Below are 72,089 nucleotides of genomic sequence, written 5' to 3'. Positions count from 1 at the left end.
AACGGTGCTTTAAAGAAACGCGGAGGAAGGCCACCAAATTCTTGTTTCTTACCCCTCAGAGACCTCGACTATAAACATACAAGTTCTCAGGGCAGCTAGGACTCGCGAGCCTGCTTTACCACGTGTCTGGCATGGCGCTGAGCATCCTGCAAACATCGCCCCCTCGAATACTCCCAGCAGCCCTGGAAGATCTCTTTCTTTGTCTCTATAGTGGAGATGGGGCAAACTCCCCATTTCCCCTATACATGAGGCTCAGGAGGGTGGAACAACTTTTCCAAAGTCACACAGCAAGTACTCTGACCGTGACTACCTTTGGGCAAGGATCTCGCTGTAGGTTGACCATCTCGGGTTCCTATTTAACTGTCTGTGCAGCTTACAGAGAGTTCTGGTACCCTGATGCCATTTGATTTCTACAGCAGCCATGTGGGGTCACTGGAGACGGGGCTGAGTCCTCCGTTACGAAGAGGAAGCTGAGGCCCGGGGGTTGGAAAGTGTTTCCCCCAGGGTTACAAAGCGAGTCAGCGGCAGCTCCATCTGTGGATACAAAGAAAAAACAAGAAACCTCAGCCCCCCGCCATCACCCATCAGTTCTCTTACTGAATAGGGAACCGGTATGGTGGATGCCAAAATGCACCTGTTTATGTTTTGAGATCTCTGAAATCGCGATTCACCTCGCAATGAACAGCGTGTTGGTAACTTACTTTTTTTCTAAGCAAGACATAAAATAATGGTGCGTATGATGGTCAATGGCCTATCTGAGGTGTGGAATACAGTATCTGCTAGAACCCATCGTGCAGAAGACGTGCGCTGGCATTCTTCCCACGGCTCTCCTCACTGGGGTGGGAGGGAGGGCCACGGGGAGACGGATTTGAGGGGCCCGTGTTGGCCAGTGTTCACCGCGCTCCATCTCTCCAGCTCTGTTCACATCACGGGAGCTGCAGACACTTTGGGGATTGTTAGGGGGGCAGTAATGACCTCTGCAGCCTCTCAGGACCCCTCCCTGGGGGATCTTTGAGCCTCTGCCCAGGTGCCCGGCCCTCGGTTTCCACTCAGACACCTTGTCTATGTCTCCCGGGCCCCGGGAGACTCAGCTGAGCCCCTACAGTCTTCGCGGGAAGCTCAGGAATGGTGATCCCAGCGCCGCTGCTGGGAGATTTGGCAACAATTGGGCTGGAACAATTTTGCCAGCTCAGCCACCATCGCTGACTCCCAGAGGAGGGACGAGAGCAGGAGGGGCAAGTGGCTGCAGTCACAACACAGCGACGGGTTAGTCTGCTCTGAGCGGGCAGCAGGCTGGGAGCAGAGCGGTGGCGCAGGGATCTGATTGCCCCCGGCAGCGCCGGGCCACGTTAGGAGCACAGATGTTCCCCTGCCAGGACTTGGAAGGCCAGCCTGGAGCATTGTCGCAGCACCGAGGTCTCTACACATTGGGAGTCAATGCGGGTAATTTGCCCTTTCGAGGCATGTCTGTCCTTTAGACAATGGAGTGGGGAGGCATGTCGGGAGAGAGGGAGACAGGTGAAGGCGGGGAGTAGGTGATCCCCACACGGCTGCATCCCTCAGGAAGCAGGCAGAGTCATGGAGCACGGCCAGGCGGGAGCTAGAGGGGAGCTTCGAGGCCAAGTCCATCCGGTTCCTCTTCTTGAAGACAATAGACGGAGGCCAGAAGTGGGGAGAATCATCATGGCCGCACAGCAGCTTCCGTCACTCGCGAGGTGGGCAGGCAACTCCTTCCTTCTCCTGGTAGAGTGTTTTCAAACCCACACCGTCGGAAAACGCACACACACACGACTCCCCCTCACAGAAGCGTTTCATATAAGGCGTTGCCAAGAGGAAAATTTCTGCAGGTGTTTTATAATGATATTCACAACGCTGTGCTGAGTGTGAGGAGTGGATCCAGGTTACAGTAAACGGTGCTCAGAGAAAATAAAACCTGCCGCTGACTGTAACTAGCAAACTGTGGGTTAAATGAAGTCAAACATGTCTTTATTGCAGGACTTATCAGAACACTTAAAATGATATTGTGCGTTCCCAAGCAATGAGTGGGGAGGAGGGGTGTGGATGAAAGGAGGCTCCAAATTAATGGATCTGAGAGCCTAGGATATTATTTCCACTCCATTATCCATTTTCTTAGCATTATTGAAAAAATTTATTGATTTATAATATTAAAATGACAGAGTAAAAATAAATAAATAAACAAAAACATAGCACCCATCCATCGATCCATCAAACCAACCACTTATCCATCCATCAATCCAATCATCCATTAATTAATTAATCCATACATCTGTCCATCCATCCATCTATCCATCCATCCATCTATCCAACAGTCCATCCATTCTTCCATCCACCCGTCTATCCATTCATCTATCCACCCACCCACCCATCCATCCATCATCCATCCAACAGTCCATCCATCCATCCACCCACCCATCTACCCATCCATCCATCCAACAATCCATCCATCCATCCATCCAACAGTCCATCCATCCATCCATCCAACAATCTATCCATCCATCCAACAATCCATCCATCCATCCATCCAACAATCCATCCATCCATCCATCCAACAATCCATCCATCCATCCAACAATCCATCCATCTAAAAATCCATCCATCCATTCATCCAACAATCCATCCATCCATCCATCCAACAATCCATCCATCCATCCATCCAACAATCCATCCATCCATCCAACAATCCATCCATCTAAAAATCCATCCATCCATTCATCCAACAATCCATCCATCCATCCATCCAACAATCCATCCATCCATCCATCCAACAATCCATCCTTCCAAAAATCCATCCATCCATCCACTCATCCAACAATCCATCCATCCATTCATCCAACAATCCATCCATCCATCCATCCAACAATCCATCCATCCATCCATCCAACAATCCATCCATCCAACAATCCATCCATCCATCCAACAATCCATCCATCTAAAAATCCATCCATCCATTTATCCAACAATCCATCCATCCACCCAACAATCCATCCATCCACTCATCCAACAATCCATCCATCCATCTATCCAACAATCCATCCATCCATCCATCCAACAATCCATCCATCCATCCATCCAACAATCCATCCATCCAACAATCCATCCATCTAAAAATCCATCCATCCATCCATCCAACAATCCATCCATCCATCCAACAATCCATCCATCTAAAAATCCATCCATCCATCCATTCATCCAACAATCCATCCATCCACCCAACAATCCATCCATCCATCCATCCAACAATCCATCCATCCATCCAACAATCCATCCATCCTCCAAATATCCACTGATCACCTACTGTGTGCCAGCCACTATACAAGTGCTGGCAACTTGCCATGGGCAAGGGGCATGTAAGAAGGTCCTTACAGTTTGTGAAGGAGGGGAGAGGAGCAACTGCACTGGTCATGTGCGGAAACCGCTGTGTGAATTGGCTCAGTTAGTCCTGACCCAGCCCGAGGGGGCAAGGGTCCTTACTGTCCCCATTTTACAGGTCAGGGGCCCAGGACTCAGAAGGGAAACAAGTGGCCAAAGGGCTCCAGCTGCTGCGTGGTGGACTCAGCATGCAGACCTTGCTCTTTATGGCTCCCCCACTCTGCCTCCGTCTAAAGAGCCTGGACGATAGCTTAGTGCACGTCCCACCAGTGTCACCATTTTGTCTGCAGGTTCGATGAGCAGTTACTGTGCACCTCCCATGTGTGGGGCAGTGTGAGAGTGCCACGGCTCCAGTGCCCTGGCATAGTTTCTGCTCTCAAGAGCTTGGAGGGCACTCTCAATAAAGAGGGATCCGGGTTATGCTGGGAGTTGGGGGCAGGGGGATGAATCCCCCAGCCCAATCTAGGGATCCAAGGATCTTCCTGGAGACAGGGTCTAAAATAAGGATGAATTATCTGAGCAAACGAGGAGCTGGAGGTGTGACAAAGGAGGAGGAACATTCCAGGGAGATGCAACAGTCTGTGCAAAGGCCCAGAGGCAGCAGAGAGAACAACCCATGGGGAGCAGCTCCCGGTAGCTGAGGACTGGAGTGTGGGGTGGGGACTGGAAGACCCCGAGGAGAGCCCGCGCCTTGAGACATCTTCTGAGCTGCCCCCAGGAGTGTGGAGTTTATCCCTCAGGCCCCTTGCTCATGTTTCAGAGCCTCAGTCTTCTTGTCTGTAAAATGGGGCTTGTAATGGTAATTGTGGACTGTGAACCCCTTCAGGGCAGGAACTTGAATGTTTTTGCCCCTCTGCACATTTTTTAAAGCTCAGCACAGAGCAGGGCTTCTCAAGCATCTGTCTGCTAAATGTCTGATGACAGACCTGCCGAATGGAGGAATGAATGGACCACTGTCTCGTGGGGCTTTGTGAGAAGAAGCAGCGTGTCAGTGGGTCTTATGGCATGAAGCCTGGCATGCGGGAGGGGCTTGAGGCACGTGAGTTTTCATCCTCCTCTCTGCCCTCGTCCTGGCACCAGCCTGGGCCCTGAGTTCTCCTTGTCAGCTGCCGCGGCTGCTCAACAGGCCTCCTCTCTCCGCCCTGGAGCCTCGGAGCCCATCCCGAGCTCCAGCTGCTGGGAGTCAGCCCCAGGGGCATGACCCTGCCAAGGTCTCTTCGAGGGTTGGAGGAACCTTCCAGCATAAGCTCACCCGGCCGTGGCCACACAGACCCTCACAGCTGGGCCGCCCCTCCTAACACAGGGTCAGTTACCTTCTCTTCAGCTTGGAGAGGCTGGGCCCACACTGGAGCCATGACATCACCCAGCGCAAACAGCCTCATGACATTCTCCATTCTCCGTGTATGGGCTGGGCCGCGCCACCCGCGGCACGGTCGGTGGACCCAGGTCGGGTCCCATCCCTGGGCTCCGGGGTGGGACCCGAGCACCTCCTTGGGCTGACTTCCCTGCTTGAAGCTTGAAGCTGTGCTGAGGACAGGAGGGTGCCCCGGAGAGCCTGCTTTGGGGACACTCATCTGCACCCGTCTGAGCTGCCACCAGGTGGTTAAGTGGGCACATCAGAAGCAAGCCCCTCTGGATTCACAGCCCAGTTTTGCGACTTCCTGGCTGTGTGACCTGAGCCAGCCGCTTTCCCCTCTGAGCCACCTTATTCTCATCGATAAAATGGGAATAATAACATTCACAATAACAGTACCCGCGTCACAGAAAAGTGCATGAGTTAATAAACCCCCACTCGTAAGAAGTGCTTAGAGCTCTGCCTGGAAGTCCGAGCATTAAATGTTAGCTGGCTAATTTATGATTATTCTTGCTGCCTGTTTTAGGTGGCGGCGACAAGTGTTTCTGCAGCGGGGAGGGAGCAGAATGCAATGGGCTGGGCGTCCTGGGAGGCCGCGTGTCCTCTCTGAGCCTCAGCTGTTGCTCTGCCGAGTGACCACAACAACAGCTCCTACTCTGCAGGCTAAGAAGAGGCGAGGATTAAATGAGAACACTTATAAAGCCTAACATAGCCCGGCACATAGTAGGTGCTCAACAAAGGGGGCTCTTAAGGGCATCACATCCTCCGTGCTTTCCTAAACTCTCGCCCTTCGAGGGTGTCCATCTTCCCCCAGGGTCAGGCCTCTGCGCGGCTCCTCCCTCTGACGGCTCCGCTCTCCCCTCTTCTCTCCCCAGGTCCTTCACATCTCAGCACAGACACCCCTCTTCCAGAGAACCCGCTTGCCCGGCCGTCTGCCCACCTCTGCCGTTGGACTGTGTCCTCAAGAGCAGCATCTTCGCCCTCATCACCTCCCATCCCACTGCCATCCAGTAAAAATCGGTTGCCCTGGTAAATGACAGAATCCCGCTCTGCAACCGGCTGGCTGTGTGATCTTGAGAATGTTGCTTGACCTCTCGGATCCTCAGCTTCTTGCCTACAGTATGGAAACCACAGCAGCGAGCTCTCAGTCTCCCTGTGGGGCTTGACACAGGGATATTCCGTTCAACGGCTTTCCCATAAGGAGATCTTAATAAATACCAGTGCTTCTTCCTCTGACAACCCATGTGACCTTTGAGCAAGTCCGTCCAGCTCTCTGTGCCTCAGTTTACAGATCTGTAAAAGGCAGATAGCAACAGTCTTAAGTCATACTGTGCTCTCGGGACTAAAGGTGTTGTATCTGTAACATTCCTGGGAGCGTGCACAGAATATTCTGAGTTTCACCACACGTCACCCGTGATGATAATAGTATGATCATTACTTTTTTTTCCTGCTCCTCCCTGGCTGCGTCTGGCCTGGGTCAGGCACTGGGCCTGTCATCCGGCAGGCGCTTAATCAGTATTTGTGAGCTGAGTCTATGAGAAACCCTTAAAATCTTGACTAGCAAGGCCCTCCTGTGGGGCTGCGCCTCTGCCGGGGTGGCCACCGGAACACGCTGTCGTTACAGGTGTGAGTGTCTGTGGCGTCTGAGAGGAAATCACATCCACATGGGCTGCTGGGCATCCGTGTGCAGATCCTATTTCTAAGTCTGGTGAGATGGACAGGGTTTGGTACAAAAGAAGGACAGAGAATGTGTGTGGAGGGGACCCAAGGGGACTTAGGACCCCAGGGGAGAACCAGCAAGTCTTCCTTCCTTCAGTATTATTGAGCGCTGCTCCAACAACCCAGAGCTTGGTGACAGCAGGAGACAAGGACCTTGGATGTCCAGCCAAAGTGAGGAGGGGCCACGGAGGCCTGAGAGCAGCGAGGACTGAGCGGTGACCAGGTGCCTGTCACCTTCACAGCCCTGTTCTGAGGTCCCGCTTGCTCCCCCAGGGCGTCTCCCCCACATACCAGTGTGACGGACAGTCAGAGACTTTCGTTTGCCAGCAGATTGGCCCTGGTCGCGTCCCCACTCTGGGCCTCGGCAGGAGGGATGGCCCGATAGATCTCACTGCAAAATGAGGTGCCATGGAAAAGTGACCCCTCAGATGGCTGCCCTGGTCGGGTGAGGGTCAGTTCAGCCACACACGGATGCCACGCTCTCTGTGGCACAGGTGGTGACAGGCAGAGCTGGGTGACACGGAAGGACACCCACGGCATCTCATGGCAAGAAAGAAGCAAGTCTCAGAGAGGAGGGCAGGACGATTCTGTTGTTGAAAGTTCCAGAAAGAGGGAAAAGTGAAGAATACAATGTTCAGGCTTGGGAACACATGTAACGATATTATAAGGCAAACCGAAGACTGGTAAGAATGAAATTCAGAAAGGGGGCGACCCTGGAGGAAGGGGAGGGAATGAGCCCGGGGGAGCACGTGATGGTGTCAGAGCCCATCGTGCTGGTCTTTTCCTTAAACTGAGGAAGGACTTTATGCTCTGCACATACTTTATAAATATTCACCTATGTTGACGCAATACTCAATTTCATTTCTTGAAAGAAAAGAGGAAAAGGGTTTAAGATCTCCTATGTGCAAACAAGTTGCAAAAAGAGGAATCCAGTGTGATGCCATTTTTCTTTCATCCTTTTTCTCGTCAAACATGTAAATAATGCTACTCTTGTCCGACACGACCTGGGACAAATCGCTGCCCGTCTCTGGACTCGGTTTTCTTGTCTATAAAGTCAGGACGATGAAATGAGGGACAGCGTGTGAGGGCTTGGCAAATAATAAATGCTTAAGGAACAAGTTGTCCCAAAGGGTTAGCACTTATGGGGCTTCCAGGCAATTCTGCCCTGTCCCCCATCCTTTGCCATTGACCGAGCAACTCTTTTAAGTGACCTCCACTTGCTAAACCCGCTGGACTAACCAATGCGCTCCATCCTCCAGCAAGCACACTGCAAACGCCCGTGGCCCAGAGATGACCCTTGGCCAACGGCTGCTCCTCTCCCCTCCCCCCCGGCCCAGGAACATCTCCTCCCATTCGTGAAGGTGCCAACTGACCAGCAGCCGGTTGAGTTTGTTCCCAAAATTCCAATTCTACTTGTACTTATTAGCATCGTCCACAACACCAGATCATTTAATTAAACTTCAAGGAAACCCATGACTTAAGCTGCACAAGGAAATGCTGTTGTTGCCATGAAAATTAAGTTGCATTCTTGGAAAGACACTATAACAGCAAATTGCTTTAAAAAAAAAGAGTAATATACATATACACACATTAAATAAGATGCAATCCAGAAACCTATAAGAGACGGGAGAGGAGAATCATAAAAGATTGAGAGCAATCCTGCACGCAGGTAGCTTTTCTTTTTTTTGAGGAAGATTAGCCCTGAGCTAACATCTGCCTCCAGTCCTCCTCTTTTTGTTGAGGAAGACTGGCCCTGAGCTAACATCCGTGCCCATCTTCCTCCACTTTATATGTGGGATGCCTACCACAGCATGGCTTGCCAAGCGGTGCCATGTCCGTACCCGGGATCCAAACCAATGAAACCCGGGCCGCCAAAGCGGCCCATGCGCACTTAACTGCTGTGCCACCGGGCCGGCCCTAGGTAGCTTTTTAAATGTTTTAAATTCTTGCTGCACTGAGAAGGAATCGTGCCGGGACGTTGATAACGAGATGATGCCTTATGACTATGACTTTGGCTGAGTCAGGAGAGACAGGCTGGCGGGGACCTCCTGGGGGAGAAGCTAAATTCAAAGCTTGGCCTGGCACCAAAAGTTTGGTGAATAAATGTATATGTTTTTGTATATTTTAAGTAAAAAATATAATATTATTTTGCTTTACTCAGAACCAGTCTCAAAATAAACAAGAAACTAGGGAAAAGTACCAGCGGTTCGTATCACGGACAAAGGGCTAATTTCTTAGTTCTTAGAGTTCTGCTCACTCATCAATGAGAAAGAAAAACTAAGAATGTAATAGAAACGTAGGAAAAGGGATGAACCGAGAGTTGACAGAAAGAAAATACGAGTAGCTTTGAACCACATGCAAAAAAAACTGGTCATCCTCACTTTTAAGAAAAGAAAGCAAATTGAACCTTTCAGAGACGCCTGTTTTCGTCTCTGGATCTGCAGAGACGCGGATGTCAGCACCCGGCTCTGTTGGCGAGGCCATGGGCAGCGGGCCCTCCAGGCACCCCTGGGAGCAGAGGCTGGTGCGACCGCCTTGCAAAGCCATCGACGGCAATCATCCTCATTGCTCACGTCTCCACCATTTCACCCAGTCATTCCACCTCCAGGAATCTCCCCTGCAGATCACCTCCCGCGTGTCCAAAACGTGATCTGCACCCGGGTTTTTATTGCGGTATCGGCTGCAACAGCCAAACGAATAGGAAGCAACCTAAACGCCCACCAACAGGGCGCTGGGGAAGGACACGATGGCCCTTCCACGTGTGGCACAACGTGGGAACGTAAACAGGATGAGGAGCGTCTTCCTAGACCATCTCTGAGATGTCCTGTTACGTGAACAAAGCGACATGCCAAATAGTATACTGGAGATGTCCGCTTGCGAAGGAGAGAGAATGCACACACATAAGCGCTGTGTGTGCACAGGGCGTGAGGGGAGAGTCCCTAAGAGTCTCTCCAGGGAAGAGAACTGGGACCAGAGACCCTGCGGAGGGATGCACACAAACAGGGTGACTCCACTCGTTTTTTTGTTACCCTTCAGAATTTTGACACATGTCTGTACCCCATTGAAGAATCAGCTCATCTAAAATGAATATAATACCTAGCGGATGAACACATCACTGATAAAAAATGATTCCTTGTTTTAACTGACTTTTTCCTTTGACTTAACTTTGGGTTCTGATTTGGCTTTAAGGCTAAATAACTAAGCTTGGACTCTATTTCCTGATTTTTCTAAAATGAACAGGTATCGCTTCTGTGGTAAATACGCATATAATAGGGAATATATATAAATGTTGAAAGGAAGATATATAAATGCGTTGGAATAAAACACTAGCATGCACACAAATAAAAATTGTCGAAAGACCTGCTCCCAGGTGAACAGCAGCAAGCGCCCCTGGGGGCCTCTGTTGCCCCGCTCGGCCCCACCCCTCTAACAGGTGTTTGCAGGCTGATAAAGGTGTCTCATGTGCTTGCTGCTGCTTTTAATTAATTTCTGCCGTGGAAGCTCCGGGTCCCTTCTCCTGTCTCGAGACCCGCACACAGGCAAGGCTCGCCTCCCTCTTTCACAGGAAGCAGCTGCCCATGTGTAGCTGCTTCCAAAAAAAGGGGGGGGGGTGATCACACTTTTTTTCATTTGCACTGATTTGCATATTAATAGTTTGCATATTAACCAGCGACTTCAGAGGGTGGGTGGGCTAATGAATGCAGCAATCTCCTCAATTTTAACTCAATTTGCCTCATCCATATTCCAATGACTTTGGGGACTGGTGTTCCACGTTCATTGAAATTATCCGAGCCAGACCCAGTGTGGGCCGCTGTACCATTAATCCAATTAATTAGCCCCGTGGATACGGCCGCCTGGGCGAGGGGCCTTTGTGCGGCGCTGGGGGGCTAATGACAGCCCCCATCTGATGGGATAATGAGGGGAGCTAAGGAGGGTTTGACCCCCAGCCTGGGTCCTGGGTGGTGCTTGGAGCAGGGAGGGCGCTGGCCCTTGGGGAGGGGGCTCCGGATCGCAAGGAGGCAGCTGCCTTCCACCGCCACCCATTCTGTCACTCAGTCACTCACTTCTTTCACGAGTTCACCCCACAGTATGAAATGTCTCTACCCCTCCCCTCCCCGTTCCGTGCCCAGGGACTCAGGTCTAACAAGGGGCGGCCCCATCCTGTGCCCTCCGGCTCCCAGGTAGGTCCAGCCAACGGGAGGTGTCTGCAGAGACGGGCGGGAGGAGAAATGAGCTGGAGGATGGAGTCCAGCTTCCTCTACGCCGGGCTGCAGGCGGGCAGTGTCCCTCCGCCAAAGGCCCAGCCCCTGCCCACAGCCTCTGACAGCTGCTGGCCAGGATTCCCTCCAGTTGCCCCCTGGCCTGGCCCCCTGGGCTTAGGCACGAGGGTAACAGCCCCTATTCTTGCAGCCCTAAGGCGACGCCTCATCCTCTGTTATTATTTTTAGCTCTTCCCACCATCACAGTCCCTTTGAAGGAGCCATCTGTCCCCTGCTGGGACCCTGAGTGTACCCACCCCTCGCTCCTTCACTCCTCCATTTTCTCAACTGCGCGCTCACGCTGTCCTTCAGAGATGCTCACAAGGATTAACGAGATGCTACAGGGCCTGGCTGCGCTGAGTTCCAGGAATGTCGGGGCAGTTTCGTGCGGGCATAGGTCCCCAGTTAAAGTGCCCCGGAAATAACAGCGCCATGAGATGCTTTTTGATAACAGGAACCCCTGCTAATAAGGTCTGGGAGCCCAGCAAATCGCCTTCCTAGAGAGGCATAATCTGCACAATTGTAATAAAGGCCCTGAGAAGTCCTGCAGCAAAGACTCGCTGGGATTTCATATAATTTCAAATATCCCCGGACTGTAGCATCTCTCGCACCTATTTTCCGTTTTATACTTGAGGAAATGGAGGCACCAAGAGATTGTGTGTGACAGCTCAAAGCCAGCCTAGATACTGGCCCCTGAATCGAGCCCGTGTGGAGCGTGTGCACATTGGGACAGGGCGGCACTCTGAGACGCGGTGGAAAGAACCTATGTGGTAAACGGGTTGAGTCCACGCTCAAGACCCCTGTTAGCTGTGTGGCCCGGGAGGAGCTGCTCCCCCTCTGGGAACCTCAGTTTTCTCCTCAGCAGAATGGGAGGAGAAATTCCCTCCATACTCAACTACGGGAGGAATCAGTACAACAAGCTAGTTAAGTGCAAGCACCTGACCAGGCGGCTCGGGGACACCTGCCCGGGGGGGCTGGGAGGGGAGTCCCCAGGCTGCGCTTCCTTCCTAATCAGGTCTCTCCGATTCACTTTAAGGAAATATTTAGACAAGTCTGCAAGAACAGATGCGCGAATATATCCATTGTTAGAGTTGTTTCTATTAGTGAAAGATTAGAAGCAACCAAAGTGTCCAACAAAAGGGGATCGACTAAGTAAAGAACGGGGCTTCCGTGGAATCCTGTGCAGTCGTTTGGGATCAGGAAAACCTTTTCAAGAACCCTGGAATCCTCGCTTTTCTTAAAACCAAATTTTACATATAAAATTCAAGTCTATCAAGTAGATTTAAAAACAATAAGTCGCCTTGGTCATTAGGAGCTGGAGTCCTGTCTTTTCAACCCTCCCCACGCCCAGCGCCCAGCGCATCTCAGGCACCTCCCCAGATCTCCAGGGTGCGAAGGGAAGGTACAAAGCTGAATTCCATAGGGACAGACAGAGTCTTCTAAGGATTGCGTGGGGGCGCGCCTTGTGCATTAAATCAGTGAATTTCCCCAACAAGCCTGCCACGAGGTGAGTGCTCTGCTCATCACTCCATTTTCCAGATTGGAAACCGGAGTCTTCCCCCCAGGGAGAAAGAGGCAGAACGGGGACCTAACTGCTAACGTCTGAAACCAAAGCCTGCACTCCTCTCGGGAGAGGCCTAAGTGGCAAAGGCAGATAATAAAATGGTAAGTGCAATACCATTTCATGGCTGTGATAATGCACTGTGGCATGTAAACATTCTTGAAGGGTACACAGGAGCTCTGTGTAAGGTTCTTGCAACGTCTTGTGAGTCTAAAGTTATTGCAAAATTAAATTAAATTAAAAATAGCGTCTCGAGTGGGATCCCATTTGGCACCGCACGTGTGCGTGCAGTGTTTATAAACCACTTTAAAGGGATTTATAACAAAATTTTAGCAACACTCATCTTCGGCTCTAAGAGTGAGTTTGCAGGAGATTTCCTTTTTTTTCTTCTTATCATCTTCATTTTAAATTTTGTTCTTCAATGACTCGGAATGAGGATTTGTGTCATCTTTTTAAACAGAATCATCGTCGACCCGCAACGCCTCCCCAGGTCCTGTTTCCATCCCGGTGGCGAGGGTGGCCCCGGGTCAACCCGTCCTCCCAAACTTGCTCTTCCTGCGACTTCGGAAAGACAGATGCCACGTGGGGTGCTGTCAGTGCGCCGTCCCCACCCGACACGGCGGAGATGCCCATTTTGTGGCCCCGCTTCCCCGAAGACGCCGCGGAAGCCCCCAGACCACGCGGGGGCCGTGCGCACTTACAAATTACCGCGGCGAAGTGGATTGCCTTGACAAAATGTAATGTTTTGTGACAGAGCCCAAATATGCATTTCATTCTCGAGGAGCAGTTCAAGGAACTCGTTGGAAATATTAAATTAAGCCGTGTAACAGCTGAGAATAATTGGGTTTTCTGCCCTGTTGCCTGCGATTTCGTGTGGAGCTTGAGGCGGCCGGGCAGTTTGGCTCGCCTGGGGGATGGCGGGCGGCGGGGATGTCTGTGGTGGGTGCCAGTGGCCCTTGGAGGTTCCTCGAGGTTGGAGGGTGGGTGTGGATCAACCCCACGTTGAGATGGGAGGAGGCCCTGGCACAGCCCCTTGGAGTCTTAGAATCTGAACGTCCCAGCCAAAAGTGATGCGTCCATTTCATGGATGGGGAAACTGAGTCCCAGAGACACACCTGAGCCAGCTAGCAGTAGAGCCGAGGCTTAAGCTGCTGACACTGACAAAGCTGTTTCCACCGAGCTACCCTGCTTTATTATGGTCCTGAACCCACAGACCTCTGAGCCATTTTGCTGGTAAGGGCCCCAAAGATCCCCGGTTCTGGGTCACAGGGAACCAAATGCTGATGGCAGAGCAGCGTCTTCCTCCCAGGAGACCTTGGCAAGGCTTGGCCCCGCTCTGTGCCTCAGTTTCCCTCTGTAAAATGGGGTCGGGCGTGCTTGCATCAGAGGAGAGGCAATGAGGATTTCGAACAGGCCTGATTGCACGTGAATCCCAGAGCGTGTTACTAACACGAAGATTCTGACTCAGCAGGTCTATGGCGGGACCTGAAACCCTGCATTTCCGACAAGTTCCTCGGGGACCCCCGAGAGGCTGGCATCTGCCTTCCAGGAGCAAGAGCTTACAACACGTGTGAACGACTCCGCCAGAGCTGGGCACACAGCAGGCGCTCTATCAACGCTCTCTCTTTGTCTCCCATCCTTCCTCTCGGGGTCCTGCCTCATCCACGTTCCTGAAAACTCGATTGGAGCAAAGCTGGAGCCGAGGAGGGGGCATCTTGGTGGCAGATCCCATGGGTCCTTCGAGAGGCAGAAACATCGACTTCAATCTCATTTGCTCCTGATCCCCGCCTGCAACCATCAGGCCAGCTGGGCGAGGGTGTGGGTACCGGCGCCAAGCGCCACAGGACGCCGCAGCTGCACAGCTCCCGGCCTCGCCCCACCCAGCTCTGCGGGCGAAATGCTTCTGCGTTTGCACATTTTCCAGCTCCTGGTCCAGCAGCGCCTGCCCAGTTAGCCCCAGCACACGCTGGCCTGGCCTGGCCCCGCCTCTCTGATGTCAGGGGGTTTGTTTTTTTATATCCAACCTCAAGGATGCATCCTTGGACACCTAGAAACGAGAAACGGAACAGAGACCCTTTCTCTGTCTCCGGGTTCCCCCCAACCCCGAGACGTCCTCTCATCTCACAGAGTTGAAAATATCAAATGGAAGCAGATTCTGCCGTTTACCAGCTGTGTGACCTCCGGCAAGGCACCTGCCCTCTCTGAGCCACAGTTTCCTCATCTATAGCATGTGAGGAAGTCTTTAGCTGCCGAGCATGGAGCAGAGGGATGTGGAGCCTGGTGTTTCCGTCAGATTCTATCCCAGCTCCATCGCTTCCCAGCTGGATGGATTGACTTGCTGAGCCTCAGCCTCCTCATCTGTAAATGGGGTTAACAGCAGTGCCTGCTTGGTAGATCGGTTCTGAGGATTCAGCAAGATGAAGCTTGTTTAGTCTTTAGCTCAGGGCTGAGCTCAAGGAAAAAGCTCAGTGAATACGATTATTATTCGCCAAAATAAAGAAAATTCATCTCCTTCAACTGGTATATTATCAGACTTTGAACACGACGGAAATCTACCCAAATTCCTCTTCCAGTGGAAGCACCAATGTTCACGACATCACGGAGGAGGAGGAGGAGGGTGATGGCAATGATATTAACTCGCCCGAAGTTGTCGGACACTTACTTCCCTGCCAGGCACGCTCCTAAATTCATTACTTGTGCTACTACACACAATTCTCACAAGAATTCTGCCAGATTGATTATGGTAGACAGTATAGTATTCCCTATTTTACAGATGAAGAAGCTGAAGCATAAGAAGCGTAAAGAACGTGCCAAAGGTCAGCTGGTTGGTGTATCAGTCAGTTACAGCCCCAGTGATGCTACATGACAAACAAGCACAGACGTCTCCGGGGCAAAGACAAGTGTTGACTTCTCACTCACGCATCTAAGGGTCGCCTGGGGTAACCTCAGCTAGGCTGGAAGGGGCTCAGCCCCACGGCTGCTCCATGTCGCCCATCCTCCTTGGACCAGCAGCTACTAGCGGTGGAATGTTAGTGTCACGGGTGCTAACGTCCCATGCACCAAAGCAAGTCACAGGGTCAAGTCCAGAGTCAAGGGTTGGAGGGGTGCCCTCCCCAACTATGAAGCCATGAAAAGGCGTGAACATATCACACTGCTACAGAGGAGGCAAGAACGGAAACCAGTGACTGAATATTCTGCAGGTGATGGGGGAGGAGTGAGGTGAGGAGCCAGGGAGACTGATGGAAGAACTTTCCACCTTAACCGCTGCACCAGAAGAGGATCTAACTCCTTAGGGTGTTGAGTGGAAGACGTAAAATGCTGGGCTCTGCAAGGAGCTCTAGTGGGGCCACAGTAAAACCCATGTAAGGCCATTCGATACAACTTAACAGAGGAGAAAATATCGGAATAGTGTCCAATGTGCCTTGCTTTGAGGAATTCAGGGAAGCAGCCTCATTTATCCACCCATCCATCCATGTACCCATTCAACCACTTGCCCCTCCATCCATCCGTCCATCTATCTGCCTGTCCTATAATCCATCCATCCATCCATCCATCCACCCACCCATCCATCTGTCTCTCCCATAATCCATCCATCCATCTATCTATCTATCCATCCATGCACCCATTCAACCATCTGCCCCTCCATCCATCCATCTGCTTGTCCTATAATCCATCCATCCAACCACCCATCCATCCAGCCATCCAGCCATCCAGCATCTGCCTCTTTCCTATAATCCATCCATCCATCCATCCATCTTCCATCCATCCACCCATCCATCCATCCATCTTCCATCCATCCACCCATCCATCTATCCATCCATCCACCCACCCGTCCATCTGTCTCTCTCATAATCCATCCATCCATCCATCTATCCATCCATCCATCCACCCACCTGTCCATCCATCCATCCATCTTCCATCCATCCACCCATTCATCCATTTATCCATCCATCCATCTGCTTCTCCTTTAATCCATCCATCCATCCACCCATCCATGCATCCCTCCATCCTTTGTAAAATCCATCCATCAACGCTTACATCCACTTCTCCTAAAATCCACCCATCCATCCATCCATCTTTCTACCCAACCAACCAACCAATATCTGTCGAGCTCCTATTATGGGTCGGTCACTGTAACGCAAACACAGCCCTGGTCTCTGGCCTCAAGGTGCCTCCAGTGCAGTGGAGGAGACGGATTCACCAGATAGTTACACAAAGAAGTACAACATTAAAGTGGAGACAAAGGATATTAAGGAGAGGAGGTGGTGAGAGGGTAGCAAAAGGGACCTGGCTTACGTGGAGTCAGGGAAGTGGCATTTGTGGGGAGGTCGGAGGGATGAGTAGGAGCTGAGGAGAGGGAAAAGGAGGAAAGAGCACCCCCCTACACATGGTGGGAGCATGTTAGGGAAGGCTGAGGAGGGAAGGAACACCACTGTCTCCTGGAACTACTGAGAGGCTGTGAGTGGCACTCGGTGGACAAGGACGGTGCTGGGCAGGGCTTGAGGGCCACGCCTTGTAGGACCTTGTGGGCTGGGAGAGGACATGAGTCTGTGTCTAACAGGGAGAGAAAAGGTCCCTGGAGAGGGGCAGCTGGGGGGGGCCAGGATTCCAGAGGCCAGGGTGTTGGGAGCATCCGGACAGCTGCTCAGCTTTGGAAGCGTTGCTGTGGGAATTCGGACACCGGCAGGAAGAGCAGGTGAAAGGGCCCCATGTGACCGCCGCATCTGTGGTTCTGCCCAGGGCCACATCCTCCTCCATGGCCCCAGCCACCATCCGCCTACTCCTGGGCCCCATGGTGCGGCTTAGCTAAAAGGGTCCAGGTCTGGAAGCAGGTAGCTATGGGGTCGGCTCCCAGCTCCTTCACTCTCTCGATATAGGACACCGGGCAAGTGATGAAACTGCTCTGAGCCTCAGTTTCCCTATCTGCAAAATGGTAGTAATCACTGGGGGGACGGACCCTCTCTCTGCCTGCCTGTCCTAATGCTCCCACCCCGTCTCGGACCCTCCCGGGAGAGGGATCACGAGGCTCTGCTCTCGGGCTGAGGTCCTCTTGTTTCCTGAGCCACATTCGAAGGCCTGTGTTTTAATAGAGGCCAGGACCCTGCATGAGAAAGTGCTGGGCAATGATGGGAGCTCTGCAGCCCACTCTGGCCATGAGGACTGAGGCCTGTATTGCTGACCTGACAGTTGGGGCCAACGCAGGGAGGGTTCTAGAAAGCCTCCTGAGGTCTCGAGTTAGGGGATGGTCTCCAGCCTGTGATCAGGTTTATAACAGGTGGCACCGTGCATGCTATTTATGCGATAAACTTGTACTGAGCGGCCCCTGGGAGCCCGACGTAGTGTCCTGTGTTGGGAACACAGGGCACAAGGCAGTTCCAGGCCCCAGAGAGGCCCCCAGATTGGAGATGGAACCGACTCGGAAGGTGAGGTTACAGGATGGTGTGGGAAACACCCTCATCGATGTACAAACCAGGCTCTCTAGGAGAGTAGGAGAGGGGAGACGCCTGCTCTCCAAGGGAGAGAGCACAGGTGGGAGGCAAAGACACAAGGGCAGGACGCAGCCTGGTCCTCTCCATCGCTGTGGCCCCAGGGCCTGAGCACCCAGCAATGCTTGCTGAATAAATACAGCCTCTGAGAACCGTCATGAAGATGTGAGACATCCTCTCTGTGTCTTCCAGGTGCCAACACACCACATAAGATCAGTCTACACGTGTGTCCTTTTACTTGAGACCCAACGCTGGCTCGGGTGGCTGAGCTCATACTGGCTCCCCCAGTGCTCCAGCTGGTCCTAAACACTGGATCTGGAACATTCTGCATCTTGGACCCTCACGGCATGAAGCAGAAGAAGAAGTGCTGGATTAAGAGTTGGGGCCCCTGGTTTCCATCGCTGGTCCTTCTGGTGGCTATAGCGCGCCCCCCACTGAACATGTCCCCCCTCCAGGTCTCGCTTTAGCCGTCTGCACAACGAACGGGGACCCCTCCAGAGGCCCCTTCTGCTCTGCCAACAAGAATGCTCTTCTTCGAGTCTCTTTCCTTCTTTTCTCTCACTTCTCTGTCCTCCATCAGCAAACAGCTGCTCGGGAGCATACAACAGGCTGTCAGAACTTGAAATTCCTTTTAACAAAGAGAATATCCCACGACTGGAACCAGCACTAGAAACGGGGCATCGAGTCCTTTCTAAGCTCCTGTTCCGGGCACAGCTGCCTTCAGGTCATCTTTGAAATGTGTTCCCCACCCTCCCTCCCCCCCTTCGTTCATTCGTCGCTCCCTGGACGTTCTGACGAGCTTGGTCTCAGGCACACGCACGACGTGAATACACCGTTTTCCTTTCCCTTAAGATTCCTCATCGCGCAACTAAAAATGTGATCTCCGCCATCTTCATTTTATTATACATTCATTTATTTGTTGTTTGCTTGTTTCCAAACCCCGAAGCCTCTCGATTTAGCAGACGTGCCTGCAAACGTCCCCAAACACGGTTGCGTGTGACATTGACAGAAATAGTTTGTGATCAATTCCAAGGGCCCCGCTGATGTTTTTTTAATAAGACGCGGCTGTGGTTCGACAGCACAGTACCCCGTGGTGACTTCACAGAGTCCTCTCTGGGAGACCCGGGGCCCCGCCCACCTCACTTCTTACCCCCTTGAACCGCCTGCCTCCCTGGGGGGAACGTCTGCCAGCGGCTTCGTGTCCCCTGTGTGGCTGCCGCAGCGAAAAGAATTCTGTCTCGATGGGACCTCGCTCAGGGTCCACGGGGAGCGGCGTTTCTCCACGGGTGGTCCGAGGGCCACCAGGACGACAATCTCTGGGGCCCAGGAATCTGCATTTACACATGGGGGATTTTTGTCGTCTGCTGGAATAGAGAGACTCTCTCCTGTTGTTTGCAGGAAAGTAGGTTTCAAAAGGGAGGGCAATAATCGCTATGGTCTTACATGCTTGTGCACCTCAGTTAGTTAACTTCAGCTTCAGAAAATGCAGTTTTGGGTGCATGGTTTCTGGCCCCTGTCTTTATGCCACCCGTGGGTGGACTGGCTTGGTACCCGACCTAACAGTGTTTTATAATACATCTCTCACCCTTCTTCCACCTCCTCTTGAAAAACCAGGGAATACCTCCTTCCTAAATTGTATTATTCCCCAAACATGCTATTTTTTCGTGCCTTTCTGCCCATTCACCTCTTTTCCTGGAATGTCTTTAACCTTAGGAAGTTTGCCTGTCACTGAACTCTTATGCATGCCTCAAAACCCAGCTCGCACCTCCTCACTTCCTCCCAGCTCGGTTAATTACTCTCTCCTTCTTTATGCTTCTGTGGTTGAACATTCCACACAGAAGCAACCATTTGAGCCCCCAATTATTGAACCCCACAGTGAGTCTCATACTGTATTCAGCACTTGAGATACTGGAGCGCATTTACAAAGAAATGAAAGCATATTATACTTGTCTGTTTCCCTGTGTTCTCCCCTGTGCCCTCCAGGGCGGGGACTGAGCCTAATTCCCCAGGGCCGAGTGGGTGCTCAGTCACATTGGAGGACGGAAATTCACATGCCCATCTCCCCAGCTTGGACCAGTCAGAAAAAAGAGGCTACGTGACTGAGAAAGGAGCTGCTCAGGCACAACAGAGAAAGGCCTGGCCAGGGCCCAACGGAACCCTCTGATTGACAGCCACCTCCAGCTTCCTCCAAGCCCCGCCCCTGAGCAGAACTGGGGGCCCAGCTGAGGCCATAAGCAGAGAAAGGCTTTGCTGCCCTTGAACCCTGCCCTTAGGACAACGTCAGACTCTATACCAGCCACAGGCAGAGCTTCAGGCTTCCCAGGGGATGGTTACCCTTCTGGGAACCAACACAGCCCAGGTGTCACTTATTTATAGACCCAGAGGACCACGAGGCTGGAAGGCACATCCAGACCAGCCATCGCTCCTCGGCAAGAATATGGTATCTGTGCAGTCTGACGCTTCCTGTAAGCTTCCGGGCCATTCAGAAAACCAAGTGTATTGTTTACATCTAACCAGGAAACTGTCCCCAGTTCACCCTCACACCTTGGTGGCCCTGGTTCCAGTATGAGCAGATTCAACTTCAAATCCTGGTTCTGCTGCTCAATGGCTGTGTGACTTCAGGAAATTCACCTAACCTCTCTGAGCCTCAATTTTCTTCCCATAAAATAGGAATAGCAAAACCTGTCTCATGCAGTGCTGTGCGTATCCATGGAGGAAACACTTCTGGCAGTTTTTTCGTCCCTTTTCTTCTAATTATTAATGTTTTGAATCTATTTTTATGATTAGCTCTTGTTATTGCTGTGATTTTCCTGGTCACTGGATTCCTGCGTGATTGGGCTTTCAAAATCCCGTCTCTGATTATGTAAACTCCCTCTGAGCTTTTCCTCTTTCTTGGCTTTGTGTATTTTCTCAAGTGAGATCGCTCTGCTAAAATTCATTTCCTGCCAATCTCCAATTTGATGCGTCATCCCGATCACGCTATATTATGTTTGGCAACATAATGTGATGTGACTCTGGCTACCGATGACGGATGGGGTACCCGTCAGCAAATGGAACAGCACCCAATTTTCTAAAGAGCATTGTTACAGAAACAAACAGGATGGCCTTTTAACTTGTATTGATTTATTTCTGAAGAATGAGCCCCTCTCTTACTTTTACAAGCGCTGTAATTAGACGGGAGGATCACCCTTCTGGGTAAGGGCTCGGTGAGCTCAACAGAGAGTGGGGTTGGGGAGGAACCGTGCAGAGAAGGAGGGGGTGGGGTGCAGACAGCAGCTCCGGCCCCCCCGTGGGCCAGATTTAGCACAGGAAGCATGGAGGTTAAAGCATAAAAAATTCCTTCCTTCCTTCCTCTCTTTCTTCTTTCCTTCCTGCCATTTATCCATCCATCCTTCCATTTACCCATTCATCCATCCATATATCCATCAATCCATCATCTTCCCTTTTATTCTCCTTTATTTCTTTACATCCAACCATCCATCCATCCATTTATCCATCCATCCATCCATCCATCCATTTATTCATCCATTTATCCACCCATCCATCCATCCATCCATCCATTTATCCATCCATCCATCCGTCCATCCTCCATTTATCCATTCATTCATTCATCCATCCATCCATCCATCTTATCTTCCTTCCTACTATCCATCCACCGTATTTTTTTCTTCTTTATTTCTTGTCATCCTTCCACCTATTTCTCCATCCATTCATCCATCCTTATATCCATCTATCTTGCCTGCCTGCCCATCTTCCTCTCTCACTCTCGCCCTCCCTCCTTCCCTCCCTCCCTCCTTCTCTTTTCCATCCAGCGTTTCTGAGGACAGTGCTTGGTGTGATGCAGAAGAGTGACTCAGAAAGATCGGGCTGCAAAGCCTAGCCCTGCTGCGTGACCTTGGGGAAATCAACTCACCTCTCTGACACTATATGTCCTCACCTGTCCCCTCAACCTGCTCCTTGCTCATTCCCCTCCTGCCTGGGCGCGCTGCTTTTTTTCTCATAGTCAGGAGGGCCCTCCTGCTTAGGGCCATCTGCATGCGTCCCCTCTGCCTGGAACCTCTTCCTCCACACAGCCCTGGGGCTCCCTCCCTCCCTCACTTCTCATCAGAGAGGCCCTCCCCAGCCCCCCTCTCCAAAATAGCAGTTCCTGTCACTCTCCACCCCCCAAACTCTGCTCTGTTTTGCCCCTAGCTGGCAGCACCATCTGGCACACCATTCACATTACTTATTTAAAGAGTATCTGCTTATTCAATGTCCGTTCCACAGGAAGGGGACGAGGGAAGGGCACTGTACGGGTGTTTGTCACGGCCACTGCCTTGACAGGGGTTCAATTCCCTGGGATCTCTCGGAAATGTTCATCCAGGGAGCAGAGTTCCCCTCCAGTCCCCCTACTGAGGGCTGGCCCTGGGGTGATGACTGCCCCGCAGGTCGGGACTGCTGCCCTGGGCAGAGAGCAAAAAGCCTGCCCACTCGGGCTCAGCCTGGCCACCGTGGCCTGAGCCTAAGTGCCTGGAACTGCCTGCTGCCGCCAGGCTGCCGTCCGAGGTGCGCTCAGGGCCGTGACACAGTCCCAAGGCCACTGCCCAGGCATTGCTGGCCCCACGACATTTCTGTGGGGGTTTCCTCCCCGAGGACCTGTGTCTGTGGGGAAGGACGGCTGCCCAGAAGCCCGGTCTCAGCCCTGTCCCTCACACCCCGTGACCTGGGGCCGGTCATGCACCCGCTCTGGGACTCAGTTTCCCCATCTGTAAAGGGAACAGGTTGGACCAGACCGTGGTGTCCCACCTTTTCAAGTCCAAAAAGCCCGCATTTAGAAACGTCATTAAACAGGTGGGATAGGCTGGTTGTTGAAAAGGAAAAAACAATTAGACAATTTAACAGCAAAGGAGAACAGCCGCCCCAGAGCATGGGAGCCTCTCCCGACATTCTGATGTTCTGAGACGTTTCTCGGCATCATCCTCCTGCCCCTGCTGCTCTCTCTCCTCACCCCTCCTTCTTCCTCTCCCCTCTCCTCTCTCCCTCCTCCCCTTATGTTCTGATTTCTCCTCCCCTCCCCCTTTCCCATCTCTCTTTCTCATCACCATCCTTATCCTTCTCTAGAATGTAAGTTCCACGAATGTAGATGTGTCTTTCTCCTTTGGCCACTGTCATATCCATTGTGTCTAACCCAGTGTCTGGCACATAGTAGGTGCCCAATAAACACCAGTGGCAGGAATGGGTAGATAATAATAATATGAGCTTAGCTGCCATCTGTTGACCACCGACGGCGAGCCAGGCCCTGTGCGGGGCAGGGAGACTCAGGGACGCACAGCACCGACGCGGCCCTGCATGCTTAGGGCACACAGCATCGCTGAGGGCGTTCTGGGATGGGGGGACTATGGTGGGAGCCATTCAGTAGCATCGTGTCAAAGCTACACAGAAAACAAAACAGGAGGGGAAGTGAGCCAGAGAGACAGGCAGATGATGCAGGGCCAAAAACCGAGTGGAGGCTGATGCTGAATTCCTGCAGGTCCCCACCAGACGTGGCCCTGAAAGGATGCGGTGGCCCAGTGACATCCCGTTCCCATTAGGGCCATGGAGCAAGAGGCGGGAAAAACAGAAGCCAGCATCAGCACGGGTACGGACACTAGTTAGGGGCACCGACACTTGCAACACGGCCTTGAAGGCAGTGGGAAGCTGATGGACTGGTCAGGGCCAACCGGGAGCAAAAGAGCAGGAGCCCCTGTCCCAGCGGGGTTTGCATGGGGCCCGGGCGGAGCAGCAGCTGCAGGCTGGGCAGCCCAGCCGCGCGGCGCACAGGGTTGGAGTCAAGTGACCCTGTGTTCGAATCCTGGCTCAGCTCCACCACGCTCCCTGTGCTGGTGTGCTTCTCTGAACCTCAGTCTCTTCCTCTGCAGAACAGGGGTCCTCGCCTCTCCCTGCTGGCTGATAGGGAGGGTGACACACTGTGACGAGCCTAACAGCTTAGCACAGGCGTCCCCAACAGCGAGGTTGAGCTGCTGTGATCCATCAGTGTTAGTAACCACGGGCTGGGGTTCGCGGGAGAGGTGCCAGGACGCCGAGAACAAATCCTCCGGTGGGCGCTGGGCCAGGCTGGGTTTCTTCCTGACAGGCTACAGGCCACCTGTGGGGGCATCTCCTCCTTTATTCCAGAGCACAGCCCTCTGTGGGGACAGCACCCCCTTACGGTGCATGCTGAGCTAGCCGGGCTCCACGCAGGGCCGACTGACCCCGTCGTATCTAGTGACAGAGGAGGAGGCCGAAACCCCATGGAGTCCTGGGAAAAGACAGAATCACAAAAGGTTACGTGAATGGCCCCAAAGTGCACACAAGTGGGCCACGGGAGCTTGGCGTGCAGCCAAGCTGTGCAAAACGAAACCTCCCAGGAGTATCTCAAAGCAGAAATTATTCTCTGCTCAGAATCCGGAACCCGACCTCCAGCCTGGGCCAAACTGACGCCCCTGATGGCGGCCTGGAAGGGACGACATGCAGACCCTCGGCGGTGGAAGAGGGATGAGGGACGGGGAGCCCATCTGGAAAAGGAGCTACTCCACTCTCCCTCGACGTTTTCCCAAATGCCGGGTCTCAGCAGTTTTCACCCCCACGATCAGGGGATGCAAAGCCACAAGGAACCACCGCAGGTTGAAATGGGGTCCAACGCTCAACAGCCCCAGGCGGTTTCCCGTCTTGAGTAGGGTCGGCAGTGGTCCAGCCTGTGGGGCTGCAGAAGGACTGAGAGAGGAGGTCCCTGCGTGGCACTGGCCGCAGGCTCATTGAACGGTACTCTCCTTTATTACTGTCGTTGACTGAGTTTATTGACTGTGGCACAATTTCGCCTCCTTAACCAGAAACCGCGCCCCCCCCCCCCCCCGAGCTCGGCGAGGGCCCTCCCTGCATCCGTGTAATTCTGCAGGACCAAGGCAAGACGGGCTCCATCCTCTGCATTTACAGAGGGGATAACAAGCCACAGAGAGGCGACCCCCTGCCCTCGCTCACCCAGCGTATTTGTCAGCTCGGGCCGCTGTAACAAAACACCACAGACGGGGTGGCTTAAACCATAGAAATGTATTTTCTCACGGTTCTGGAGGTTGGGGGTCCAACATCGAGGTCCCGACAGGCCTGGTCTCTCCTGAGGCCTCTCTCCTTGGCTTGCAGCCGGCCACCTACTTGCTGCGTCTTCACTGGGTCCTCCCTCCGTGCACCCCTGGGGTGTCTGTGTGTCTAAATCTCCTCTTCGTGTAAGGACACTGGTCAGACTGGGTTAAGGCCACGGTCATGGCTTCCTTCTAACTTAGTCACCTCTTTAGGGCCCTTTCTGCAGTAACCGCATTCTGACATCATGGGGCTTAGGGCTTCAACACAGGAATTTGGGGCCTGGGGGGTACACAATTCAGCTCACACACCCGGCATGCAGGTGATGACATGGGGGTCACCCTAGACCCATGCCCTTTCCTTCCACTTCTGGCCCCCACCAAATCCTGCTCCAAACCACTCAAGCCTCGGCCCGCTCAGACCCTCCAGATCCGCGAGCCGGGGCCGACCTTAGGCATCCTTCAGGCTCCAGCGTCGCAGGCAAGAACCCACTTCAGCCTCTGCAAGAAGCAAAAGTCCTTTCATCTCATGCACGAAAGGGGTTTGCGCTCCAGAAAACTCTTCGGGAGGAAATGATGTCCACGCACAGGCTCCGTGAAGCCGTGGTTTTGTTTGGGGTATTTATTTATTATTGGGTTCGGAGTCGTCTCCCTTCAGACCAGAGGGGCTCCGATTCTCTTCACCACCACACTGCTGGGCTTCCGCACGCTTCGGAGACACTGTCACTCTCCCTCCTTTTCTTTCTCTCTTTTCGTTTCCTCAAGGAGCCTCGAATCACAAATACGCTGGGGTAGGACAATGTCTTCAGCTAAGGGGAGAACATGGGGGTCATCTTTTATTAAGAAGAAAGCTATTGAAATGATGCCCTCGAACATATTGCTATCGGAGACTTGAAGAGAATTTCCCTCATTAGCGTAAAAGGAAAGAGGCGAGCTGGCAATCTTGTTGATCAGCAGTGGCAATTTATTTTAAACTGTCCATTTTCTGGGTGTCAGAGGATGACTTTTATGTATAATCTTATCTCCAGTTTCAACAAAGGACACTTCACTCATGTTCCATGTGGATTTTTTCTTTCGTAGACAATAACCGATTATAAAAGCGGTTCTCAGCCACCCGCCCCCCCCCCCCCCACATCTCGTAGTGGTGTTGACATATGGAAATGATTCAAAATGTAATACGCATAATTACAAGCATTGTAAGCAGGGTACAATTAGTGTCGCTTCAAACCAATGTTGTAATCAAAAGACACCACCGAAACGGTCCAAAAAGTGAGAAGACAATCCACGGAATTAGACACGGATTGGAAAGAAGTTGCATCCTTTTTGTCCTCTCTTCTCCTGCGTGTGGAGACAGAAGTCGCCTCTGATCCTCTTCCTGAGCGGGTGCAGAGAAACCAACTCTAATTATTTCCTCCACCCACCGAGTTGAACACAGACAAGAGAACCTTGCTTTAAAAATAAACCCGGCCACGTGGAAGGGGTGATCTTTTCTACAGCTTATATTTGGAGGGTGTCTTTGAAGGTCACACATCCCCGGGGAAGTGTCGAGTGACAAGCTGGCCAACGGGGGCTCTTGGGCAGAATTTTGTCGCCTGGATGCTTTCTGTGTAGTCTACAGGGCATTTCTGGGCATTGCCATTGTTTGGGATTGTGTTTACAATGGTTCTTATTCCATTGGTTTACAGCAAATGCCAGCATTTAAACATCAGGAGGGGTTCATGTCAAAGATGTGATTTTTTTCTCCTTTCTGGAAAATGATATGAGTTACTCACATATGACCCACAGCCTCCCAGGACACCGTCCCCTGGGGTCCAGGACCGGCAGGGCCCAGAGACAGCCCAGGTAGCATCTGCTGCCTCCCACCGATCCTGGTCCAGCCCCTGGAGGGACCTCCTCACCCCCAGCCCGTTACTGAACGCGATGAGTCAAAGGGCGCTACGCACCCGCCATTTGCAGGAAGGCCATCATGCACCAGCTGCTCTGCCCTGGATCACCGCCTTTTCTCTCCTTTCCAGCTCTCTGAAGTGTGCTTCCCACCTGAAAATTCCCATCATCCCCTAAGCTCAGTTTTGGGGTGTCCTCTGCCAGATGGGCCATGGACCATCCAACCCATGCCCCCAGGTCCACCCAAACCACATCGATCCCTCTTGACCTTGTCCACGCCTCTGTGCATGAACCCCTCACACTGCTGTTCCATCCTACCGTCTGGGCGGCTCCCCCTCCCTGGAGCCCCCGAAACTGAGGTCCCCGCCCCTCCCATGGCCGTGTCCCAAGTGCCGAGCGTGGAATCTGGCGCAGGGGAGGTGTGAAGGCCTTGTTTGGATTTCTGAATGAATTATTCAATGAATGCTGCCTGTTTGTTGCCTCCTAAGAGAGGCAGGAACAAGAGAGAAGGAGAATGTGATGCTCACCGAGAACCCACTGTGCGCCTGCCACCGGCCTGGTGTGGCCTCACCAGACGACGCGAGAGCGTGGTCTCCACCTCCCACCTCAGAACTGATGGATTATCATTCCATCCCCCCGCCCCCGAGAAAAGCAAGTCCTCTCTAGGGTGAACTCTGACACCAGTGGTTAAAATTCTCTCTACATCTTGACAGCAATAGCTGTTCCCATACCTGATCCTAACCCGCGCCCGCAGCGACACCCACATCTGCATCAGCATCCGCGACATCTTCCCTCTAAATCTCATCTCACAATAGCAAACACGTGGGGACTCAAAGATCCATCCACGGGGCACTAACTCAACAAACGGCCGTGCATTCAAATACCTACGGAATATTCTAGAACCGTCAACATACGGGTGGTCATTTATTGACATGGAAAAAGAATCCAGCTTGCCAGGTAAGCCAAGCCGTGACCGGACACGAGGGGAAATGCCACGTGGGCAATCTGCTCACTTTCATCTTCGTCTTCACGGAAATGCAAACGTGCAGAGAGATGCTCAGAATCATTCCGGACAAAGCTTAAGAGTGGCCCTCCTAGGCAGTAGGCTCTTTGCTGACTTTTGTTTATAGGTTTCCATTCTCCTAGTCTTTTTAATATCAATTGTAATTTTTTTCCCCCCAAAGCGATGGATTGATTATAACCACGTCGCTCTGGCATCTCCCTGTCTCTTCTCTCCTGTTCGGTTGCCTGAACTTTCCATCCGGTGCCATAACCCCCTCAACCCGCCCTCCGTATGCAATGGGCTGGATCTGGGGCCAATCTCTCCCATTTTGGCAAATTCACACTTAACTCTGTTCATGCTTCAGTTCCAGGAGTCAAGGCCCCTTCTTGAGCTGGATTTTGCAAATATTTGACCCTAAAACAGGATCATCAAAAGTTCAAACGAGAAGGAGCCACGGAGAGGGTTTAGATGAAGCCCCCTTCTGTGCTTCAGGGGAAGCTGAGGTCCAGTGGGGTGCTGGAAACAGCAGGAAGTCGGGGGCCAACATGCCTGCGTCAGAACCTTGGCTCTGCCACTTCCTGGCTGTGTGGCCTTGAGCCAGTCCTTCTACCTCTCTGTGCCTGCCTCCACTTTCTCATCTATAAGACTGGAAAAATAATAGCCACCCCAGCTAAGGGTCACTGGTAGGATTAAATGTGACAGTGATTGTGCCCAAGCCTTTGAAAATGGAAAAACACCAGCAGATTAGAATTGTCGCCATGAACTTGAACCAATTTCCACAACTATGGGAAAAAGAAATAAGAAAAATCGCGGTCATCAGGAGGCTGGGGCTCCGGAGGGGCTCCTGTCACTGTCGTGTGCTCCCAGGTTTGAAGTCTGCGCTGCTGAGCCTCAGAGGGCACGGGCACGTTCTCATGGGCCCCAGGGTCTGCTGTCCCCTCAGTCGAGGACTTCACCTCCCTCACAAAGGCCCAGGGCTCTGGGGACGATCTCAGCAGATGTCTCTCTGGGGCTCATCGCATCGCAGGTCATTTCTACTTAGCCAGAGCCTTCCTTAAGCGAAGGAAGGTGGGGAGGGGAAGCAAAAATAGACTCCAGGTCAGCAGTGGACCGCTGGCCCGGGACCTGAGGGACCTCTCCGGAAGGGGCCCCAGCTCCCACAATGCACCAGGTGCCTTCTGCTGATAAGAACCAGCTGCGGGGCCTTGAGGTGCGTGACCAGAATAGACGAGGAACCTGCCTGTTCTTGGGGGCTGTGGGAGGAAACTGCTGCTCCAAGAAGTGCAGGGCGATAAGAGAGAGGCAGTCCAGGCCTGGGGCGTATTTCCCCCTCTGATTTGTAAATTTTTTTTGTTTTGTTTCATGTTCCCTTCTTACGAAAGGGAAGAGAAAATGTGGCAGCCACCAGCCACGGAAGACGGCCACTCTTGGACACTTGAAGAAGACAGCAAGGATGAGCCCTCAGGTTCCAACGTGGCAGTCCCGACGGGGGTTGCATCCGGGGTGAGCGGTTGTGGGAGATCTTTATTTCTTCCTTACCCTTGGTTGAATTTTCCAAATATTTTTGCCATGACCAAGCATGGTGTTTATCATCAGAAAAAAATGAAAGCGGTTTTTGGAATGGAAGGTTTGGGTCTCATTTCATATTTGCTCCTAAGGACACTCTTAGAATAGGGAGAGCCATCTGAGGACAGTTTCTGAACGGGGTGTTGCGCATTAGGAGAAGACGGGCAGGAAAAAGGTCGTGAGTCCTCCAATCCACTGTGGCAGAATGTTCTGGAAAACAGCTTGGCCATTTCTTATAAAGCTAAAATACACTTACCATATGATCCAGCAGTCCTACTCCTGGTTATTTACTGTAGAGAAATGAAAATGTATCTTCACATAAAAATCTGCACATGGATGCTCATTGCAGCCTTGTTCATAACAGCCTCAAACAGGGAATCACTTGCCCTTCAGTGGATGAATGTTTAAAGAAACTGTGGTACGTCCATACAGTGGAATACTACTCAGCCATGAAAAGGAAGGCACTCGTGCTGTGTGTGACAACTTAAGGGATCTCAGGGGCATTGTGCTGACTGAAAAAAGCCAATCTTGAAAGATCCTGAACTATAGGATTCATCTAGAAGACATGAATGTTCAAAGACGAAGAAGAAAGTGTTATATACGAAGATTCTCAAAGTGACACACTTATAGCTGTCCAGAACAGATCAGAGTGGCCAGGCGTTAGAATTGGGGTAGAATTGTGACTGTTTAGGGTTTCAGGAGGGAGTTACTTTGTGGTGATGGGACATTTCTGTATCTTGTTCCTGGTGACAGTTACTCAAATCGACACGTGTGATGGAATTTCACAGAACTATACACCAAAAGAGAATAAAATTTACCTTAAATTAGTGAAATCCAAATTAGGTTTTGTTTCAAGTCAGTAGCACTGTACTAATGTCAATTTCCTGGTTTTGATAAATTTATGGAGATTCTACAGGATATTTTCATCGGGGGAGGCTGACAAAGGGTACACAGGAACCCTACTATTTTTGCAACTCCTTGTGAACTGTAAACTCTTTTTAAGTAAAACAGCATTAAAAACATAAAGAGAAAAAATATTTTGAAAAAACTGTGTCCGGACAGCCCTAGAGATGGTGGAGAGGCAGATGAGGGTGATTCCACGGAACCACGAGACGCGGTTCATCACCCCACTGATGCGTCAACAACGCCACAGCCAGCAGTTGTCATTTCCAGAGACAGAGGGGCCTGCGGGCATCACAGACTCACAGTCAAGGCAGGAGCTACAGCCAGTCGCTCTTCCAATTGGCCAATTGCTACCCCCACCCTAAATCTTAAAAAAAAAAAATCCCACATCTCTTTTAAGTTCATGTCAGTAGCAGGATTGCTGGTGGTTGAGACTATGGAATCAGGATTCAAGAAAATCTGAGTTGATACTGGTTCCTCTACCTAAGTAGTTGTGTGGTCTCAAGCAAGTGTATGTTCCCAGCTTCTCTGAAGGATGACTTGTCAACATAAAAGTGGGGTGGGTCAGGTTATTTTCAGATTCGTGCAACTCAAATAGCTTGAGAGACAGGGAATGTATTAGCTCACACGACTGTAAAGTCTAAGAATGACAAGCTTCAGTCATGGCTGGATCTAGGCACTCAAAGCATGCTCTCAGGACTCCATCTCATCTCCACTCTGATTTTCTTTGTGTTGGTCTTATTCCTAGGCAGGGCCATGCCTTATGGTTCTTTGGAATCACCCTCATTTGCCCCTCCACCACTTCTAGGGCGGTTTGGACACAGATTTTTAAAAATATATCTTTTTATGTCTTTAATACAGTTTCATTTTAAATAGCTTACAGTTCATAAGGAGTTGTAAAAATAGTTACTTCATGGTAACAAAAAGGCTGCCAGCGGCTCCAAGCCTATATCCTCCTACTTTAGCAATTGTCCTTGAAAACACATCCCTTTCTCAGAAGTTCCAGCCAACGTCTTGCAATGGAGCCTCGTTTCTGGCCTGGATCACATGCCTGTCCCGTCAATCACTGAAACCAGAGGAACAGAAGACACCGATTGGTCAGGCCTAAGTCCCGGCCACACTCCTGCTCTTCCCCAGCAGGCAGAGAGCAGCCCTGTCAGAAGCACGTGGGGAAAAGCAATGTATCTTTAGCAGAAAGAAGGGGGCTTGGAAGCCGGGCTGGTAAAACCAACAGATGTCCAGCAGACAGGAGAACAGCATCACTGGGAGGCCAGAACATTCCAGGAGACAGAGCGTGTAAATTCCGTTAAATGTGGCCAGGGCTTATTAGGAGATTAACAGAGAGCTTTCCGTCGCTTCCGCCGGCCACTGTTCTGAGGAGAGAAATCAGGTACGTTGGATAATCCAACCTCGGCTGCCGTTTGCACCAGCTCTGGCTGCGGTTCAGATACGTCCCAGCAGCGGCTGGCTTCCTGGCTGCAGCGTGCCCCACCGACCTGAGCCCCGTTCCATCGTTTCCAGTTGGAGGGTTTGTCCTCCCCACCAGGCTGACCGCCTTCAGAAGGTCTGCCTCCCGCTCCCTCTGACCGTCACGCCCAGGCAGCATCCCCGCCGTGTGGCAGGCACCGTGCTGGATGTTCTTTCCCTCGACCGGCGCCCTCCGCCAGCGGGCAGGTGGGGTTGCTCCAATTTGCAGAAGAGCGAGCTGAGATTCAGAGAGGGTGGCACACCGCTCGGAAGTGGCGGAGCCGGATCTCAAACCCAGACTCCCAAGGCCGTCTGCTGTATGAGAAACCCCCGCGGCGTCCCCGAGTTTTCGCCGGTGAAATTCAGCCGGCAGAGCCGACCCCTCCAGCTGCTCCCCAGCCTTTCTCGTTCCAGTCCTAATGGGCTGCTATTTCTCTCTCTTTTTATGATGCTGATCTACAGGAGGCCAGGCATTAATATCACTGTAAACCAAGCCCGAGATGGAGCAATTATTGGCACCATTACTTCCTCTGCTCCACTTTCCCTGGAGCCAGAAACAGTGCTCCATCCTGCCTGCCACGCTGGGGCAGGGGCACCATCCTACCGGGGCCGAGGAACCTTTGCTCTTGTCTCATTCATTATTGAAATAAAATCCATGTTTATTCTGCCCTGCCAGCTTGGGGAATGCAAATCGAGAAGCATTCTTTTGGAGGCTGGACTAAGGGTTGAGGCCAAGGAAGTTCCCTCATCTCCCACGCTAAGGACACTTGTTCCCTCTCCACTCAGTCTCTCTCCTTTCAACTCACACACAGGCGTGCGCTCACACACGCACGCGCACACATGCCTGCGGGCTATTTTCTTCCTCTTAATTGAAGTGAGACAAAAAGGCTTCTTTTGTTTATCATCATCTTCTCCATTTTTTTTCCCTGAGAAGCTTGGTTGCTATTGGCTTATTCTGTGTGCGTATGAACGTGTGCACAAGTGTGCATGTGTGTGTGTGTGTGTATTTCCTGGTCATTATTTTTCCCAACTGCATCCCCACAATGAGTCGAAATTCAACCAGGTTTGGAAAATAAATAGTTCCAGCATCACATTTGTTAACGCCAGCGCCTGTTGTCAAGAGCAGCCTGGCTGTTGGGGAGCCCGTGCTGGTCTTGAGAGACAGAATAATTCACGCGACCAGGTTCTCAGGCTAAGCTGGGAGCATGGTTTCCAGCCCCGCTCCAAGGTACACATTTCCTGGTGTCCTTGTCGCACAGTGAGGTTAGAACTGGACGTCTAGGAGGGCTGACACGTTCAATCAAAACCACTGTGTTTGGTGACTTCCGATTATTTTAAGAAAAATCTCAAAAGCTAGGATTTCCTGAGGACCTACTGTGTTCCAGAAGCTGAGTAAGAGTGTGTCCTCATTGGATCTAGTTTTCCAGGTGTGACTCACCAGGACTCAATACAAAACCAGATGTACAATGGGACCTTCGTATTAATAATTATAATAATGGCTAACATCTATTTGCATCCTGTATCCTAGGCAGTATGCAAATCATTGCATCGTATTAATATTGTAGATTAATATTACATATTTAATAATAATGTTTTTGTTTTAATGAAAAGTATTTTGAAGATACAAATAAGAATACAGAAAATATAATAAACATCAGCTTTTAAAAATCTTAACCATATGCTCTATCTGTTCCAGATCTTTCTCTCCTCGAATAGCACCTTACAGAAAGAGCCGAGCCCCTGAGCCTGCCCTGATCCTAATTTTTCCTCCTACCTTCCTATCATGAGCCTAAATTTGGAGTTTTCAATGCCAATGGATGTTTTTAAATGTTTATTACACAATTATGTATCCATAAACATTGCATTGTGTGGTTCATGCAGGTTTTTAAACTTTGCATAAATGGTATCTAAATGTACGTATCAATCAGGATCTCTCTGTTTTCTCCCCACTTTACACAGATTATCACATTTAATCCCCACCACAGCCTTGGGTGGCTGGCACCATTTTACAGATGAGGAAGTTGAGGCACAGAGGGGATGAAACACTTACACTAACATTTCATAAAGCGGCATGCCTGGACAGTGACTCAGCAGTTTTGCAGATCCACAGTGACTCAGCAGTTCTACTCCTCAGTACAACACACCGAAAAGAAATGAGCGTTTAGTGACACCAAAGACTTGCACAAGAATATTCACGGGATCTTTCTTCATAAGGGCTAAAACTTGGAAGCAGCCCAAATGTCTATCAACAGGAGCACAGAGAAACACACGGTGGTGAAGGCACATGGTGGAATATTATACAGCAATGAAAAAGAACGAGCTAGTGAGGCTGGCAACAGCATGGATGCATATTACGGATGGAATTGAAGTTCAAAACAGATCTAGTTGGTGACAATAAGGGTCAGAGCAGTGGTCACTTTTGGGGTGGAGAGAAAGATCAACTGGGAGGGCCATGAGTGGGTGCTTCTGGGCTGCTGGGAGTGTTGTGTGTCCTGATCTTGGTGGTGGTTACACAGGGTGTGCATATGTAAAACGTCTTCTGGCTTTCGTTTAGATTTATGTGTTGTATTCTGTGGGTGCCACACCTTGATGATGATGAAGATGATGATGATGATGATGACGATGATGATGATGATGGTGATGATGATAAGTCACTAGTGTGGAGTCACACACGTCATCCGTGCAGAGCCAACTTGAACCCAGACCTTCTGACTTCCGAATCTGTGCACTTGAGCATCACTGTGAATATTTATGAAGAGAAGGCAACTCTCCCTGCCCAGGTTCAGGCACTGGTCAGGTAGAAAAGGTAGGATTTGAACCTGGTTCTGGCTGACTCCCACAGCCACACCTGTTTTCCTTGCCTCTGCCCACTCCCAGGGAGGGACCAGGGTCCCCAGACCCCCCAGGCTCTGTCGGGGTGCTGAGGGCAGTGTTTTCCCCTCTTTGGGTAACTCATTCCATTTCCAGCACATCTTCACATCCATGCTCGTGTTTTCTCATTACCGGAAGCCGCTGGGCACACACAGGAGGGATGCTTGTCCTCATCAGGACCAGCTCGGAGATGCAGAATCAGAGGCCCAGGCACGTCCTCCAGAGGAGCAGATCCCCAGGTCCCTGCGAGCGCCTGCGGGCACAGCGTGCGGTCTGGGCTCAGGTGGATCAGTCCAGCTGAGAACCCCAGCCGGGGGACCCAGGCCGGCCATCACTCTGTGTCTCGGTTTTCTCATCTGCCAGGTGGATGTCACCACCCTGGCTGTGCAGGGTGGGCGTGAGTCTTACAGGAGGCCGTGCCCAAGGAGGGCATGGCACTGTGCTCGGCGCCCTGTCGGCCACCCAGCTCTTTTTCTCACTCCTCTGCTTCCCTCGAGACGCAGGCCTCCTCATTCATCGCTTGGAGGACTGGTTGACCTCCGAGCTTTCTTGAAGCTTTAAGAGTCTATGAGTGATGCATTTTATGCAAATGTCGATGAAGCACTCAGGTCTGCGGAGATAAAAGAGGGGGGATGGGCTGGAGTGGCCCCTAATTCCAAGGGGATAGCAATAATCTTGGCAGGGGGAGTGACAAAGGACAGGTTCTCTGTCCCCTGCTTCTCCCGGAAAGCCTTGGGGCCAGGGTTCGCTCCTGCATCCAGCTCACGCAGGATGCGGAGGAGATGGTGAAGCTTGGGGTGGGGTGGCCCCCTGATTCGAGCTCACAGGGGGCCTGGGCCTCAGGGAATCAGCCCCTGGGCTGGCTGCCCCTCTGTCGCTGGCCTTTATCAAACGTTCTACTCCATGCTGGCCTGTAAAACCAAGAGGAAAAACAAAAGCTTTGACCTCGCAGCGCTACATAAAAATAACCTTAAAACGGCATCCATAAACATGGAGCTGGCAATTATCCCGATCTAGTTAACAATGCAACAAAACGGAATCAACGCGGCTCCATTAACCTTATTTTAAAAGCACTTTTTGATGATTCATGTTTATTACACCGTTAACATTTAAAAGAGTGGACGCCCACCACCGCTTCGGCGATGGGACCCGGTACGAAGAAAGACACGCTGGTGGGAACGGGGAGCGGATCCAGCACGATGCCTTTGTCTTCCGTCAGCCCCTGCCCCAGACAGCCCTCCCTCGCCCGGTCCCTGAGCAGTTGACAGGTGTTCACTGAGCACCTGCTATGTGGCAGGTCCTTGGCGAGCGCTGGGGCCCCAGCAGCAGGCAGAACGACAACCTGGCTCAGGGAACCGACGCTACCATGGGGCGAGACCCGAGGAAGAAATCACTCTTCTGTGGCCCCCAAGCCTCCAACCAAAATCTCTCCCTGGGCAACTTCAAACCTGTAAATCCCAACCCTCGTCACGCTTTCACTTCTGGCTTTTAGCGCTCATCACCGACGGCTCCCAAATGCAGTTCTTCTGACTCGGTTGTTTCTCCACGTGTGTGAGTTGCTGCCTGGCGTGGAGACGGGCTGTGCCTTCTCTTCTGCACATCCATTTCTTGACGATCAGAATGGTTTCTTATTTTGGTCAGTTGTCTGTGATCCATTACTAAGGTCGCACACACACAACAGAGAAAGATGGAGAAACTGTTCTAGAGGAAATAGTTAGACGTCCAGGAGAAACTCCAGACACACGATGTCTGAATGCGATGCGTGATCCTGGATGGGTCTGCCCCGGGGACGGGGACAGGGACACAGTTACAAAGGACATGATGGGGACGACTGCTGGGATTTGAGTTGGGACGGTGGTTCCGGCCAGCACGTGGTCTCGACGGTCAGTTTCCTGACGGTGATCGTTGTGTGGTGGTTAAGTGCGAGATTGCTCGTGTGTTCAGGAAATAAACACTGGAATAGTCAATAGTGGGGTGACCAGGCGTCCCAGGGTGCTCGCAACTCTGAGGGGGTCCCGGGGTGTGCGACCTCAGCGCTGGAGCCAGGAAAGTCCCAGGCAGACCAGGGCAATTGGACCCCTATTGTGACGGGCACCCGTCCTGCAACTTAGGTCTAATGGTGCAGAAAAACACTGTTTATATATATGATATAGATACATAAGTTATGTACGTATGTCTAATACATAATATGTTATGTGTATTAACATTGATACATATATTACATACAAAGTAACACATAGATTAATGATATAATAATGCACATGTTAGTCAATGTATCAGAGCTACTATATATCTATAGTATAGAGAGAGGTAAACGTAATCTAATACTATGCATCTAAGCTACTATCTAGCTAATCATACATGTTAACATGTGTGTACACACATACACAGATTTAAATTTAGTGAGAAAATCAAGAATGTGGCAAAACGTTTCCAAGTGGTGAAAAATAAACAGAACCCCTTTTATCTGAATTAGCTCTCCGGGGAGAACTTCGCTCCAACAAAGGACCAACATCTGGGTGGCTGAGAACCACGGAAGTGTCATCTCGCAGCTCGAGAGGCCGGAAGTCCTAGAGGAAGGTGCCAGCAGAGCCATCCTCCCTCTGAAACTGTGGGGGAGGGTCCTTTGCCTCTTCCAGCTTCTGGTGTCCCCAGACGTGCGTTGGCCTGTGGCAGCATCGCTCAGCCTTCCCGTGGCACTCTCCTGTGTCTCTTCACGTCGTCTTCCCTCTGCGCATGTCTGTCTTTGTGTCCAGATTCCCCTTTTTCGTAAGAACACTAGTCATGTCGGATTTGGGCCCACCCTAATGACCCCATTTTAACTTGATTACCTCTGGAAAGACCCTATTTCCAAATAACGTCACGTGCTGAGGTTCTGGAGTTGGGACCCCAATATCTCATTTTTGGAGGGAATACGATTCAACCTATAACAGTACCTTTTAGCAACTTGTCTGTAAGTTGCTGGAAATTGGAACTTATAGCAACATAAAAAGTTCTACAAATTGGATGAAGCCATTCATCTTCTCGAGATCTCAGCAGAGCTCCCCTGCTCACACGCTGAGTGTCCACACGCCCCCGGGCTCTGGACTGTGTGAGGCAGGGCCCCAGATTGGGTCAATGTGGGAGATTTTGATAAAGGGACTATTTCCAAGGGTGGAGGAGAAGCACAGGGCTAGTCAGAGTTGGGGGGCCGCCACCCTGTCCTGGAAAGGTGCCGTGAGAGCAGCGGCTGGGCCCTGGGGAGGGGGCTGAGTGGGAGGGTCCCGTCATTCAGGTGCTCCGACAGCACCTTGCTTATGATGCCCCTGAAGGGGGACGCTGGCAGAGTCAGTACCCCCGCCTCAGTCTCCTCCTGTCCTTCCACCTTCTGCTGGCTCCCCACTGGCTGATGAACCTGGAGCCACTGATGCTGTCAAAGACACATGGTCACTGTCCCGGGCACTGAGCACCGTGGGGCAGGGTAGGGAGCGGTCGGGGTCATGGAAGATGCCGGCACAGGAGCCACGCCTGCCTCGTGGACACTGACACCTGTCCCTCCTCTGGCCACCAGGCTCTCCCACTCCGTCCCCACCTCCCACATGACAATCTGCTCGGCTCCCCTGCGGCCCTTTTCCAAGCTCAGCTTTGTCACTGTACGATCAACGCTCAATGCTGCGTCCCCGTCCAGACTATGAGCCCCACAAGGTCAAAGACCATCACATCTGCTTTGTTCCCCGTGGCAACCCCTTCAGAAAGGGTCTGGCATGTAGTCAGTGTGCAATAAAGGGTTGTTGAGTGACTAACAAAATAAGGGGCTCGGGTGGAAGGAGAAGACTGAGGTTATGCAAAGGAAATGGCAGAGTGACACTGACACCCGGGTTTCCTCCGTCCGTGGCAGAGCCTGCAGCCCCCTGTCTCAGGCATCTTCATTTTTAGAAGGATTACTTTGGGGGGGTCCCTTTCAAACGCCCTCTCTCTGCAAAAGTGTTTGCAAAGGCGTTCAGAAGTGGATACATTGTTGTTATTTTCTTTGATAAAGTGAAGCATTTATGGATATAAACTCAAACTCAATCTGAACATCTTCAGACAGAAGAAAGCAGAACCTTCTCGGGAAGGGACGTGGAGAGTGAAGGGTGCAATGTAGGTGATTCAGGAAACATATACGAGGGGCGGGAAGAGAAAGTCTTTCAATGAAGCGTGTCTAGAATTTATCCACACGCAGATGCTCCCATTCTCATTTCTGTTTGTCGGTGGAATTAAATAGTACGTGTCAGCAAAACTTAGCCAGTCCATGTGAGACACATAGCGTACCTTTGGTTTTCAATCTTTAATGTACAATTTAGAACACGGATTCTGCGGCTGGAGTGGTGGGTGGAGCCAGACGGTGTGGGCCTGTGAAGACCGTTCAGAAAACTTCCAAGCAGAGGGTGGGAGGAGGCGTGGCTGGAATGTTCTAGAGCCGTGCTACTCAAAGCGTGGTGTGTGCACCCACAGCATAAGCATCGCATGGGGACTGGTTAGAAACGCAGAACCCCGGACCCCCAGATGCTCGGGACGGGCATCTTCCCTCCACCAGGAGCCCCGGGTGACTCGTGTACGTGCTGCCGTTTGAGAAGCGCCGGCTCCTAAGGTCTCTGACGCTGCACGTCTGTCTCCTCTTGTTTCTCTCCTCCCCTGAGCCAGTCCCTTAGAAATCCCCATGCAAACGCCACCAGGAAGCCCGGCTCCCAGACCCGTTCAAACGCTTTGGATTAAACAGTCCAGCCCGGGTGGCTTACATGAGGTCACTTGACGTCACTGTGCTGGCAAAGCAGAGAGGAGACAATTCAACCTGAATTGCCTGATAGCCGCCAGCCCACGGAGCAGGGGGCTGTCCGTCCCTGGAGAACGCCAGCTCGTAACTCGGCAGGAACGGGGCAGAGCCGGGCCACCAGCCTGCGGCCATGTCCCCATGAAACAACCGATTGAGGCAAAACTGTTACTTCGTGTTAAAACCATCAGGGGGATGGTGGAGGGGGACGTGGGCCTCTGTACGCAGACGTTTGATCATCTCGGGAGGAAACACGCACATGCATGGTAGAGATGAGACACACCGCCTGACCCTGGCCAGCCTCAGTTTACGTCCCAACAGGGGGTCACGCAGAAACCATGGGTGTCCTGCAAGACGCAACAGGAAGAAGATGACACTCTGTGACGCTCTCCACTCACGTGGGGCTACTGCGAATCCTTCAGCCTTGAGGACCAGTGTCCAGTCTGTGGCATCCAGGGGAGGCGGAGCAAGCTGCCAGGCATCAGAAGGAAGCCACCCAACCTCCGAGGGAGGGACAGTCTGCAGGGCGAGCTCCAGGGATGTTCGCTTTTATAATACAACATGTGGCACATGTGCCGATGACATTTAATTCCAGGCCCTGCAAGTGGCCGTTTAGTCATTCCTTCCTTCACTCACTCGCTCATTCGTTCACCTGGCACATGGTTTTAATTAGCTGTGACGTTATAGGCCTAGGGATGGGGTTTAGTTCATGAAGATAAACGACTCCTGTCTCTGCCCATAAGTGGGTCCTATTCTGGTCAGGGACACAGACATGTGGTCATGAAGCTGATACTTACCCGAGGACGTGATGAACAGGGTCGTAGAGAGATGTACTGGCTACGAGAGGATGGGGCCCCACTCCACGGATGCCAGGGGGAAAGTTTGGGGTGGGGTTGGGGGTGGGAGATGACCCTGCAGGGTTTAACCCCACCTATGCCTGGCTCTCTTAGCTCCATTATTCTGAGCTTTGAATTTCTGAGGTGCACCAAATTCCTCCTGCCTCAGGACCTTTGCACATGCTGTTGCCTCTGCGTGAAATGCTCAGACCTATCCTCAAACACACACACACACACATACACACACACACACTTTATTTCTATGAGTTTTACACCCGCTTATCCTCCAGGTCTCAAAGACCACTTCCTGTGGGATTCACTTTTTGACTCACCTGGCCAAACCTCCTGTCATTTATCCCACAGCTCCTGTCCTTCGTCTCCCTAGCACCTTGTAAGATACTTCATTAATCTATTTATTTTGCAATTCGTTGCTCAGTCACAAACACAGTTTCCTGCCTTGTCCATTCCCACAACCCTCTATCTTAGGACGGGGTCTGCCACGCAGCTTCTGCTCAAGAAATATTTGCTGCCCACACGAACGAACGAACTGTTTTCACAATTTGATTCTGGGAAAATCCTTACTTGTGTTTTTGATTCTTTAGTCAGTTCTGATGAAAACAGGAATAGCAACTTCTGGCAGCTACTGAGGTCTTGCTGTGTGCCCCGAGCGCTGCTAACAATCACACGTGCGTCATCTTCACAAACAGCCCCGGCCGCCCGCGAGAGAAGGGTCAGTCAGAGATCCATTTTGTGGATGAGAAAATGGAGGAGTTTAGGAAAGTCTCGATTTCCTATTAAGTGACTGGCTTTTGGCGACTCAGTTTATTTCTTCGAATCTCAGTTCAGAAAGTGTTTCGGGACCCATAGCTGCAACAGTAAACCCAGCCGCCTCTCAGACGTCTGTGTCTGCAAAAAAGAAGCATGCCAATGACACCTTCCAGGCTGTTCAGCAGCTGCTCACGCCTGGTACCCAGGGAGCACTCAACAAACGCCAGGATGGGGCTCCCCAGGCTTGTCACTTTCAAAGCAGTGTCCCCGGCCAATGGCCGTGCTTTAGGACTCCACGGTGTAACGACCATGAATCACCCCAAAGATTCCAGGACACAGCAAGCCGACTCCCCGGCCAGCCCCGGCGTGAGGCAGACGCTGGACACCGCCACCCACTCGGCGATCGTGGCCGCCGACAGAGTCAGGCGCGGAGGGGCCCTCCCGCTGACCCCGCTGAAAAGACCAGTCCGGGCAGCAGCCAGCATGTCTGGCTTTCCCACTTGGGGCCCCTAAATCTCCCTTCGGGTGGCAGGACGCTGGCCCGGCTGCCCTGTCTGGGCACATCTGCTCCATCGCAGGACGGCGGTGCCAGGACCGCCGCGGGGCTGGCGGGGACTCTGTCTGTCCCACCCAGCGGCTGTCTCGGGGTGGCTCCCTTGCTGCCTGACTCAGCTCTGCTCAGACCCAAGCTGCAAACAGCAGGGGATGGGAGGGACTCAGGTGTCCCGCTCTCTCTAAGTCGCCTTGACTGGCTTAACTCAGACCCAGGACAGCACCCGGGGACAACGATTTGGAGAGCTCAGCTTTCCCTGGGACCTCGAGGGACCGGCTTCCGAAGGACCAGACTGAAGACTCAGGCAGCCCTGGGTCCAATCTAAGGTGCGGACACCTCGGGGAAGTCCCTTGGCCCTCCAGCCTCAGTTTCCTTATCTTTACACTGGGATAGCAACAACGTCCGCCTCGCTGGGGGTGTTGTGAGCAAATGATTCCTGAGTTCCTGCCGTAATAAGTAGTGAGCACCTCCTGTATACCACAAGCTGTGATGACATAGCTGACATATATCATTTAGTTCTCACACCAATGGGGAAAGTCAAGTTTTTTACCCTCCATAACTGAAAAGTCATAACCAAAGCACAGAGAGGTAGAGTAACCCGGCCGAGATCACACAGCGGAGACAGGAGTCGACCTCAGCCTGTCTGACTCCAGAGGCTAGAGTTTTACACGCGTTGAAACCCCTAAGCCGTGCTCCCCGCTGCTGTCTGCTGGATGGCTTCCCCCAGGGCGTGCGTTGTGCGCCGTTGCAGGCCTCATACGAAACGCTGCGGTAATGGTTTACCTCTATGGAGACCCGACCGCGTGTCACACACTCGCACACTTTCCTTATGGTCCTTCTTTTGATGGTTTAAGGTTGGCCTGGACCAGCATAGGAAGCAATCCCAAAACAGACGGAAGACTCGGCTCTTCAGTCCCCGGGAGCCACAGCAGGCTTGCACACGAGACACGAGGCGGTTGGCTTAGCCTGTCGGGGGAGGCTCTGGCTGCCGAGACGAAGACGGATGAGAGGGGCCGGAGGCAGGGAGGCCAGCGTGGGGGCTGGAGCAACGGGACAGGATGGAGGCCAAAGGTGACCCTCTGTTCCTTTTCCCTCCTCCATGCATGATGCATCCCAGGGTGGTCCGGCCTGCGTGTGGTGACCCCTCAGCCCCCAGCACCCCCTTGTCCAGCAGCCAACTTGTCCCAGCTCAGATCACAGCCCACAGCTCCCCACGCTTGGGGCATTCTGCCTAACATGGGTCAGGAGAAACTCTGTTCCTTCAGTCATTCATTCCTGTATTCAAAAACTAGTTATTGAGCCCGGTGGCACAGCAGTTAAGTGCACACGTTCCACTTTGGCAGCCCGGGGGGTTCACCAGTTCGGATCCTGGGTGCAGACATGGCACTGCTTGGCAAAGTTACGCTGTGATACACATCCCACATATAAAGTAGAGGAAGATGAGGACAGATGTTAGCTCAGGGCCAGTCTTCCTCAGCCAAAAAAAAAAAAAACACTAGCTATTGAGCACCTGCTGTATACAAGGCGCTGAGTGTACAGCAGAGAAGGAGACACTCTAAAGGCCAAGCTGGAAGTCAGAAACACAGGATTCAAATCCTCCTTCACCTTGAACCTATGCGAATGGCACCTCCCGAAGTCTCCACTTCCTCTTCTACAGAACGGAGACAGCATTCATAGCGTGCCCCAGTGTTGATGGGAGATACGACGAGGTGTAGACGAAGCAGCTGGTGTGCTCTTGGCTCCTGGGACTTGTGGGCCGTCCCACCCTCAAGAGGCATCGAATATGGTGATCGCAGGGGAGGTGGCTGGAGGCCCAAGGACAGAGAGCTGTGGGTCATCAGCGGCTCTCAAGCAGGGAAGCTCCGCCCCAGGGGACAGTAGGACACAAGTTTGGTTTTCAAAGCTCTGGGGCAAGGATGCTGCTGGTGTCTAATGGGCAGGGGCCAGGGCTTCGGCTAAACACCCTACACTGAACAGGACGGCCCCCCCGCAGAGAGGGATCTGGCCCCGAACGGCGTTAGTGCTGAGGTTGAGGGCCCAGGTCTGAGCGGATGCCTCCCTTGCTGGGCAGTGGAAAGGGGCCCTGGGTGCCCAGGCTCAGCCCCCAGTGCAGGGAGCACCCCTGCCGACCCCTAGCAGCCCGGAGACACTGATGGCTGAGCCTGCGCACCTGCCCTGTGAGATGGTTCCTGCCCGGAGCAGAGGGCAAGAGTGCCTCCATCTCCGAACAGACTCCCTGCCCTGCTGGAACATCCCTGGGTGTCCCGGCCCCTCCAGGAGCAACCAGCTCCCAGCACCCACGGCTCTGCTCTGGGCTGGGTGCCCGACAGGGGCTCAGTCACTCATTGCTGTGTTGTGACTGTGGCTGTCCCCACTCCTGCCCGTCCCTCCTCTGTCTCCCGGCGGCCGGGTTGGCAGAAATGGTTCCACCCAACTGCTGGGAGGCTGCCAGCAGCGGCATCGTGACGGCCGCCCCTGTCCCCCCAGCAGAGGCTGCGGGGCTGTGCTGTGGCTTTTGGGGGCTGAGGGACTTGGGGAGTCACCTGAGGGGGGCTGGAGGGCCCAGCTCCCTGAGGCCAGGAGACTGAGTACCTGTCCGCTCTGAGTCAGCACTTCCCCGCCTGGGCCGGCCATTGGGGGCTCCCGGCAGGACCCAGGGTCTGAGGACCTCTCTGCCATTGCAAAGAGCCTGCACATCCAGCTCTTTATCTCCTGCCCCTTTACCCTAGCGGGACACACAACTGATCCCAGAACTGCAGCTCAGCATCCTTTCCCGAGCGCCCCGGGAGCCAAACAGCAGGCGAGAACCTAGAGCAGAGCCCGGCACATAGTTGGTGCTCAATAAATGCCTACTCGTTGGTTGAAGGAATGTACAAACAGCAAGTGAGGCAACCTGACTGTCATACCCAGCCTCGCATCTGACTTTGAGCACGCCACCTTCCAACTCCAGGCCTCAGTGTCCTGGTCTGTAAAATGGAGTTTATCATTCACTGCTGAGCGGATCCTGAAAACAAGATGACGGCCTTCGGGGTCCAGTGGGGAGGGGGCTGCAGCTGAGATTATCTCTGTGAAATAAACCACCAAACCACATTTGTCGTTTATGGTACAATGGGCCCGTTAGCATCAGCTCCCTTCTGATCTGAGGCCGGCTGTGTCGCCTGTACTAGTTTTCTCTCGATACGTGACAGATGACCCGACACTTCAAGTGTTTATCGTCTCACAGTGTCTGAGGGCCAGGATTCCGGGAGGGGCGTTACTGGTGGTTCTGGCTTAAGGTCGCCCATGAGCCTATAGTCAAGCTGTTTTCCGAGGCCGGCATCTCTGAAGGCTTGACTGGGGCTGGAGGGTCCAAGTTCCTCCCAGTGGCTGTTAGCTGGAGGCTTCAGCTCCTCGCCATGTGTGCCCCCCGCAGAGCTGCCCCCCGTATAGCTGTTCCCAGAGTGAGAGATCCAAGAGAGAGAGACAGAGACAGAGACAGAGAGTGAGCAGGATGGAAACTATCATCTTTTTACAAGCAAATCTCAAAAGTGAGATGCCATCACAGTCGCCATCTTCTATTGGCCGCACAGACCACTCCTGGGACGGCTCGGGAGGATGGGAGTACCAGGAAGCGGGGCTCTTTGGGGTCCCCTGGGAGGCTGGCTGCCACATGGTCCGTTCTGGAGTTTGTGTCAGGTGATAGAGGGCAGGAGGCAACGGGGAGGGTACAGACGTTCCGACAACATCAGGGTAGGGCTGACAAGGGGCGAGGGGCTGGCTCCTGACATTATTCTATTTTTTTATCCGCCACAGGCCCAGCACCATCGCAGGCTACTTTCCTGTCTTATTTTATGCCATCCTCATATCTAACCACTTTTCAGATTCAGGAACGGAGACCTCACAGAGCTGGAGAAGATGGAGCCTGACAGAGGATAAGCAGTCGGAACAGGTTCCCATTTGTTATTCTGGCTGCGACCACAGAATAGCCTAGAATCTTCCGGTGAGGGTGCTGGAAAGCACTTTGCAGAGGATCCCCAGCAATCCCCGGTTCCCGGTTTGCAGGTGAGAAAGTGGAGGCTCAGCGAGCAGGCTGACGTCGCTAGGATCTCTCAGCTCCAGAGTAACCCCCGCCCCTCGACGTGCCCCCCGCTTCCTTAGGACGCCCGATTCCATCCAGGCCGCTTCCCACTGGGTTCTCCATCCAGAGTCCTGCGCTCAGTAGGACAGCCCCACTGACTGATCCCAACCCCACTGGAAAGTCAGGCCTGGAGGCGTTCCTGAAACTTCTCTGGACATTCCCAGAAAGAAACTCGGTCATTTGACTATATATATACATGTGTGTGTGTATAAATATCTCTCTCTGTATGACACCCAGGGGCCCTTTCCCAAAGTCTAGGACGGGCTTAAGCCAGGCCCCTGTCTGAGCTTCTGCTGAGAGCATTTGTTCGAAGCCCGTGTGACGGAAGACTTCCAAACCAGGACAGGGGCCCGGCACAGAGAGCAAGTGGGATTTTCCCACTGGTGGTCCCTTCGCTATCTCTTCTGAGAAGGCTTAATCCCTTAATCACTTTTATTAATCTCATAACAATCTTTCCAACATCGGTTACATCCGTCTTATCTTGGCGAAGCGTCTCGGTGAACTCGGAGCTCCTTGTCGCTCAGGGAATTTTCCCTCCCGCTTCAGGCGCCTGCTCTGACATATTCTCTCTCTCCTCGTCCTTCCCTCCTTCTCGTGATGCTGTTAGAATCCAGAGGCCCTTGAATTTCAGAGCTCAGAGCAAACTTCAAGGCCGCTCAGCGGACGTTTCTTGTTTTACAGCTGGGAAAGCCTGAGCTCTGAGATGTTAATGAACCTGCTCAAGGTCACGCCACAGGAACAGGGGGTATGTGCGTGCCCACGGGGGACAAGAAGGCACCTGCTAGGTGTGAGCACTCACCCGGCATCATCCCCTGTGATCGGCACAAATGCCCTCCCCTCGGCTGGGTTCTGCCATTAGCCCATTTTAGAGATGGAGAAACTGAGGCAGAGCAAGGGGAGTCACTGGCCCCAGACACAGTGCGTGAGAGGCCCATGCTGGCGCCCGGCAGCCAGACTCCAGGGCCCGAGATCCCGACCGCGGGGCCCTCTCCACCACGCCCGAGTCCTGCTCTCCCCTCTGACCCCCTGGGGGCAGGGGCTGGTGCACAGGCGAAGGCCAAGCAGGCCCCTTAGCAAGTGAAGTCAAGGTGTCAGGGCTCTCAGTGTGGCCACTGCCCCTTTCTTGAGCTGGGAGGTCTGAACCCCCTGTGTGGGGCCCCCACAGCCCAGCAAAGAGTCATCTTGTCAAAGGGAGCCCATGACAGTCACCTCTGCCGCTGACCTTCAGCAGGGTGCAGGGGGACACGTCGGGCATCCCCCAGCTAGGCGCCACCCCTGACCCCACCCTAACTCACTCACAGCAGCGGCTGTGGCCAATTCGCTCCCCTTTGGGTGTCACCTCCTTCATCTCTCAGCTGGAAAGAGGGGTCTGAAAACAGCTGTCGGCTGCAGAGGGCTTTCTGGAGATGGAACACGATGCGGGAAGCCAAGGTGAGAAGTTTCTCAAAGGAAGCTGCTGGTGGAAGTGGAGGTTTGGGCTGGAGGGGGGTCGAGACCCCACCTTCCTATCCCCTCACGGCGCCCCAGAAGCAACTGGGGGTCTCAGACATACAGTTTGAAGGCTACTAAAGAGATATCTCTGCGTGCCCCCCACACCTGATCATTTGTGAGCCTAGAAACATCCCCCAGCCTCCATCAAGCCCCGTGGGGGAACCCCGTGGTTTGCTGTCCAAGGGGATTGCTCCCAACTATTCCAGAACCCACAGAGACACACACGTGGAACCTGGGGCTCGTCCCGAGTCCCTCCCGCCCTCGCTCCTGCCTCCCTGTGCCTCTCTTTTCATCTCCATCACCTCAATTCCCTCCGGCTCGCCTCCTTCCCTCTTTGTCTGGCTGACAAGCAGCTGGTGAGGGTGAAGACGGAAAAGCAACCACCAAAGTTAGAAAATAAAAACACCCCGGCCGGCTTTATTAATCTCCTGAAATATGCTCCCCAATTGTTGTCAAGCCGAAAGGGCTTGTGTTTTCCCCTAGAACCTCGTAAAAAAAAAAAAAAGTAGAAATGTTTACAAGGATGATTGGGAAAAAGTGCGGCAGATCTTGCTGGTAATGTGCACGGTGATGCAATAATTGCTATGGAAACCAGTCATTATAATTCAATAAAAAGGGAGAAAAAAGTTCAGCTCATTGTGTTACCTATGACTCTATCGTCACATTCTTTCCATATATTAGCATAAAATCAAGTCCCACTTTTATTCTCTGGGTTTTCACTCGCTCTGTCTTCACAAAAGGGTTCAACACAAGGAAGCCCTAAAGAGGAGAAGAAAGTGCGCTTTGCAAGAAATCTCTCTCTCTCTCTTTTTTCCTGGGTAAAATATGTAATGTCTCTGCATAACATGCGCGCAGGTTCCAGAGGAGGATTCAGCTCGTGCACGGGGAGTTCTGCTGGGTGCATGAGAAGCAACAGCTCCTCTCTCTGTGGGCCCCGAGATGAGACAGAGAGGGAATTCTTCTTCTTTCAGGAGAGACACAACTTGCCAAATAAAAAGAAACATGCACAGTCACGTGGTCTGTGCACACCACCCCGGCCTGAGCAACTGGGCGGGCCAATGGGAGGATGCAGGTTCTTGTGATGTTTTGGGGGATGCTAGGGTGGGGCTACCCCTCCATGAGTACCCTGGCCCAGGAGCATCCTCAGCAACTTGCAAAGTAGATCTGGACCCGAGGGGGTTGCAATCCCCAGAGTGGTAGGAATAACCCTGTTCACGAGGCAGGAAGCAGTGATGGCTCAGATACCTATTTTGGGCAAAAGGAGATAGAGGAGTGATTCCAAGTGGCTGGGGCATGTGAAAGCGTGCCGGGGGCTGCAGAGTATTAGAATGAAAGCCATGACCCTCTTCCGCCAGGAGCTTGCAATTCTGTGTGTAATTGGGAGCCCAGACAGAGGGGACCAGGGTCGGAAGGCAGGTGGCCCTTGTCCAGCTCTGGACGTGTCCCTTCGTGAGTCAGCTCACCTCTCTGAGCCTCCCCAAATGCATGGGCCATTAAGCTCTCGGCTCCAGACCGGCCCTGCTCTGCTCTGCCATCTTGTGCTGAACGTGGGTTCTGGGGCCGCGTTTCTGCGTTGCCTGCTGGGCCCATGTTGGCCTCTGCCCATAGAGGGAGCAAGCGAGCATCACGGTGCCGATGGCTGTTGGCGGGCAGTTTTCCGCCAGCATCACTGCCGCGCTGGCTCTTCATCCCTCAGTGACAGGTGGCTCCAGGGCAGATGTTTGTCACTGTGATAACCGGCCTCTCCTATCCCCTCTCGCGAGGTCTGCGCCCAAGCTCTGCGTGGTTCCTCCCCAGAGCTCTTGCACAGCACTAGTGGAGTCCTGGTCCTTCCTCCAAATTTTGGGGTTTTTTCAACTTCTCCCTTTGCTCCCTGAGCCCAAGGGTGGTGGCTGCTTACTGAGGTCACTGCCTCTGCATTTCCTGCGTCCCTCTTTTTTGACTTTCCAGTTTGTTGACACCAGAGTGAGGAATTCCCTCTATTGAATTCTCTCTGTTAGAATACCTGGTATGGTGTCTGCTTCTTACTCTGAGTCTCTTTCTAATCCAGCCTCCACTTGGTAGCTGAAATGATCTTTCTTTCTTTTCTTTCTTTTTTCTTTTTTTGTGAGGAAGATTGGCCCTGAGCTAACATCTGTTGCCAATCTTCCTCTTTTTTTTTTTCTCCCCAAAGCCCAGTACATAGTTGTATATTCTAGTTGTAGGTCCTTCTAGTTTTTCTCTGTGGGATGCCATCACAGCATGGCTTTGATGAACCTGTAGGTCCATGCCCAGGATCCAAACCAGTGAAACCCCGGCTGACAAAGTGGAGCACAGACTTAACCACTCACCCATGGGGCCGGCCGCATGAAATGATCCCTCTGCTACCAGCATAATCAGGATACTGCCTGGAGGAGGTGAACTTCTGGCCTCTAGGGTATCAGCGTATCTGAAACACTCATCCTCAGTCAGTCACATTTCTCCTGAGCATAGACACACCCTCAGAATCCTTCTTAACACCATGCTTCAGGACAGCACAATTCATGGCTCAGAGTTGGCAGGTAAAAATGGGGCCTGTTTTCCAACCTTGCCCTGGAGGGTAGGCCCCATCTCTGAGACATGGTTCATGAGAACTGCTTGTTAATTTATCTCATGTCAAAAGAGTCTGTATTATTTATCAAGCATTCTACTATCTTGCCATATGGAATCTTCAAAGAGAAATCCATCTATTTAGTGCAGTCTCCCATACAGGTAGCTTTATATTTATTTTTGCTCAAAAGAACCCACTTTGCGTACTCGGATCCACTCTAGTCCCTAAAGGAATTCTTTAAGTGAGACTTTAATGAAGTCACCACGAAGAATTCTTTAAGAACAATTGGATCCCGTCCCTGGGAAGAGAACTCTTCTGATAATTTCAGCGTAATTACACACAACAATCTCCAAGTGGCACCCAGTAGACTTCTGATATAAATTGCTAATTATGTCCATGTTGAGGCATTGATGGAAATCCTGATCTGGGTGTGGCTAAGAGTCACAGGCTCTATTCTGGGGCAATCTGGAATCTTTTGCCCAATTTCTGCATGTGGCAAAGTCTGAAGACATTTTCGATTGTCAAAATTGGGGGTTGGGGGAGGCGAGAGTGCCCTCAGCATCTGGCGGCTAGAGATCCAGGGGGCGGGGATGTTGCTCGACGCCCCACAGCGTACGGGGCGGTCCCCCACGACAAAGAGTGGTCTGGCCCCCAGTGTCGATGGTACACAGAGTGAGAACCTCTTGTTTTGACTCCTGTTTTCTGTGCCGGCTGTGGCATCCTGGTGTCTGAATCCCGTTTTTTGATTTTCAGAGAAAAGTCTCTGTTTATAGATGCAATTGCCTAGAGTTGGCACCACACTTTGAGATATTTGCAATGACGTGGCTGGTGAGGTTTGCTCCCTTCGAGACGCTGTGCAGAATGTCTGCCCTTCACACTCTGAAATGGCTTCTTTTACGCTTACTTTGGCCCTGCCACCTTCTCCCTCTCCGGCCTGGTGCTCTGTCCCTAGCCACCTGCTTCTGTGGTCCAGCCCTGCCGGGTCAAAGGGCATTGGGAAGACTTACCTGCACGTTAAGAGTGAACTGAACACCTGTGTCCCATTGGTCTCACTCACGGGTACCATGACACTTCCATGCTGTGCTCATGGGCTCCCCCTTCCGGCTGAAGGCAGCCTAACAAATATACCAGCCCTAAAGCTTGTTTCTTACCTCTGGATGTTTACATATTGGCTTCGTCAAAATGAGATACAGACTTCCACATCTCTGTTTTGGTGGCATCGATTTCAATAGGAAAATGAAGGAACAGTCACAGCAGATTAAATGGTGGAGGAAAACTGCCAACCCCAGCTTGTGAGAGGACCTCAGCCAGACGGCCTCACTCGTCTCTGGTGTTCCGTCAACTCTCTGCCTTTTCCCAGCTGGTACTTACCAGGCCACGGAGTCGTGAGCTCTCAGCACTGGGGAGCCACAGCATTCTAGCCCTCTTCCTTTGCAGCATCACATTTTCTAGGAAGCGAGAAAACTTGAATCTTGAGATTTTAGTGTCCGAGAGTCTTTGCGATAAAGAGTGTGAATTCCGGAGGCATGGAATATCAGAATTTGGTGGTCTCAGGATTTTAAAGTGCTTGGATCTCAGAATTTCGTGGATCTCAGAAGATCTTCAGAAAACTGCAGGGTTTTTGTTTTCTCAATTTGATATCCTTCAATCGTAGCTCTTTGGAATTACTAAAATTGAGGACCATGGAAGCCCAAAGTTTACGGGCACCCCGGGGCTCCAAGCTCATTTCAGGGGCTGGACCCACTTCTGAAGTCCCTTGTGCCACCCCCTCCACCTGTAAAGTTAATTGTTCCTTCCACATTGGTGTCACCCACAGAGGGGACACTGCCTATAAAGCCACAGAGAGGGAGCTACCTGTCTCCGTAAGCAGATCCTTGCCACCCCAGGAAAAGACCGAAAGCTTGAGATCCCTCCGGGGGTAGGCAGGGGATGTATGTGAGGGCAGTGGGCACATGCCATGAACTAATGGGAAATGAACTCTGAGTGTTAGTGCCAGGGAGACAATAGGGAGAGGTAGGGACTGTGGCAGATGGAGGATCTTTGCCATGTAGATCCAGGAGCCCATCATTGCCAGAGCATCAAAGAGATGCTGGACATCTATGCTTTAACGTAAAAAGCTTGAGATTCTTTGTCAATATTGGCCACTGATTCAAACTTCAAATGCAGGGCAGGCTGACTCTGTGTAGAAATATCAATCAAAAATGCTCTGTGGGCCACTTTTGACCTGGTGGGCCCTTCGCATAGTAGGAGGCATCAAAGGGACTAGACCCAGTCCTGCACAGTGGTCAGGAGCAAGGACTCTGCGGACAGAGTGCAGGACTCAAACTCCTGCTCTGCTGTTTACCGGCTGTGCAACCTTGGCGGAGTTAATTAACTTCTCTGTGCCTAATTTCCCCATCTGTAAAATGAGGATGTTTTTCATAGACCCACCCCATGAGGTTATTGTGAGTTTAAAGGAATTAGAATATACAAAGTGTTTAGCAAGCATGCATTTGTTATCATCTATACAGCACTTCGGTAAAGCACCTGATACGTGTAAGCAATAGGTTAGCATTAGCTATTGTTCTTACTGTTTTGCAGATCCTCATCTTTTTAAAACTTGGGCCCTCCCCAGCAGTCTTGCCAAGGGAGGGAGAGGGGCCAGAATTAATATCTCCATTTTGCAGGTGAGAAAACTGAGGCATAAAGGGGTTTTTCACTTGCCCAAGGCCACGAAGCAAACACATGGCAGGATTTGGCTCAGGGTCCCTCGGAATCGGACTCTCTCCCCTCTCAGATGCTGTGTGCTGTCAGAGCCCGCAGCCCAGCCTGGCCGTGGCAGCCACCCCCTCCCAGCCAGCCAGCCAGAAACTCTGCCACATTGCCAGATGTCCCGCGCCGCACTCCAGACACAAAATGACAATGAGGTGCTTTTTTTTTTTTTAAAGAAAGAGAGAGAGAAGGGAACAGAGGCTGGGGGAACTGTTCCCCTCACAAATTTCTCTCTGGCCCTCTTCCCAGATTTGAAGTTTCTGGCACGGCTGGCAAGATTCGGAGCAGGAGAAAAAGAGAGGGTACTGGGCAGCCAGGGGGCTGCGGAGGGTCCAGAACTCGCTGCCCCCTGGGCAAGCTGCATAATGGGGGGCTAGCACAAAACGAAAAGGCAGGACCCTCTTGTGCAAAAATTATTAGGAATTTCAAGAGGGTGCCTATTAGCAGAGCATAAAACAAAGCTCGGGGCTTCTGAGCACAGAGCCTGGCGTGACTACAGAGGTCGGGTGCCGGACGACAAGCCAGCCCCGGCCACTCCCCGCCGGGTCTCAGCGACACCCCAGTGTCACATGACCGGGGTGCAAAGAGGGTTAACAGACACCCTCCCCTCTCCCCATGTCCTGGTGAGATAAAACCACCATTGGGAGACCCAGGACAATTTTTATATGGGATTAGAAAACAAAAATCAATATTTAATTATCTGTAAGCTTTTTGTGTCACTGAATCTTTAGCACCCTAACGGGGAACGCAGGCTGCCAGGGCGAAAGTAAGTCATTAAAGACGCAGGTTTGCTGGCCATCCCTTTTTAGAGCCAGGCCATAAATAGAGCGCATTATCAGTCCCCACATACCGGCATTGTTATTTATCTTTACAATCTCTATTTACCTCTATTTATAGCAGATTTCCCCCCATATATTACGAGGCCAGCTTAACTTTAACAGAGTTCATGAGAAGAGGTACTTAAAACTTTGGAACATGCTTATGTGGACAGATGGCGAGGTTTTCAGAAGCTATGGGGCCCAGAAGGCCGATTTGAAGGGTGTTGATTTTTTTTTCCTTTTTCTCTCATTGCCTACATTCTCTCCCCTGAAGGCCGTCCAGGGTCCTTCTTCCCCGGCGTGGTAGCTGCATCTGAAGTGCAGATGGATGGGAGAGAAGGCCAGAAAATTCTAGCTCTGGACCTTCAGGTGGCACCTGCAAAAGGGCTGTTTAATTTGCGAGGCCGACAGCGACGTCATCTTCCCAGAGGCCAGGAGCCTTTTCTCTGCCAGAGAAACTCTTCCCAGGGTTCCCACTTCACCAGCTTATTTTGGCCTCAGTCATACTGGATGGTAATGGTCTGTTCAGTGACCTGCCGCCACCATCAGGTCACTCTGCATGGGGGCAGAGTCTGGGCCACCTGGGGATTTGCACGGCCTGGCACAGTTCTCAGCACAGAGCAGATGCTCAATAAATGGGGGCACTTGTTACACACAGGAAGCAGCAGCATTGGAGCTGAAACGAGCATTGGGCTGACCTGGGTTTGAATTTCTCCTCTGGCGCTTACTGTCTAGGGACTGTGGGCAAGTGAACCAGCCTCTGTGAGCCTCAGTTTCCTCATCTGTCATGTGGGGCTAAAAAGAGTACCTACTTTGTAGGGCTGTTGGGAGAAGTCAATAAGGGCAACCTGCACAGCCGGGTGCCTGGTACAGAAAGCACACACGAGCTGTTTGTGTGTCATTAATTCTCAGAGCCACATCCCTGTTTAGAACGAATGTGAATGAGTCAAAGTGAGTGAATGAGTGCACGAATGAATGGGTGGGTGTCTGCATCGATGAATGAATGAATGAAAACACGGGAAAGGCCTTCCTCAGAAGCAGAGCTGAGACCCAGGAAATGCAATTGATGGAAGGATTAGAGGCATTTTGGCTTATTAATTTTAGACGTAAGGCAGTCTAGAAACAGACCTGAGGATTTGTAAAAATCTGCGTGTAATAAAGGTGGCATTTCAACTCAGTTGGGGAAAAAATGATTCCACAAATGACACTAGGACAATTGTTTCACCTTTAGAGACCAAAAATAGAGTTAAATTGTTAGTTCACAACCGTTCAGCAAAATCAATTCCCGATGGATTAGAGAACATAAAACTCTATGACCTCCAGATGAAAATGTGGGTTAGCAATTTATGGCTTCAAGTAGTCAGGATATTTCTAAGTATAGAAACAAAATAATAAGCTATAAAAGAAAACGTAAATTGATTAACTCCATAAAAATGAAAATACTTACAGGTTTAAAAGATAAAAGACATATAATACACTGGGAAAAATTATTTGCTTCATACACACCAGGCAGAGGGTTGATAGACACGTGATATTAAGAGCTCTTGGATACTATTAAGAAAACAAGAAACAAAAGTAAATAGAAAAAAATGAACCAAATATATGAATGTGAAATTAATCAAAGCAGGCATCGCGATGGCCAGATAAGCACATAAGAGAAGGTAAATTTCACTCTCCATAAGAGAAATGCAATTTACATGAACAAATATAGTTTTAAATGGTCAAATCAGCACATCTTTCTTTAATGAGAACACACACTGCTTGTGAGGATGTTGCAAAACAGACAGTCTTGAACATCCTGGGTTCCACCTTGATAGAGCAGGAGAGTAAATGCTTTCTGTTGTGTGCCTTGAGATGTCGAGGGCTTTGTTATGTAGCACCTTTGTGTGTGTTGAGAGATACAGTTTTGACACAATATTCTTGTATCAGTTTCCTCTCACTGGGAGTGTAAACGGGTGACTTTTTTTTCTTAGAGAACACTTAACAGTCCCCATCAAAATTTTAAATATGTCCACCCTTTGACCTAGTAATTATTTATTTATTTATTTATTTTTGAGGAAGATTAGCCCTGAGCTAACATCTGCTGCCAATCCTCCTCTTTTTTGCTGAGGAAGACTGGCCCTGAGCTAACATCTGTGCCCATCTTCCTCTACTTTATACGTGGGACGCCTACCACAGCATGGCATGCCAAGCGGTGCCATGTCCGCATCCGGGATCCCAACCGGCGAACCCCAGGCTGCCAGAAGTGGAAGGTGTGAACTTAACCACTGCGCCACCGGGTCAGCCCCTGACCCAGTAATTTTATTGTCAGAAATCTCCCTTTGAGCAAGACATGACAGGTGCTTAGAGATACATTTTCAAAGAAGATCATTGCGTGATTGTTAACAATAGGGTACAAAAAGATTGGAAACAATCTAATTACTCGTCAAGAAAAGAATTGTTCAGTAAACCAAAATGGCTAAATGGTGGCATATGTACAACTTCAACCTAATCTATCCATGTACTAGAATACTATGCAGCCATTTAAAAGAGTAAGGCAGTATAACATAGTGCAGTGTTACGGACCATGTCCTGTTCAATTGTTAACAGAGCAAAAGCAGATACATTGTGATCTAACTTATGGAACTAATGTAAGTACGTATATTACAAACACCTCCAAAAGAGCATGGTTTAGGGAAGTGTTCCCTTTTTTCTGTGGATTTCTGCTTTATTTAACTTATGACTTTTTATTTCACTAGAATTAGCTTCAAAGTCTCGTGGCAAATTGTCTGCTCACCCAACCCAGTCCCCATGGGTCAGCTGGGGATTGTTCCCAAACACAGCCTCATCCAACACACACCAAGGACTTACAGGGCCATCGGGGTGACACGCAACAGCTCAGCCTGGCCGGGGAAGCCCCCTGTGTCCATGCACCTGTCCCCCATCAATGCTCATAGTTCTCCTCATTCCCGTATTGTCTCTTGCTCCAAACTGTCCCCACGCTGTGCCTTCTGCCTGGAACGCCCTTCCCTGCCTTGCCCACCTGGACTTCTCCATGAACATTTAGATAGCATCTTCCATAGAAAGCCTTGCCTAACGTTCCAGTCGGTGGCAAGTGATCCACTGGGGCGATTTTTTAAAAATTGAAGTGAAATTTACATCGCATGAAAGTAGCCATATAAAAAGTACCATTCAGCGGCATTTTTAACGTATCGATTTCCAAGCCTCCACCTAGAACTACTGAATTGAAAGCTCTGGACTTGGGGCCAGTAATCTACATTTTTGATCAATTTCCCAGATAATTCTTGCACATACCAAAGTTGACCCACCCCTGCCCTGGCATCCAGTCCTTCTCTCTATTAGCGCCTGACTGTTCTCGTGTCTGTTAACTTATAAGCCAGAAGCTGTGAGAATCTGCATAAAGATAGGTCCATAAAGCAGTAGACATATAGATGTGTACACGTGTGTGAAAAATATATATATATGCACATATGTAATTGTTATTATGACTTTCCTGAATGAAGTATATTGCATCCGAATGAGAAGGTTTGCAAACTGTAAAGCACTGTCCAGACGGAGGAGGCAGGGGAATGCCGCTCTACCCGACCTCGATGTCGAAGTGAGCCAGTAGTCAGCAACCAGTGCCTGGGCCCTCACTGGAGCCTGAGCAACGCTCGCAGCTGGGGATTTTTTCCTTCCACTTTCTGGCACCGGCTGGTGTTGGCTGATGCCAGGAAGAAGCGGTCTCGGGCAACCCTGCCACTCGGGCCTCAGAAGATCAGAGCTGTGTTTTCGATGCAGAGATGTCTGTTTTCCGTGCTTTCCAAAATCCCACGCAGGCCTGCTGCTGAGCCGAGCCTGAAGGCCCGGATGTTGGCAGGGCCATCGTGGCCCCTTGGACACAGCGAGTCGAGGCCGTCTCTGATGTGGAGGTTCCGTCTCTGTCTCAGGAGCCCTGTTCATCTGGCTGTTCTCCATCCTCAGCCAAGGACCCGCTGCCTTCTGGGAGCCCGTGGGGTGGAAGGAAGATGACGAGGGAAGGAGGGTGACAGCTGGGGCTGGGGGCGGGGGGAGGGTGGTAAGGGACCCCCTCCAAAAGCCATTGATTAATCTTGAAATTGAGATGCTTCGTTTCCTCGCAAACTGGAGCACTGTGTGGAGCAAAATCAGAGCACGCATGCCACGGGCAGGGGAGCACAATGGGAAAAAGCATCGGACTCAGCCAGAACCTGGTTCAAATCCCAACTGTGCCAGTTCCTGGCTGTGTTACCTGGAGCGAGTGACCTGCCCTCTCTGAGCCCTCCCTTTGTCCATAAAATACAGCTCCCAGAATTTCTTTGTAAGGTTTAAATTACATAATATCTGTGAATGGCTTTGTGCAGTGTTTGGGGAAAGAGAAAACATCCGATCAATACATGATAATTGTCTCCAGGAGCATCTCTCTTCTTGAAAGGATGGCTTTGTTTTACAGGATCGTGAAGTGCCTCCGCAAGGCGAGCTGGAAGCTGCTCTGAAATCAGAGTCAGAGACTGTGCTCCGTGTGCGGAAGCTGCTCTGTGACTTGGGGCAAGTCCTTTTCATTCCTTCTTGTGCAAATGCGAGGAGGAACCCCACGGGGTGAGGAGGACCAGCAGCCAGGGCGTTTCAAGCATCAGACCCGCTTGATCTTAAACTCCCCCCATGGCATGGTTAGCCCCGTTTCCAGAGGAGCACATGGAGGCCCAGAGAGGGGAAGTTGGCTGCATGAGACAACAAAGCATTGGGAAGAGCTGGGCTCCCAACCAGGTGTGTGACTCCTCCATCCGTGTTCTTTCTACTGCCCCCTCCGTAGCCTTTCAATAATAATGATAACGATCGTAAGTGCCATTGATTTAGCAGCTGTGTCGGGCACCACTTTAACGCTCACACGAGCTTATGAGGCAGGCTCTGTGATGCCCCACTCCCCAGATGGGGAAATCTGGGCTCAGCTACTGGGTGGCAGCAGGATTCGAACCCAGGACTGAGTCTGCGTCTCAAGGAATTAACCCGCGCCCATTTCTCTCCTCTCTTCTTTCCCTCAGTGACTCACCTTGATGTTAAAACAGCCCCAAACATGCTAAGGGACTAAGTCAAGGAAAGAAATTGCCACATCTCCCATCCTTTGAGCACCCAGGGAAGGAAGGAGTGGAAAACACCCGTGGAGCGAGACACGCAGCTTCTCGCATCTGCCACACTTGCTGCAACACTTCCTTTTCCTGTACTTAACCAGCCCCCTCGCTCGCTTCCCCAGTCATCCCAGTAACGAGGATCAGAAGCTTACACCATAAATAAGTTGCACAAATTTCACAGATGCCCCCAGGAAATTCGAGCCGGGAGATGGCTCAGCATATGTCTAAATGGTTAATTGACTTAATTGCTGGGAGCTGGGCGGTTAGCTCGGTTGATCCACCCCAGTGGCCACGAAACGTCCTTAATGGTGTTCCGTTTATTTGTATGTTAAGCTCCAGTTACTATTACGGGGACCTTCTCCATTGCTGATTATCTCATAAATATATAATTGTAATCGCGGGAGTGAAGGAGCCCAGGAGCCGCTCAGGAAAGGCTTCTCAGGGAACCGTGAAAGATGCTGTTCACTCGCTCACTTGGCAATTGTTTGTTGAGCACCTACTCTGTGCCAGGCCCTGAAGATGGAGTGCTGAAGACATCAGGCAGAACCCCTGCCCTCGTGGGGGGCACATTCTCACAGGAGGATTCAGGCTGTAAACAAGTAAATACACGCATGATGCGATCATTTTAGATAAGGGCTGCAAAGAAAATCAGACAGAGAGATGCACTGGGATGAACGGGGAACGACTTTGCTCTGGTGAAGGTGGTCAGAGGAGGTCTTGCTGGGAACCAGTGTTTGGACAAAGATGAGACTGAGATGCAGGAGTTGCCTCCACCAAGATGGGTGGGAACAGTGTTGGAAGCAGGAGAGCCAGCAGGTGCAAAGGCCCTGGGGTGAAGCAGAAGGGAGGCCAGCAGCCTGGAGGATAACGGGCGAAGGTGAGGCTGGTGCAGGATGGAGGCCAGGCCAGGCAGTGTCATACCAAGAAATCTGGATATTTTTCCTAAGTGCAGTGGAAAGGCATTCACGATTTGACTTACGTCTTGAAAGATCATTCTGGCTGCCGGATGGAGAGCAGTGGGTATCAGTTGTGGGGAGAGAGAGCGGACACAAGAGAGGAAGCATCTTCAGCCACCGAGTGAGAGAAGGTGACCTAGAAACAGCATATAGTGGAGTAGATGAGGATCCGTGCATGTCCGCGGGTCCACCTGGGGAGTAGACGGGATAAGATGTGGTAACAGGCAGACTTCTAGGTTCCTAGTTTATGCCTTGTGGACATAGTGGTGTCGTTTAGCCAGACAATGATCACCTCGGGAGGGAACAGGTAGGCAGGAAGACTCAAGTTTTTGAAAGGAACAATTTGGGCCCAGCCAAAAGGATGCTCCTCAAGTCCAGGAGCCCAGTGGAGAAGGCGCTGCTGAAATCCAGACGAGACGCGGTGGCGGCCTGGCCGGGGCTGCCCGCGCAGTGGTGGGTGGATACCATTGGGATAGTTGACGCAACACGGGACGGCGTGTCAGCAGCCGATGGACGACAGTGGAATCCACATCATCTAAGACCTGAAAAAAGAGGCCTCGATTCTGTCATACCCCAAATTATCACCCGGGGCCCGAAGCTGGGAGGAGGTGAGGGGGAGAATGGATCAAAATTAGAATTATATCAAGCAGAAAATAATCTTCGGTCTGCGTTGCACTGATAAAAAAAAATAGGCAGAATTCATTAATTACCATATAAAACTGTTTATGTTTGTGATTATATGTTACTGCCACATCCAGGTCCCGGCAGCAAATGACTTAATCTCTTTATCCTGGAGCCCGGGCGTGGGGAGGCGAAGGAGGGCTCTGAAGGATGGGTGGATGGAGGAAAATCTCCTGTCTCTACCCCCCGCCGAGCTGAGTTGGCTCCTGGGTGCTCCCCTGGTTTCCACATCAGCTTCTGTCCAACATGGTGGCCGCTGCCTTTGTCCTGGTCAAGCTGTCAGACGCCAGAGGTGGGGCTGCCGCCGGGAATCTTGGGGGTCAGTGGGATTAGTGAGGTTCAGGCAAACTGAGCTGGGACAAAGGAAGGAGGAAGATGCTGGTTGCAAGCAACAGGGCATGAGGAGCTGGGCTTGGTTGGGGCAGGCACGTCTGTACACCATCGTGTGTTGTTGCTGTCTTTCTGCTCTGCAATCCTGGGAGCCCAAGAGGACCACACCTCACCGATTTGTCCGCCGACCTATCTGCAGTGTCTAGTGCCTGGTGTGGAGGAGACGCCTGTCTGGCCCTGAGACAAGGACTACAGGGCACGTGGGCCGCCCCAGGAGGCACCTGTATGGGAGTGGGGAAGTGAGGCAGGACGGAAAGGACACTGCTATGGGGTCACCGCTGTGGGCCACTGGAACCTAAGGCTACTTGCTAAAGCTCTCTCAGATCCTCTCGCATCCCCCCCGACCCGCTCCTCCAATACTGTCCTAAATCAGGTCTGATCATCTGTCCCAGGTTTCCACGGGAGCCTCTTCCCGGGTCCCTAACTTTGCGTCTCCCTGCCTGAAAGTTTCTATAGCTCCCCATTGGCCTCAGAAGACTCCAGACTCCTTGATTCTTGCCCCTGCCTCCTTCCACAGTTGCAAGTCCAGCCACCTCACCACTCTCTTTTTATTTTATTTTTATTTTTAAATAACTTTAATTTTTTTTAATTGTCAGATAGCTCTATTGAGATACATTTAAAATTCCATAAAATTCACCCATTTAAAGCGTACCACTCCACGGTTTTAGCACATTCACAGAGTTGTGCAACCATCACCAAAATCTAGTCATAGGAGATTGTATCACCCCACAAAGAAACCCCCCAGCCGTTAGCAGTTGCTCCCCACTTATCCCAACGCCAGCCCCTGGCAAACCCTGATCCATGCCTTTCTCTGTAGATTTGCCAATTCTGGACATTTCATGTAAATGGAATCATGCCTTATGCAGCCTTTGCGACTAGCTTCTTGCACTTAGCATAACTAAAGTTATCCACAGTGTAACATTTGTCGATACCTCATTCCTTTTTATCACTGAGTGATATTCCATCCTATAGATGGACTACATATTGGCTGTCAGTTTGTCAGTTGATGAACAGTTGAGCGGTGTCCACATTTTGGCTGTTGTGAAAAGTGCTGCTTTGAACATCAAGCAAATTTTTTTGGGTGGACAATAGGTCCTCATTTCTGTTGAGCGTATGTCTAGGAGTGAAATTGCCGGGCCGTGCAGGGACTCTGTGTTTGACATTTTGAGGAGCTGCTAGACCGCTTAGCAAAGGGTCGTGTCATTTTACGTTCCCACCAGCAGTGGAGGAGGGTTTGGGTTTCTCTGCATCCTCGCCGATGCTGGTGACTGTCTGTCTTTTCGATCATCGTCATCCTAGTGGTTTTCGTTCATATTTTCCTAATGACTAAGAATGCTGAGTATCTTTTCGTGTTCTTGCTAGCCGTTTCTACAGGTTCTTTGGGGAAATGCCTAGTCAAATCCTTTGCTCATTTTTCAACTGGGTTATTTTGTCTTTTTATTATTGAATTTTAAGCATGTTTCTCTATTCTACATACAAGTTCCTCATTACATACAATTTGCAAATAAGTTCTCCCATTGTGTGGATTATTTTTCACTGTATTTTTTCTGTTGCATTTCTTTTTTTTTAATTGAGGTGTAATCGACACATAACATTATGTTAGTTTCAGGTGCACAACATAATGATTCCACGTTTGTGTACATTGTGAAATGATCCCCACGATAAGTCTAATTAACATCCGTCACCACCCTTTCACTTTCTTGATGGTGTCATTTGTGCCATAAAAGTTTCTAATTTTGATGGAGTCCAATGAGTCTATTTTTTTCTTTGTCTCTTGTGCTTTTGGTGTCACATCTAAGAAACTAGTGCCTAATCCAGGGTGATGAAGACTTACTCCTGTATTTTCTTCTAGGAGTTTCCTAATTTTAAGTCTGATGTTTAGATCTATGATTCATCTGGAGCAAGTTTTGTTCTTTTGTGTATGGATCCATTTGTCCTTAGCATCATTTATTGCAAAGGTTACTTTCTCCCATTTAATAGTCTTGACATCGTTCTCAGTAATCAGTTGACCATAGATGTTTATTTCTGGACTCTCAATTCTATTCCATTGATCTATAGGTCTATCCTTGTGCCAGTACCACCCTGTCCATACCCTTCTTAAGCAATGTCAAAACATGCCTCCAAATATTACTTCACTTGCCAGTGTTTGAGCTCTCAGATTAGATCATGACTGCCCACGCACAGCTTTCGCGGAGGTGAGTTATGATCTAGCTTCTTCCATGCTGTGTGACTCTTGGTCATTTACTTAACCTCTCTGAGCCAGGACTCCTCAGAGCTTTATTTGTAAAAATAGGAACAGTGCCACCGTTCTTCCTGCCTCTGATCCTTTTTCATGTCTTCTCTCTCCTGCTTTTGAAGACAGAGACCGTGGCTCATTTATCACTGTATCAGCACAGCGTCGGACACAGAGTAAACACCGAGTCTGCATTTGCCGAATGAATGAGTGGCCCGTCTTGCTGGGGAACGGAGAGGACACGGCTTCCTATGTACTCACACCGCTGGTTCTAAATAAACAATCACTTGGCGGCCGCTGAGAGATGGGGTTTCCTGTGTCTGTTCTGTCTTGTTTGTAAGACGTTAACTTCTCTCCTTCAGCCTCCAGGCTCCGAGCTCCCCGCCTCCTTCCTGGCAAGCGGCGAGCTCACCTCATGGCGCAGAGATTCCCAAACTTTCTGGGTTCCCAGCACCCTTAGAGTTCTGAAATTATTTCTCTGAAAGAAATCCTTCGGGGTCCTGTTTATCAGGGATTTAGGCGTAAAATTAAGAAGTATTTATGTCCTAACAACTTAGTCGCTGCTTGAAAAAATAATCCACCTAAGTTGGTAGAGAAATAATATTTTTCTTTCAGCCTTAGAGGAGCCCGGTTACTTGCTATTGAGAAGCGAGCACCCATTGGGCTCTGCACAGCTTCTGAAACCTCAGGATCCGACTGCACCCCGCCACCGGCACTTCCTGCTTCGCGTTGATTTTGGCACACACCTCGCTTTTTATCACAGCGACTGCCGAAAACCCTGGGTCACAAAGATATGACATCATCCTCAGGAATGTGCTGTGCTCTGATGCCGGAACAGTGAACGACCTCAAGCCAGTTCACGGGATGTTCGAGTGCGGCTGAGTCTCGCTGTGAGTACCTCGATCATTAAACATATCTTGTGGCATTCCTGAGTCCGCTCAGGAACCCCAGGGTGCCTCGGTGCACAGTTTGGGAACTGCAGCCTGAGAGGAAAGAGAATGTGAATTGGCTCTTGAGAACTTCCCTGGGATTCCAGCTCGGCGAGTGATTCCCCGTGTGACCTCGAGCCAGTCACTTCCCATTCTGGGCCTCGGTTTCCCTCTTCCCCTGCAAAACAAGATCTCTGCCAGCTCCAATCTCTTATCGTCACCATCGTCAGTGTGACCTTGGATAACAAGCGCTCAGTGTGTGTCAGGCACCCTGGTCCTCACGGCTGCTCTCGGGGAGGTCCTTGTTAGCGACCTCACTTCATCAAGGAGAATTTTGAGGCTCTGTGGGGTCCAGCAGCTTGAGCCTCACAGAGAGAAAGTGGCACCTTTGGCTTCAGCTCTTCGCTGCCTCGCTGCATAGGGAACCCTCGAAGAAGAACAATCGAGGAGACCCTGCAGTTAAAGACAAATCGTGTGGCACATATCGACCCGGCAGGAGCACAAACCCATCCACCAAGAGGCTGCGTCCGTGTGCCCCGTCCTGTGCTTTCGATGGCAACTCTCAGCGACTGCAGCCTCCGTGGGAACCAAAAATTGAGCCCCGCTCAGAACAGAGCAGCTAATAACCAGAGACCAGAGGGCGTGGCTCCTTTTTGTGCTTATCTGCAAAGACTAAACTATTTTGTGTGTCTTTCTTTTGCTTTATTATTGAAAACCTTCAGCAGGTTCCTCACCGTCTTCAGGACCAAGTGGCAACTCCATCGTGTAATTTACAAGCCCTGCCCCCTCCATCTCTTGCGCCGTCTCCACCCACAGGCCCGCCCTCCCACTTCTAATGACTCGGAATGGACCTGCCTCAGGAAGGAGGATTGACTGACCACTTGCCAGGTGCCAGGTGTTGTTCTAGGCTCTGGGTATGTGGCGGGAGACAGAAAACAGAGTCTGTAGTCTAAGTGGGAGAGAGGGTGCTGAGAGGGCCATTGGGCACAATCTAACAGACCACGACAGCATCCTGACAGCGACAGGTGTCGCGAAAAAGCTCAGGTTCGCTGAGTCCTAATCCTGGCACGTTCCCTCGGGCCCCATCCCTGCCTTGGCACGTTGGGTTGCAGTTACCTTCCAAATGAGGCAACGACACCTCTGTCTTGATCATCATCGCACCCGTGACACAGGCCTGGCATATCATAGGTGCTCAGTAAACAGGACAGTGTGGAGGCTGCGCAAAGGAGAAAGAGAAAATTGCAACCCTCCCCCTCCCCCCACACCTCCGAGATGGTGCTTTCTCCGTTTGTCACTTGTGCTGGCGTGCTTTGACTGCTGTATTTACCATTGTTTCCACTTGCTCAGCTTTGGGTCGGGGGTGCTCCCCCCCGCCCCCCCCGCCATGTAATGGGTTTAATCATGAGTGCCAGATCCCGGCCGTCGATAGATGGCACCTGCCCAGAGTGCCTTCCGGAAAAGATGCACCGAGGAAGTCAGGCTGCGATTGATTGATTGATGATGTCTGCCCCGGGAAGCCGGGCATTTCAGGAGCAGAATCCGCTTTTGGGGACAAGGCTAAGAGCTTGCCTGTCAGAACCTTCTGCAGACGGGGCCACGGGGAAGCTGGAGCAATGGATGGAAACTCCTTCTCTGCTGGTTTGGAATGAAATACTGTCACACTGGATGGCGACAAGGTGGCCCGATCAGAGCTTCCCTCTCTTAGGAAGAGAGACACACACTGAGACAGGGTCTTCAGAGCAGCTGGGACCGCCCAGTGGGAAGAGTCACTGACTCGATCCGCTTAGAATACCCAGCATACTCAGGGCTGAGACAGAAACAACAGCATCTTCATATGGATCTCCCAGAAGCTGACTCTGAGACCAGGATGCCTAAGAAACACCTCGTGAGTAAGGGTAACACGTATGGATTTTATTGTCGACGGTGAGGACCCGGAGCTCGGTCCTGCTGGGAGGCAGCATGGCCCACCTCTGAGTCACCCTGCCTTAGGGCCTGGGGCTGGGGTATTTATCCCCCTCAAACCTGTCTCAGCTGAGAGCGGCCTCCAGGGCATTAACCCACTAGTGCCTCCAGCCTGCCCTCTGCACAGCCGAGCAGGCTGCCGAGGCCAGAACCACGCCCACGAGCAGAGTCGCAGGCGTTCACAGCAAGCAGATGCGGGTATGAGAGCAGATGGCATACGTGAGGTGCTGGTGGTGTCAGTCCACAGTGACCCTTCTCACTTCCCTGTGAGTCCTTATGAACCCCCTGTGGCAAAGAGAACTTTTTCTGTAAAGGGCCAGAGAGCAAATATTTTGGGCTTTGAGGGTCATATGGCGTCTGTCGCGACCGCTCACCTCTGCCCTTGTGGTGCAAAGACAGTCATAGATGATATGTGAGTGAATGCACATGGCTGTGTTCTAATAAAACTTTATTGACAAAGACAAGTGGAGGGCCAGGTGTAGCCTGCATAGCTGATCCCTAATCTAAGGCTGGGATCATGTCTGTTTATAACTTGGGGGCCAGTTCTAATGAACCATCTATGACTGCCTAGAGCATGGAAGCTCTCTAGAGTCCGAGAGCTGTCTCAGGTTCAAAGCAAAAGAGAGCGGTGATGGATTAGTGATGTCTGCCTCGGCCCAGGATGGGAGACAACAGCCCGCGTGCTGCACATTTTATGCTCCTGGCCTCAGAAACCTTGTCAGCAATCAGAAAGAGCAGGAGCAATACTGTACCAGTAACCTCTCTGATTATGGGGAGGGCTCACCCGGGAAGCCTGGCCTCTTCTCAAGGAGATGGTGAAATTTCTGGAATCGTCTTTGTTGGGATTCCTCCATCTGCCCCTAGACAGTGAGTGACTTGGTAGAAACTCTGTTTTTTTGTTTTTTGTTTCTCCAGGCCTGATAGAGGCTGGCACGGTGTTTAGCGAACGTCTCTTATATGAATGAACGAACGAATGAATGAATGGATGAATTGGAGATTTACAGAGGCAGCTAATGTTTTCTGAATGCCTACTGTGTGCCAGGTCATGACCTTTACATACCTATTAACACATCTCCAATACGAGAATCACGTGGAGCAGGAATCACGGAGTCTGTTTTCCAGGCTCAGTGGCTTTCTAAGTTATGATGACATTCATAACACTAATGACGGTGATGGTGATGATGGCAGCAGCCCGCTTCTATCCGTGGACCGGACATTGCTTATATCCCTCACAAAATCTATGACGGGGGCAGTGTCTTGAACTTCCACTTCATAGATGGGGAAACTGAAGCTCCGACAGGGAAGCCACTGGCCCGAGACGGAGCAGGCGAATGTTGCTGAGCCAAAACGTGGCAGCAGACCTGACTGTCTGCCTTGAAGGCCCCTGATCATGGCAGTGGACCACAGTGCCGCCCGCAGGCTGGGTCTTGCATGAGTAGATGGAGGGGGCTCAGCAGGAACGGCGGTGGCCCGTCTCAGCTGGGACAGGCCACAGGCTGAGCAGGACAGGGCAGCAGGGGCAGGCCAGCGTGGGCGCGGGTGGGCTGCATCCCCACCCGCCAAGGTCCCACCCCAGCTCCTTTCCAGCAGCAGGCTCGGAGCCCTGGTGTGCCCGGCGCCCCCGTGATTGGCAGCCTGCAGATGGTGGGGGTGCCTTGGAATTTATTATCCAAGCATGCCTTTCTGAGGGGGCCTCCCCGCCTGACACTGCTTTCTCGGAAAGCTGGGAACGGTTAGCCGAGCCATCTGTCAGCCAAAGAGGGGGACTCAGTGGGTGGGGGAGTCTGCGGAGTCATTGAAAAGGAATTTCTCTGATGCTGAGGCCAGGGTGGAAGGTTATCTGCTCACAGGCTGTGGCCCGCCTGGTTTGGGGATTTTGGGGGCGTGAGGGAGGGTGTGTCCGGATCCTTGTTCTAAACCAAAAATCGCTGGGGACCTTTCCCCTTGCGAGCAGCAACTTTAACTTGGCAGTCATCTTTCATAGCTAAAACCCACCACATGAGCATCGTCAGTGTCTCGATGACGAATCCGGGACAGATGGGGATAAATGCAGTGATCTGAATTAATATGAGGGTCGCTAATGAATCGGGGAGCCGGGAAATAATCAGGAGAAGTTACCGCTTCCGCCATGGCAACGCTGAATGCTGGGGGCTTTCTTCTGTCTCCCCTCCCACCAGCCAGGGTGCCCGGGAACAGGGGTGCGCAGCCAGCCAGGGGACGCGGGTCTCAGGGTTTGATCTTAGGTTGGGTTTTTAGTGTGTTTGTGACAGACTGGTGACCGGCAGGTGGAGAGAGGGGAGGAGTGGCTCTCCGCGGGGTGCCAAGGTCACCTGTGCTTGAACAAAGCGCTGGAGTGGGTTCAGGTGCAGGCCCCTGGTGGGTGGCCCCGGGGCACGTGGTCCCCCTGCTCTGAGGTGGAGATAAACCACCTCAGAGGGGGACGCGAACTACGGGCCACTTTGCGGAGGGCACCTGCTAAGAGGGTCACGGGTCGCATCTCATTTAATCTGTTCCCAGAGCCTTCCAACTCTACTCATCCTCATTCTTCCGAGGAAAATTGCTTCGTAACTTGTAATGGGGTCTACAGTTGATCATAGAGCTGGTTTCAACCAGAGAAACCCAGCTCAAAAGTCTGAGCCCTTGACCCCACCGCTCCTCGGCCATTTGCCACAAGAAGCAGGATCATCCTTGCTGTTTCCTCCAGCACCCTGACATTTGTAGGCTGGTAGGAGTCTAAGCGCCTGCCCATCTCTGCTTTGCAGGATGGAGAGTGAGCGAGCCATATTTTCACAATTGCTGTCTGACGAGGCTGGGCCACTATTCGATGTGCTCATATGCTCTACTCTCCCTTTCTGAAACCGAACACGATTGCAATTGAATAATGAACTGAGTATTTAATGGTTTAACAGCTATCTACTCTGCTGGACCATAGGTTCCACAAGGATGTCATCTCTTTTGCTCACTGCTGCATCCGAGATGCTGAGAAGAGAAGCAGGCACGTACTATTTACTCAGTGAGCATCAAATGAATGAATGAATGAATGATTGAGTGAGTGAGTGAAGCTGGGAGGTCAGGCTCAGCCCCATTGGACAGAAGCCCCATAGCTATGCTGCCCGGAGGTGGCCGTGTCACCTCCCCCGTGCTGCCGCTTCCTGGGCAGGGGCACAGAGGCAGGCTCCGTGTCCAGCATCCTTGAAAGGACAGCGGACCCTGACAGGCACTCCTCTGACTGGGGGCGAGGGGCTGTGTCCACGCCAGACTCCGGCCCCCGCCTGCCCCCGCTGGTGGAAGCAGCGCTGGCCAGAGCCGCCTCACACGGACACGCTTGAATAGAACCAGGGCAGTCTGGGCGTCACGTGAGCGGCCGGCGGCCAGGGGGGTCAGGGTCACCTCTGCAGTGAAGTCGTGTACCTGGCGCAGACCGTGTTTATGGAGAAGGGTTCAAGAACAAAGCGTCCCTCGTCTTCCTTCCGTCTTTCTTCGTTCTCTTTTCTTGGCCGTCTGGATGCAGAATGTTTCCGTGCCGGGTGGCCAAGGCGAGGGGGCCGTCAGGAAGGAGGCGGAGGAGCTGCAGGCTGATCTGACCTGAGATGCTGGCCTGGGAGTTCCCGGGTTCAAACTGTGGCTTCTCCTCGCCCTGGCACGGAGAATGACCCTGAGCCGCTTAATCAACCCCTCTGAGCTTTACTTTGCTCATCTGTTAAACGTAGACACCCGAGTTCTGAGGTTCTCTTCATTCAACGAGACGGTACATCCAAAATCCTCAGCACTGAGTCCAGCCATGTTATCAACAATAACAGTAACAGTAATATCACTAACGGTGGAAACAGAAAACTAGTCCTGATGCTTCTTTGTGCCGCGGATGGATACAGACGAGGGGCAATGGGATTTTTGCCACTGGCTTTTCCAGACAGGGGAGCAAAGAGGGACTAGTTGAAGGAAAAGCTCTGGGGTCTTTGCAATATTCCATCAACTACCTGGAGCCTAAAAGGTTCCTAGCGGTCGTGCCGTTTAAACCCCTGGAGATGCTGAGGACCAGAGAGGGGAAGGGACTTGCCCCAGGTCACACAGTGGCAGATGGGCAAAGACCAGATGTTCTTCTCTTTCCTGAATTCCTTAATGTGGTCTAGTTATTCTGACATAACAGCAGCCTATGCCCCCGGCAGCGGTGAGTGACGAGCTGGCTGGGCCTTGAGGCTGAGCCGGGCTCTGAGACGAGCCTGATGGAAAGACCAAAGATCGCAATATTAACACCTCCTTCTGCCTACCCGGCGTGTGCCACCTTCCCAGAGCGTGCCAACACACAGCCGGCGTTCTGGTCCTCAGCCCTGGGGAGGTGTGTGCTGACACCCATCTGCAGTTTAGAAGTGCGTCTCCGGAGGTGAATTGATCGCCCCAGGGTCGTACATGAGCCGGTGGCTGGGCCAGTGGACAGGGCCGCTGCTGGGTGCCACCACATGCCAGGCAGGAAGATCACTCTCCCTTCCTGAGGCCTCTGAGACCCCATATTTTGACGTCTAACAATGACTCACATTGTGACCTTGAGCAAGTTACTTCCGCTCTTCGGGGCTCAGTGTTCTCATCTGTGAAACGGGAGCATCATGGCCTCTACCTCACGGGGGTGGTAGTGCAGATTAACGGAGCCCATTCATTTAGAGCTCTAAGAATAGGGTCTGGTACACAGTAAGCGCTCATCGAATGTTGTCCACCGAGTGGTCCTGACATCGTGACTCGTGGCAAGTGGTGGGACAGTGCCCTGCGGAGGGCCGGCACAGTGCAATGAAAGGCACGCAATCCTCAGGGGTGGACGCCGTGGACGTGTGGCCATTCTCAGTATAATGGGAAACAGGAGCACAGTGATGAGGGATGTGCCCGGGTCCAAAGGGGAAACAAGCCAGAGGCTTCTGCACGTGTTTGCTGGGTGCCCAGTGACAAGAGCCAGCAGTACACTGGGCATCTAGCCTTGGGATCATGAGCACATGCCAACCTTTCTCTTTTCAGGCCCACTTGCAAATGGTCAGAGCTGACTCAGGGACTCTCCCCAGCCGTGAAGGCCAACTCCTCGCTTGTCAAGAGAAACCCCAGGGAAGTGGGGGTCTCCCCCCACCTGGAGAAGCATCTGCTCTGGAGGGAAAAACAGGCATACCTGATTGGGAATCCCATCTCAGCCACTGACCAGCTGTGTGACCTCAGGAAAGTCCCTTCACCTCTCTGAGCCTTGGTTGCCTCATCTGTAAAATGGGGCTTCCTTGAGAATTTAATAGGAGGGGCTTCCCCGGGGTGGGTCCTGCTTTGCTTGTGGTTGAAACCTTAGTGGCTAGCACAAAGCTTACCACCAAATGAACATTTAACAGGCTTGTGGCAAATGGGTGACTATTAGTAGCTACACCAACCAGGGGTGTAACCAGGGGCCAGGCACTGCTGTAAATGCTTCCCATCCATTAATTCACTTAATTTGCACAGTAAGGGAGAGACCGTCCTGACCCCCATTTCACAGGTGAGCAAACTGAGCCTTGGCCAAAAACTGAATCACTTGTCCAGGGTCACCGAGCCAGCAAGTGGCAGAGCCAGGATTCGAACCCAGGCAGTCTGAACCCAGAGCCTGAGCTGGTGTCCACCAGGATCCAACTGACCAGAAAGAAGGGAGACAGGAGACACAAAGTGCCTGTCCCTTAGGGTGGCATACACACAAGCCACGAGTACACATCTGGATAATCGACGCATTCATTAAAAACAGAAAGCACTCAATAATTGCTTAGTTTCCCATCTGCAGGGGCTCCAGGATGCAGATTAGCACAGAAAGGTCGCCTGTCCACAGGGCACGTAGAAACCCAAGTGGTACCCAGAGTGTTGCTGTCTCTCATACAGGAGCGTCCAACAGAGCCTCATGCCAGGAGCTCTCTGGCCCGAGCCAGCCCTCTGCAGCTTGGCATAGACTGTATAGCATTTTAAAAAATATCTGAATTCATTTCCAGAATTTAAAAACTGGGAGATTTCACATAAAAATCCAGATTCCCGGTGTAGAAGAGAAAAGGGTTTTCCATTTGGCAATGTGCAGGCCTCGTTTTTTGTTTATATTTCTGGCCGGGCCCCGGGGGCATCTGAGTTTGCGACCTCCTTCCGCAGAGGGTTATGGATGCTGGAGCAAGGGGCACAGTCATGTCTGCCAAGGGCTCAGTGAGAGGTCCGGGCTTGGGAGGGTTTTCTCGTCTTGCCTGGATGAAGATGACTCACGGGGCCAGTATGGGCTTCTGGCAGAGCCAGCTTTCCCTGCCTACTTTGTTTTTATGAAGCAGAAATAGAAGTTTCCGTAACATGGTGAACTCCACCCAGCGCTGGCCAGCCTCGAGGAGCTACTGCTGTCTGCGAGCCTCCAAGGAAGAGCTTCAATTGGGAGCCTGCAACTGCTCACAGGCTCACAGAGCCACAGAGCAGGACAGCACGTGCTCACCCACTGTCGGCTCTGCCTGAAGACAGGGACCCCCCACTGGGGCCTCCCTCAGGGTCAAGGAACTGGATCTCTCAGGCCACGAGAGAGAGATAGAAGAATCAGAGATCAAGTTCAG

The sequence above is a fragment of the Equus asinus genome, chromosome 8 (assembly GCF_041296235.1).
Source record: "Equus asinus isolate D_3611 breed Donkey chromosome 8, EquAss-T2T_v2, whole genome shotgun sequence".
In the NCBI taxonomy this organism is placed as follows: Eukaryota; Metazoa; Chordata; class Mammalia; order Perissodactyla; family Equidae; genus Equus; species Equus asinus.
Note: the sequence above shows the minus strand (reverse complement) of the source record.